Source organism: Benincasa hispida, chromosome 12, assembly GCF_027475165.1.
Source record: "Benincasa hispida cultivar pf3 chromosome 12, pf3_genome.v1.1, whole genome shotgun sequence".
Taxonomy (NCBI): Eukaryota; Viridiplantae; Streptophyta; class Magnoliopsida; order Cucurbitales; family Cucurbitaceae; genus Benincasa; species Benincasa hispida.
The window spans coordinates 11,801,994-11,874,082 of record NC_143489.1 but is presented as its reverse complement, the minus strand read 5'-3'; the positions used below and the strand labels follow the sequence as shown (position 1 = coordinate 11,874,082).

The 72,089-nt window shown below is 30.8% G+C and overlaps 2 protein-coding genes across 2 annotated transcripts; both read right to left on the bottom strand.

The window, feature by feature from the left end:
* Positions 1 to 22,907: 22,907 nt before the first annotated feature.
* Positions 22,908 to 26,147, bottom strand: ACR7 (ACT domain repeat 7). Its single transcript, XM_039020394.2, has 6 exons — positions 25,603 to 26,147; positions 24,805 to 24,965; positions 24,611 to 24,678; positions 23,955 to 24,521; positions 23,750 to 23,854; positions 22,908 to 23,656 (listed from the first exon to the last, which is right to left on the bottom strand). The coding sequence occupies exons 1-6, from the start codon at positions 25,671 to 25,673 to the stop codon at positions 23,294 to 23,296; spliced, it is 1,335 nt and encodes a 444-aa protein (XP_038876322.1). The 5' UTR covers positions 25,674 to 26,147; the 3' UTR covers positions 22,908 to 23,293.
* Positions 26,148 to 58,460: 32,313 nt separating this feature from the next.
* Positions 58,461 to 60,240, bottom strand: LOC120067861 (MATE efflux family protein). The gene has a single exon (XM_039019468.2). The coding sequence runs from the start codon at positions 60,075 to 60,077 to the stop codon at positions 58,509 to 58,511; it is 1,569 nt and encodes a 522-aa protein (XP_038875396.1). The 5' UTR covers positions 60,078 to 60,240; the 3' UTR covers positions 58,461 to 58,508.
* Between the last annotated feature and the right edge of the window lie 11,849 nt (positions 60,241 to 72,089).

The window sequence follows — 72,089 nt, the reverse complement described above, 5'->3', positions numbered from 1 at the left end:
ATAAAGATTTTGTTTATCATTTTTGTAATTCAAATTATTTTATTTGTTGTGATTAATTAAAAAGGTTTCCTATGATTGAGATGATATTTCTTTATCAACCTTTTCAGTATTTGGTGATTCATCATTTTGAGGGAAAATGTTGATTTTGGGACTTTAAGGAATTTTATGCTTTAACTTGAAGCTTAGGTTTTGTTTTGTTGCTAAGAGAATCAGTATATAGGTTAGGCAAATGAGAGAAAAGAATATATATGTTATGGGTCACTTTCAGACCAAGAATCACGAGTTTAGGGAGACAAACAGTTAAGGCTAAAACTGAAACAATGAATCAAATGAAGATAAGAGGAGTATAAGAAATGGGTCAATGGGTGGAGGGATGAAGAAACTAGGGAAAGGAGAGGCATTGGGATAGAAGACCCAACTTACCCACCTCGACCTCAGAGGCCAAGGCCGAGGAAAACCATTTTCCATCACCTAAGAATTGTTTCTCATAGGCCATGATCAAAGCCTCCTTGGTCAACTCGAATTTGCATTCCCTAATCACACTTGGATTCAGAACCCTATTCTCTAACTAGGTTCCACCCCACTATAAATAGGGGTCATAGGCACACTCATAAGTTAGTTCTTCTCCCAACTTCTAGCTTACTTTGACCCTTTGCTCAATACTGACTTAAGCGTCAGAAGTCCTATGGCAGACACCATACCAGTGTTTTCTTTTCTTATTTTGTAGGTCGTCTTCCTTCCCAAAATTATAAATTCATTGTCGAAGGCACATGAAGGTCAAATGAGTCTTCCGGTCTAGATTTTGTCATCAACAATATACATGAAAAATGAAGGTTTCTATATAAGTTATTTTCAAATTGATTCTTTCCCATCTTAATATAACTTCAAAGAAATTTTGACATACCAACTGTAAGAGCATTTTTAATTTTTTTTAAAAAAGAATAAGAATATTAATACAACTTTTGAAAGCTCATATAACTTTTCTTTTCTTTTCTTTTTTTTAAATTGAAGGGTATAGTTTAAATCTTTTTAAAAGTTTGGGGATATTTTTTAAGTGAAATACTAACAGAATCCATCATAAACTAATGGTAATATTATTTTTGAAGTTTTTTTTTTTTTAACTTCAAAAGTTTTATGAATATTTTTTAAACTTTGTATATTGTTGTTTGTAATTTTTGCAATGGATTCTCCTGTATAATTATCTTTATTTTATCGAATCATCTAATAAATAATATAATATATAAGCAGAGTTTATAAGAGCTATCTTTTAGTCAATTAATTAACAAACTGACCCATTGGAATAAGTTTAGATACCCACAATATGAAATGAAATTACACCGACTTTAAAGACCTTTGCCTTATAATATTTATGTAAAATAAATATTATATAAATAAAATATATTGTATTTGTTTGGAAGTTTGTAACTTAGAATTTCACTAAATTTAATTAATTTTGTATTCAAATCATACTTCATTATGGAGGGAAGCATATGATGTTTTCTCTTCTTTTTTTTTCTTTTTTCTTTTTTTTTTTCTTTTTTGGATAATTTTATTTCAATATTCGATACAGTTCATGAGTTTTGTCTATTTCGCCTAATAATAATTACTGAATATTATGGATATTGCAATTGTGACCCCAATTTCTTTTAATATAATTTTGAAGTGCGCTTCAACTTTTGTTATTTTAATAAAGCAATAGAATATTTTTTAAAAAGGGATTTCCTTTTTCAATTGGATATAGACCGACTCCTGTTAATTTATATGCAAATTACAATTTTTTTAAGTTATTTTTAGTTAAACTTTAATTTGATAAGTCTTTAATTTAAATTTGAATCTCATTTATACTACGTTAAAATTACTTTATTAACAACGAAAATTGCAACCGTAAATTTAGAATGATTATAAATACTGTAAAAATTATAATCAGCAAAAAATTTATCCTCTAACCAAGATTAAAAAAAAAAAGTTAGAAGAACAATCAATAATAACAAATGAAAGAAAGATACAACACCAAAAACTAAAGTTGATCTTATAAGTTTAAATTTTTAACTTAATGGTTCTATCATTAGAATGTTAAAGGTTTGATCTCTCGTCCACAATTATTATACTAAAAAAATTATAAAGATATGCTTGATTTTAGTTTGATATTTTTATAAACGTTTTGTTATTATATTAGAAAAAATCAATTGAGTCATATCAAAATTTAAAAATAAAAGAAAAATAAAAGATTTAACTCTAAAGATATGTATGGGTGAATTAACTTTAATTATAAACTTGTCATTGGTTAATTTTAACTTTCAAATATTTGAATAAGGTGACAACTTAAATACTATAATAAATAGGTAGGAAAATATACCATATACGCCAACAAGAACGTAACTAAACTGGCATAATGTTTATACTATCAACTTTGTGATTTGAGATTTGATTCCCCAGCCCACACTTTAATTTTCTCTCTTCAATGTGAGATGGTAGGTAGATTTTTTTTTTTTTCTTTTTTCTTTTATAAGACAACTCAAAGCCTTTCAAAAAGAATGAAAAATAAAAGCTTTTATTATTCGTACGAGAAATATTAAATTGTGTAAGAAGCAAAAGCATTCAGATGAATTTATTTTACTAGATGAAAAGGTACTATTAGATTTTATGAATTTTCAAAGTTTTCTAACCTACAAGATTTTAATATCTAAACCATATTATTTTATTATTTTATTTTTTATATTCTTAAAAATAAAAAAATAATAAGGAAAACTATTTCCGTCAAATAGCAAAATTTAATCTTCATTAATAGAGACTAATAGAGACTGATAAAAGTCTATCAGTGTCTATCAGTGATCGAAACGGATAGAATTCATCAATGATCGAAATAGATAGAATTCTATCATTAATATTATACGATAGACGTTGATAGAAGTCTATCAGTGTCTATCAATTTTTTTTTCTTTTTTTCTTGCTATTTTTGTAAATAGTTTGACATTATTTTCTATTTGTGAAAATTTTCCTTTTTTTATTTTAAAATTGATATAACTATTTACTGGTAGCATAGTTTAAAATTTCAGCGATAAGCTCGAAATTTTGATAGGGAGAAATTCGATTTTCCCCAAATTTCTCAAAATTTCTCAAAATTTTGAAATTTCCATCGATATTTCAAAATTTTCATTGAAACTTCGAGTTTTTTTTTTAACAATTAGTTGTGCTAACGCAATAGAACTTTTTTCTCTTTTACCATAAAAAATTTTATTTTCAAGAAACCACATATTTTCATTCAATTTTTTTCCATTGAATTTTCGCTATCATTTTATCTCAAACTTGAATTGATGTAAGTTCTCTAATATTTTTCTCCTTTTCTCTCAAGCTATATCTATTTCTAGAGTTTTCTTTTTCTTTTTTGTTTTCCATTATTTAATGTTTAATGTTATACTTTTCGTATCCTTTTTGTGTTTAATGTTGTAATTTTTCTATTCTTATTATGTTATGTTAGTTTAATGCTTTGATTTTCCTTTTATTTCCACTTCATTTTATAATAAACAATCTATAATTATTTTATTTGCAAATATTTTATGTTCTTTAATTTTGTAATTAATTTTCAATATTTGATATTATTTGTAATTATTTTTCTATTTCTTTTTCAAATTTCTGTTCTTTGCATCTATATTTACACAAATATTTTACCATATACATTTAGATATTGTCTTACTTTATAGAAATGTTGATAAAAGATTGTCAATTATAATCTAATTCAGTCATAATCAAAGTCTCATTAACTAATTATAACAATTTTCAATAATTTTCATAAAGCTTCTAGAAATTTCCATACATATTGATATTCTCATAAAATTGGCACCTCGATATTTTCATCGATACCAGTATTTCAAACTTAGTTATTAGAAAATACTTGCAAAGGTAAGTAAAAAAGATTAAATCAATTTTTATCCCGAAAATTACAGATGAGTAATTTGATTTTCTTTTTTTTTTTCATAGGAACAGCAATCTCAATGTATGGGATTAGATTTTATGAATGTTCAATTTTTTTTTTCTAACTAAAACAAAATTTTGTATCTAAGGTCCCATTTGATAACTATTTTATTATTATTATTTGAAATGAAGTCTATGACACTGTTTCCACCACCAAATTTTTTCCTTTGTTATTTACTTTCACTAATAGTTTAAAAAACCAAGCTAAATTTTGAGAACTAAAAAAAAGTAACTTTCAAAAAGTTGTTTTTGTTTTTGAAATTTAACTAAAAATTCAACTATTATATTTAAGAAAAATATAAATCATTGTAAGAAACGTAGATTATATAGGCTTGATTTTAAAAAAACAAGAACAAAAAACCAAATGGTTATCAAATGAAACTTAAGTAATTCCTTTTTATTTTTTGTTTTTTTAAAAAAAAGACTTAATTATTTACTAATTATTTTTTGAAAACATAGGTAAATATAATTATAAAAAAAATTCTTACCAAAAAATAATGGACAATTATTTGATACTTTTTTATGAATCTTCTATTTTTCTAGATAGAAACACGATTTTGAATTGAAAATCCAATTTGATAAATATGTGGGGTTTGTTGGTTAATCATTTGATTTTTTTAAAATTAAGTTTATCCTTTCTATTTTTTACAATGATTTATATTTTTCTTAAGTACAAGAGTTGAATTCTTAGCCAAATTCCAAAAACAAAAACAAGTTTTTTAAAACTATTTTTTATAGTTTTTGAAATACTTTTTTTTTTTTTGTAGTTTTTCAAATTTTGACTTGATTTTTAGAAATATTGGTAAAAAAAATAATAACAAAGCAAGAAATTTAAAAGTGGAATAGACTTAATTTTCAAAAACAAAAAACGGATGGTTATTAAGATCCCTTTTAATAGTCTTTTTTTTCTATTTTTGAAAATTATGCTTGTTTTCACATAATTGGTTGGTAATTTTTTCATATTTTCTAAAAATACATTTGTAAGTAAAATTTCAAAAACAAAATCATGTTTTCAAAAACTACTTTTTTCAGGTGTCGTTTGGTAACCATTAATTGATATTGGTTTTTTATTTTTGAAAATTTTACTAGTTTTTCAAATTTTTGCTTGATTTTTAAAAATATTGTAAAAATTAAATAATAAAGCAAGAAATGTAGAAGTGAGAGGAGTATTTATAGGCCTAATTTTTTAAAAAAATTAAAAACGAAATGATTATCAATCACGACTTAATTTTCAAAACTTGGCAAGATTTTTAAAAATATTAGTTGAAAGAAGATAACAAACAAAGATACTTAGATGTGTGTAGAAAAGATGTTTATAAACTTAATTTTGAAAAACAAAAACCAAATGATTACCTATTGAGAGAGATTGGTTTTTCAAATATGGTTTTTTTTTTATTTTGCAAAGATAATATATTGTTAAAAAGAGAGAAGGACCTTGCACCCTAAAGTTAAGGCACAAACAAAACACAACAAAAGAAGAAACAAATAAAGATAAAAATCAATAATAAAAAACATAAATAAAATGCACCCAACTCAAGGGAAAAGGTCTCAAGGTGAACAGTCCCCTTAGGTTCTCACCAGAGAATCCTCACTTCATTTAGAATAACAAATAAAAATCTCAGATCGAACAATTAGATTAATCACCAAACGCCTAACAACGCGGTAGATTCTCAAATTAGTTCACGCCAAGTATAATAAATAATTGCATATCAAACAATTCTCCAAACATAATTTTTGAAAATATATTTTAAAAATAGATAATAAAGTAAGAAAGATAATAGGTTGAAGTAGAACTTGTAATCGTAAGCTCAATTTTTAAAACAGAAAACCAAAAACGATGGTTATCAAACTTTTCCTACTAAACAATGCTATTTTATTTTTCGTGTAAATTATAATTTAACAATTCCATTATATTTATATTATTTTAAAATGTCTGGTGCTGTTTAAATTGCTATTAAAATTGGATGGTGGTAGTTGGAGAACTCCTTGAATTGCACTGCTTTTATTATTATTATTATTATTATTGTTGTTGTTGTTATTGTTATTATTATTATTATTATTATTTACTTCGATTTCAATGCGCCCTTTCTTCTCCCTTTTTTTTTCTTTTCTCTTTACCAAACCTTGGCAATTTTTTTATGATCCGGATATAAAGCATCTAATTTGTTCATCATCTACCCTTGATTTTTTTGGTTGGAGTGATTATTGTTATTGTTATTATTTGCCCTTCACAACATATTATTAAATAGACGACACTAAGGTTAAAGAAAGCTTAGCTAACTCAATGATAATCAATATGATCTTTCTTTCTAGAGGTCGAAAGTTTGATCTTTATCTATGTCGTTGTATTAAAAAAAGCATTAAGATAAATTAAACCTACCATTTTATGTGATGATAATTGGTACGATATGCGTTAATGAACTCTTTTCAAATTTTTGTAAGATAATTACTAAGATCCCATTTAGTAATCATTTGGTTTTTTGTCTTTGTTTTTAAAAACTAAAACTATTTCATCCATATTTCTTACAATGATTTGCATCTTTCGTTGAATTTTTAGCCAAATTTCAAAAACAAAAACAACTTTCTGAAAGCTACTTTTTATAATTCTCAAAATTTGGTTTGGTTTTTTAAACCATCGGTGAAAAATAGATAACAAATAAAGAAATTTAGAGATGAAAATAGTGTCCATATGTTTAATTTTCAAAAACAAAAATAAAAAATAAAATGATTACCAAACGATCTAAGTTTGACAAATAATAAACCACATCTTCTACCTAATTCTCAATCACAATCCACATCTTCTACCTCACCAAATTCACATCATATGAAGAATAATAGTGAAATATCTAGTATCGAACAAAAGGAAATTAAAGAAGTGGTGAGTGTACCAATTGAAATACCACTTGATGTGAATAATTCTACTCCAATTGTTCAATCAGCTCTTCCCTCTCATCCTATGAAAACAAGATCAAAAAGTGGTATACTCAAACCTAAGTTTCAAAACTATCTAGTCCACTCATCTTGTAACTCAATTCATATTTAGGAATCGAGATCAGTCAGAGAAGCTTTATGCTCTAAAGCAAAACTTGTTGCTAAAGGTTTTTACCAAATACCAGGGGTTAATTTTAAAGAAACTTTCAACTCTGTTGTACAATCATCTACTGTTCGTGTTCTTTTAACGTCAGCAATTAATTATGATTGGAAGATTAGACAATTAGACATCAACAACGCCTTTTTGAATGGAAACTTGGAGGAAACAGTATTTATGATACAACCAGAGGGATTCGTTGACAATGTCCATCCAACACATGTGTGCAAATTGAATAAAACAATATAGGCTTGAAACAAGCACCAAGAGCTTGGTGTGAAAGATTAAGAGATGTTTTGCTTGGTTGGAAATTTAAGAATTCATGTGCAGATAATTCTCTATTTTTCAATGTTACTGACAAACTCCATATTTATTTTAGTACATATGGATGACATTCTTATAACAGGAAATGAAGATGAGCAAGTCAATCATTTTGCGAAAGTCTTAAACAGAGAGTTTGCACTAAAAGATTTTGGTGATTTATCTTACTTCCGAGGAATACAAGTTGATCGAGATTTCAGAGGATCTATCTCAAACAAAGTATATAACAGATCTTCTACAGAGGTTAGAATTAACTCATTTAAAGTTGTCATACACCAACTATAACAGAGAATCATTTCGTTGCTAATGAGGGGGAACTTATGGCTAATCCAACTATATATAGAAGTGATGTAGGTGCATTACAACATGTAACTCATACTCGACCTGAAATTGCCTATATTATCAATAAATTAAGTTAATTTCTTCAACAACCTACTTCACTTCACTGGAAAGCTATAAAAAGAGTTTTAAGTGTTGAGATTGGTGTCTTAATTCTCTCAGTGGTCTCGTAGTTTGTAAACATTTTGTACAAATTGTTATTAATAAAGTAAATGTTATTTTATTTGCATTTACTCATGTCCAATAAACTAAGATCCGTGGCTATTTCATGTAACTTAAGCATGTATGTGAGACATACAAGTGGATCATGCCTTAAGTAATAACCTAAATGGTCTATAATATAAGGATAAAGGAAGGATACCTTTTCCTTGTGACACTACGGATACGGCCCGCTTTGTAGATATTTACAAGTGTTGTAAAGTGCTACAAATGGTCTGATCCTGACCATTCATGTGTAGACATGCGAGCGGGAGTGTCCTATATAAAGAGTTTGTATAAGACCGGATCACAAGATGATTAGTCTCTTTATATAACGCCGTTGATAATTGAGACTTACATTTCACTAAAATAACCATAGGTGACATGACCTTAATCCTGAGTGAGTTGGAAACTCCTACCTATAAGGGCGGTCTTTTGATTAGTATGGGTGAGAGTGGCCAGATTTTCAACTCAACAAGCCTACCTTTTTTGGGATTCGTTTGATTGGGGAGTTGGGAACTCAGCTACACATGACAGAATTCATTGGGGTAAGTAGATAAATTGCTCTCTTAAGGGCTGATTCCGGGTCTTGAATATAGTGGCCACACTCTCTCATTGGAAGAGAGGATTCAGTCATAGTAGGACTATGACTTATTGTTCATTAGAGGAATCAGTGGTATTGAAGGAGTTAGATGTAACTACAAGGGCAAAATGGTAAATTGATCCAATTGTACTTACGAGCGATTTGTGAAGGGTTATCACGTTGTCAATTGGTCATATGGATACAGAAATATATCTGTAGTACGAATAGTACAGCTGTCGGTTTTTAGTAGAGCACCCGATAGTTAACGGGTGGTGGATCTTGTGACTAAAGAGTTTAGTCAGTTATTCACGTACCATTGGAGCTTCAAGCTATAGGTCCATGAGGTCCCCTTAGTAGCTCAATGGGTTCAAGTTGAGAATCAGATTTTGGGTTGGTTTGAAGTGTTCAAATTAACAAGGGAAAATTCAATTATATATGATATAATTGATATGATGTATTAGATACATTAATTGGAGGAATTAATATAAATATGATTTATATTAAGTACCATAAAATAGAAAAAGTACGATGGTTTATATGTTTCATATGATGAAATATTAAAATTATAGGTTATAAATATAATATGATAAGTTGGTTATCATATTTATTTATAATATATTAATTATATGATAATTAATTTTTTTTCTCTAATAACCGAATTGAGTGGGAGGTTATTGGAAGTTTTATAGTAACCGTGAGATAAAAAAGAAAACTGTTTCTAAATTTAGTAGTTGATTCACTCGGAAGAATCTCACAAAAAAAACTATCAAGTAAAAAGAGTTTTTACTAAGCGATAGCCGTTGAGAGCATACACAATTGTTAAAAGTTGACTATATGATAGTTACTCGTTGATCATTGCTCCACGATCGAGTAGCAAAGTCTATACATTAGGCTTCAGCTTCTAAACGATTGAGTATATCGTCTATACGATAGACAGTGTTCATATCTCCCACTTACTCGATCATATACCTCCTGTATTTCTCAAGCCAAGATCATACAGAGCCCACAACTCCTAGATTCTCATACCAAGAATACCAAGGTAACACTTATGGTGGTGTTCCTGTTCAGTTCGTGGATCGAGTTGGACCCAATTGGGGTCAAGGCTCATTCAGACATTCGTGGAGGTGGTGTTATATTCGTTGCGTTCGAGTGTTGCATTGGATGCATTGGAAACTGATCGAGGGATACGTGAAGAATATTTCTTCAAAGGTACGCATACTCTATCCTTTGTATTTTCTTGTAGCATGCTGTAATTTCTGATTATGCATAACCTGTTAGTTTCCATTTAAGACTGTAATTGTTTGTGTTCATTTTGAATGAGATTTGGAACGATCCACTTCTGCTGCTCATGAAGATCTCTGTATTAGATTTCGTTCACTAAGGTATTTGAAGGGGACTCTTGCTTATGGGTTACATAATCCCAAATCAGATAACTTTCATATTACAGCTTACCCAGATGCAAATTGGGCTTGTTCTCTTGATGATCGACGATCAATAACAGCTCATTGTGTTTTTATTGGTGATTCTCTCATATCCTGATCTTCAAAGAAACAACATGTCGTAGCACGGTCGAGTATAGAGTCAGAATATAGATCTCTTGCACATACAGCTACTGAAATTAGTTGGATTCAGTCATTACTTACAGAGATTCAGTACCCGTCTTCTTCAATTCCAGTGATATGGTGTGATAATGTCAGTGCACTTTCCCTGGCTGCTAATCCTGTGTTCCATTCCAGAAGTAAGCATGTTGAGCTTGATTTGCATTTTGTGAGAGATAAGGTGCTTACCAAGCAACTGGATGTTCGCTATGTACCACATATCAACAACTTGTTGATAAATTAACAAAGCCCTTGACAGAATTCAAGTTTTGTGAGCTACGGTCCAAACTCAATGTTTGTCCACCACCCTTGAGTTTGAAGGGGGCTGTAACCACAACTCACTAATTTTTATTAACCATGTGGCTTTTTTTTATATGAAGCTTCACAGCAATTGGTTTTCTTTTATTATCTGTCATTTTATCCTAGTTTGTATCCGTTATTCTTCTGTTTATAATTATTTATGGTGATTAGTGGTGCAAGTGGTTACAAGGAAGTTATTCACCATGATTCTAACCATCAAAATGTTTGTTAAAAGAAGGACTATCCTTAATTATATATGGAAGTATAGAAGTAAGAAGTGAATTTTATTGAAGATGAACTTTACCGTACGAATGATAAAGGCTACAAATAATCTTCTTTAACAATTGTTTAGGTCATAGAAACTAGAAAGTGGAGACTAATTAATCTTCAATGAAGAAATTGTTTACTCTCTCTTCTTTTTGTAAGTCTGACCATATCAATATCGTCGTAGTATATGAATAAAAAAGTTCAAAAATATTTTCTCTATTAGTATATGAATAAAAACCATCAATATCTCGTCGTAGAAATAACTCTAAAATTAAAAATAAAATAAAAGTATTCCTACTGTTAATATGGTGATCATTTTGTTCAAAATTTTCTTAAATTCGAAAAGAACCAATTTTAGAACAACTTTGTTCAAACATTTAAGTCCTATAATTCCTTTGGTGCTTCCATTATTCTCTTTAATTTCTTTTTAGTATAGTCCATATACCTTAATAGAAGTGTGTAATTTTATTTATTATATTTTTAGATAGAAGGGAGAAAAAAGAGGAAAAATAGAGAAGTAAGACGGTATTAACGATTTCTATTCATATAATAGTAAGAGTATTATTGAACATTTCTTTTAAGTTTAAGGTGTAGTTTTGAAATTTTTAAAAGTTTGAGAGTATTTTTTACACAAAACACTAATAGTTTCCCTCTAAACTAACGGTAAGGGTATTTTTTTAACCTATTTTAAAAGTTGAAAGAGTATTTTTACAATTTTAAAAATTTAAGAACATTTTTTTATCTAAATATAGGGGTATTTGATATAATTTAGCCTATATATAACATGGACATAATTTTGCCCTTGTCATGATGTGATTGTAGAAATTTCGAGAAAGTGTACGTTTCCTTATGGCTAATGAAATTAGTTGACTATATATAATATCCGCTATATATGTTTGTATCATAATGCATAAAAGGGCAAAATGACATAAACTACTCCTAAAATAAATTGATTCTTGTATTTGTAATCATACACTTTCAAAATTAAAGGCAATTACAATGGATAGTATTTTTAAGATTAATAATTAAGTATATAACAATATCATAAAAGAATTATAAATATAATAAAATATATCAGTGATAAACTCTATCACTGATAGACTCTTATTAGTGATAGACTCAATCACTTATAGACTCCTATTAGCTATCATGGATAGCCTCTGGGAGTTGGATCCAAATTTTGCTATGTTTATAAATTTATTTGCATTATTATATGTACTAATACTTTAGGTCTGATTGATAAATTTGCATCTACTCCTAAAATTAAACCAATTATATAAAATTATAAAAAGTAAACTTTTTAAAGTTAAATACTTGAAAAAATGAGTTGTTTTTGTCAAATTTGTTAATTCATTGTGATAGTTGAAGATTGACACTCTTTTTAATTAACATTTCATTTGTTCCAAAAATTTGTTGTAAAACCATTTCAAATTATACGTCATTGAAACTCAATGGAAAATTATATTTATTCAACGATTTATGTTCCACTCTAAAATGTAATATTCCAAAAACTTTCAATTATTTTATGTTCCATATAAATTAACTAAAGAAAAGATATAATAGTTTTAGCCTTACTTCTTTTATTATACTTTTAAATTTCATGGCACATATTAACTATTTTTTTAGAGAGGTATATCATATTAACTATTTAAACTTAAATATATTTCATTTAAAATTTTATGGTGTAAAGATTTGTAAACATGTGCCTTCTTACTAGGTTAAATAAAGGCTGCCTAATTTGTGGTCATAATTAAAAATTATTATCACTAATAACCCATATTTATAGATGAAAAACCACTCGTTGCCATCCCAAACTCCAACAGTGTATCCATCTTTATACCATCTCTCTCTATATATATTTATTTATTTATTTTAGTACTACATAAACTAAATTATAAAGTTGAATCACAAGTGTAAACTTTTTAAGTTTTATCTTTATTTGATTTATAAACTTCTAAAAAAATCTAATAATCTTTAGATTTTTAATTTTATATTCAATAAGTCTATAAAAACTTTTATGTCTAATAGATTTATGAACTTTTAATTGTGTATCTAATAAAACATTAATTAATTATTAAAAATTTTGAATATATATATTAGACATAAAATTGAAAATTGAAAAACCATATTTAAAGTAGGTTTATTTCCAAACATTTATTAAACATTTTTAGGTGTTAAGGGATCAAATAATTAAGCACAAAAACTAAGGGACTAGACTTATTAATTTAGTATTATTTTAATATTTTCTAATTTTTCGTAAACAACTCGTTTAGAGACTGGAGAAAGCCAATTTCAAGAGTATTATAATAGAAAATATTTTATTTATGAAGCCACAACCATTGACCAGATTTATATATATACTTATAATATATATTAAAGAAAACATAATATCTTTGCGTTTTCTTTTTTCAGAAAAACAAATTAATATTCGCAAGAAATAAAAGGTATCTACTTCCAAGTTGTGTTTAAGATAAAGTTAAAAAGTAAAATCCCCATACCCCAATAAAATAAAATAATATTACTAAAAAATGGAGAAATTTGAATTAAAGTGGGTTTAGATAAGATCGATAGTAGTTATTTTATTAATATTTATATAATATTATTTACAGGTTTTGGTCATGCTTATTATACTCTATTTCTTGTTTCTCACTCTACGTTCTATTTCTTGTTTTTTTAGAAAGAAAAAGAAATGTTTAATAATTATATTTTATGTTTTCGTGTTCTGTTATTTGCTAATAAATAAATACTACAAATATAAACATAATCGTTTTTTTTTCTTTTATCTCTGAAGTTTTTCCTTTTATAAACGATAAAAGTCTCAAATAATTAATTTTTTTTAAAAAAATAAACATTCAAAGTTTCATATTATTTTAAATTTGTAGAAATTGTATATAATGTAATGAGTAAAATATTACTAACAATAGTTATTTTCTTAACATCGTCAAAAAGAATATTGATATATTATTTTATTTTCTAAAATTTTTCATTTTTTTGGATCATTTTATGGGCAGCAGATGAGCTATAAACTCTTTTCCATCTCAGCTATCTGATTGTTAATCCTACCTAACATTTATTTTATTTTACTTCACAAACCCACCAAATTATTTTTAAAATAAACTATGTTAATAATTAATTTATTAATTTCGATTAATTAGTGGAAAACCTTTCTTTATGATAAAGAAAATCATTACCAGAAAAGATTAATTAATTAGCTTTTTCTTTTTTAAAAAAAAAATTAAGTGGTGCTTCGACAATTGATGGTCTTTTTCAAGGTTATAAAATAGCAATATTTTGTCGAGTAATTAACATAATTGATAGTTACTTTATTTGTTTTATTTATTTATGGTCAATATCAATTGCAAAATTCACCTAAGTCATGTTTTTGGGCCTTAAAATGAGGTTATAGACTCTATAAATAAAACAATCAATAAATAAATAAAAAGAAGAAATTATTAGCCAAATAGGCTTAATTGTAAATGTTTAACATTATGGTTAAATCATTTCGCAATATGCATTTAATTTATTTTAAATTAATTTTGATAATATGAAAATTATATTAAAAAATGTAAAATTAAACATTAAAATGATTTTACATGATTTAGACAAATATCGAAGTGATTTAAAAGAGAACAAGTGTGGTTTTAATAATTTCAAAATCAATCTTAAACTACCAAATATTTGAAAATTATCATTCTTATATTTTGTGTATTTTTTACTATTGTGCCCTTTATTATGTTTTTTTATTTAATTACTTTATTTACTCAATTTGTTTCCTAAATTACATATAGTAATTATATGTTTTATCTTTATTTGAAAAAGTTGCCGTGGTTTTATTTTATTTGGATATCCCATTCACACAATTTTTTTAAAGATAATATACAATTTTCCTTCGACACATCAAATCTAGGACCAAATAAACACAAATGACAAATTTCAAAACTTCGTAAACTAAACTTTTAATTATTTTTTAAAAACCATGAATTATCAACAGTGATATGCATATTAAAAAATTGTTTAACTGCATTATTATTTATATCTAAAGTTGCCAGTGGAGAGTACGTTGTTGCAATCTAATTATTTCGCGACTTTGACTTTACATACATACATGTGTGTTATTTTCTTTTAAAAAAAATTGGGCTAATAAATTTTTTTTTTTTTTTATCATTTACATTGAGAAAAAAATGGGTTTTTGGAGGAAGATAGTGAGAAAGAAAGGGGATTATTTTTTTTTATTTTTTTTTTTTTTAAGGAAGAGGATGGAGATGATGAGAGAGTTGTTTTAAATTTATTTTTTATTACCCATTAAAAATAATAAAAAAGAAATAGATACTTATGGTAACAAATGGTAAAGTTAAGTCCAATGACCATTGTATTATAAAAAAAAAAAAAAGTCCAAGAACCATTTAAACCTATTTCTCAAAATTTAGGGACCGTTTGGGGCGCCCAATTAGAAGTTGGTGGAATAGGTTATTATAGTCCACTCCATGTTTGAGACACCAAATATAATAGTGGTGAGTACAACTATTATAACCTACAATTAAGTATAGTAAATATTATTTCAAAATCCTTTTTACTATAGTATTTACTATTTATTACTCATCCTCTATTTTCTTCTTCGCTACAATGTTTATTATTTGCTAACCAAACAAAAATACTTTACACCCCAAACACCAACTAATATAATTTATCAACTATAATAATCATGAACTATAATAATAAACTCAATACTCTAAACACCTATATAGAGACTAAAAAGATCGATTTTAAGAACTAAGGGATAAAATAAATCTAACCTATATCTAAAAGTTCACTGACCAGAAAGATAATTTTCTCGAGATTAGATCTTGTTATAGCATTTGAGTGGGCCTTGAAAATGAGGCCACTAAAATTTAAAGACAGGGAAACTCAAAAACTCAGGACCATGAAGTTCTAGTACCACCAAAAGTTGGGCCTTTATCAGTTTCAGCCCAAAACTCAAAAGCAAAGAATACCATGGGCTTCCAGACCTTGTTACCTACTTAGCTATATATATGATTTAGACCTTAATCTTTATTTTTAAAAAAAAAAAAAATTGTATTTACTCCATGATGCTTATATTATGGAGTATAAATTTACTCCACATTGTTTTTTATTTTATGTTCCGTTTGAGATTGTTGTAACTTTTAAAATAATTATTGACCACTGTGCTTTTAAAAAAATCACTTGTGAAAAGAAGTAAACTACTGTTTTGTAAGTTTCAGCTTACACTTGAAAATAGGTTAGAATATATGGTAAATAAATACAAAAAATCTTATTTTAGATATAGTAACTAAAATAGACTCATAATTAATTTTTTTTTTTTAATTTTTTGTATTTTAAAATTTAAAATTAATTTTTATTGTTTGTTATAGATTAATTTTGAAATATTAAAGAAAATAACTTGATTTTTAAAAAAAATGAATATGGTATATTTTTTAAAAAAAAAATTATGCATTAAACTCATGAAAAATAAAAAATAGACTTGATTAGGTGAGAAATAGATAAATATTTAACATAAATATTCTTTTTAAAGTATAAAATCGAAAACAAAATATTAATTAAAAAATTCTACCTAATTTTAGGAGAATTTAAAAGCTACGAGAATACTGCTTCTAAAGTCAACATGAAATTAACATGTTTTAAAAAATGATTTTAACATATTTAATTTAAAATTCTTTTACCGAATGCAATGATTTTTTGACACAACTAACGCAATGTCAAACGTAGGCTTAGTCTCTATGGTTTAAAAATGTTTAAAATAAGTTTTCTATATATAAAAGATTCCAATTTAGTCTCTCACCATTAGTGATGTTAGTACGCATATCTTGTTGCAATCTTGAGTTCATGGACGAAGCTTCTTTAGGCTCATGGATGCATCGGATCGACCTATAAAAGAATGCGGACAAATGTTGGTGTTAAACCAAATACACTCCAATGTCTTAATTAATACATAAAGTGTTTAATTTAGCTAAGCGCTAAGAGTATTACTTACTCATTTGAAGTCGTGGATGAGACTATTTAGAGTCCATTTCTAACATCCGTTTGAGACATATATAACATAGGGGTATTCGTGGGTTGGGCTGGGTTGTGTTAAAGCACTTTTTAGACCAAACCAAACTGTTTCGAGTCGTACATTTCTTCAACTCAAATAACACTTGTTAAATGATGAACTCAACTTAACCTAACCATGAAACATTTGGGTCGGGTTGGTTCGAATTATTCGGATGAAACTTTTGTTTTAAAATAAGTAAATATTAATAAATAAAATATTTAATAATTTTTGTATATTAAATTAAGATTAACAACTCAATCATTTATAGTATAAAAATTATTATTCCAAAGTGTCAAAATATTATGTTTAGGAGTTGTTGGAGAATAAATTATCCAAAAAATAATAATATTATATTATATTAAAATAAATATATGTATATATAATTGTATCATATGTTAAAAAATATTTTTTAAACTTAATAATAATTTTGGGATGGTTCGGGTTGAGTTTTGTTATTTTAGGTGAACCCATGAATCAACCCAACTCATAAAATTCTCATTTATTTGAATTCAAACTAACCTACAAATGAGTTGATAACCCAACCCAAGCTGTACAGGTCGGGTTGGGTTGATATGATTTTTGGGTCATTGGGTTTTTTTAACCCCTTTAATACAATATTGGCGATGCTAGCATAAGTGTAATCCTTAAGGTTGTAAGCTTTTAGTCAATGAGCTTGACTGGATATTAACCCTTTGGTGATAAGGACCAAACTCGACTTCATTGGCCCAACACTCGACGATTTGACTTTCCATTTGGGGACATGCAGACCCATAGGTGTACTCCTTAGGATGCCTTAGGTTTGGATTGCCCGTAGGCTTGGTGTCATACCCTTCCCCAGACTATCCTCTTAATCCGAAAAGAGATGTAAAGACAGCAATTATCAACCCTCTTATGACAATTACAGCCAACTTACTCATGAAAACATGTATCCTTAGCACTTGTTGAACCTGATTAGTAATTTATAATTCTCTAGAACTTAACACATAATTCCAGCAACCATTTTAAACATATAGTTTACTGTTATAAAAAATATCAACATAAACATACATAACAGATTTAGAAACCAAACTTTTATACAATACAAACTCCACTCCCCCCTAACATAGATATAAAACTTAAACAGAACGTTATGGACCACCTAAACTATAATCTTCCTAGGGATCTGAGGAGTGATTGATTGGTAGAACTGCTAGACCTCGGGACGTTGACCACTACCTGGGGAGGAAAACATTTTTAAAGAGTGAGCTGAAAAGCCCGGTGAGTGACTGTCTTAAGTAAAACAAACTTTAAATCATAATTAACATAAACATGCTTATCAAATGAAACATTTATAAAATCATAATCAGAGTTTTGAAAATGGAATTGAAATCGTAAGAATACATCATGTAAAAACCCTAAAATAACTCTTTAGCATCATTCTAAAGATTCCACTACTTCGCTGCTTGAACATGTGGGAGAGCCATTTTCCTCAATCCCTAATAACTCTAGTTGAGAGATAGACCTTTTGGTCGATTTCATCAACGTCGATAACATAGTCATACATGCATGTATAGCTAAATTAGGTCCTGACTATCTTACCATACTTTCAGCGTCAAGGATCCCTAACATCATTGAAATCGGGGACCTTACCATACCTTCAATACCAACATTAGAGTAGGGTTTGTATAAGGCACAAATATTGAAAATTTAAGAATATATACAGAATACTCATATTTGAAATAATCATACCTCATGGTTTCATGTCAATACATAGTGCCTTGTAAAACATGGAGTATACTTAATCAATTTCAACATGCGATAAAGCATGGCATAGGCTATTGAAAAATGCATGCTAGATTCTTAAATAATTTCATCATTTAAAAACACTGATCATGTGATCAACATTCATTTTAAGGTATGCGTTAGAGAAAATCGTAATATAATAACTTCATATAAAATGCCTATGCATCGGAAATCATTCATACAACTTGTATTAGAAAACATTATTAAAACTTGTCACTCACTGTCTTAAGCTACTTATCCAAGAGATTGTACGCCTCTTCTATTTGTGTTTTGTCCTGAAAAGGAAAGGTCCCTTGGTCATTACACTTAGCTCCCTTTTGAGCTTAACGTATAGCTTAACTTTTATCACATATTAATGGTTATTGCATCATAGCTAAGTTCGACGAATCAAAAATCATCCTTAACGCATAAACTATTCTTTAGCCATCTTACCTCATAACTTAAATGACAATTGGAAATACCTTATCAAGATGCTTGGATAAGTGTTGAAACAGTTCTCAGCCTATGCGACATAGATCTACTATACAATGTACTCATATTGCCTTTGTTGTGGATTTGCTACACTGTATACATTAATGCATAACCTCACTGAGTCTGATGCTTGCTTATTCTCCGTATGTAGCTACTTGCTTATTCTCCGTATGTAGCTACTTGCTTATTCTCCGTATGCAGTTGCCTGCTTATTCATTCACAACATCATCTCAAAATCAAACTTCCAGATTTCATAACTTTAATTCCAACATTCATTTAATTAAACTTCCTTCAAAGAAATGCTCATAAGCATTTTTACTTTTGCTTACCTTAGAATTTGAGCATCATTTCTTCCAAAATCGATCAGAAATTCCTCAAATTTTCCTTTGGCTGGTTGAAATTCTTCAACTTTCAAATTCCTCGGATGGCAACAACTCTCCCTTACTTAGACATTAGGAAAATTTTGGCAGAACAATCTTTTTCCTGGTTAAGCTTATTTATGTTTGGGTTTGTATGAAGAGTTAGCTTAATTAATTGCCACCTGTCAAGCTTATCTCTTTATAGATGTCTGTAAGGCTGCCACCTGGCTTACTTATTCGTTAATTAAGCTGAATTCCTCAGTTTAAACTTGATCGCATAGCCTTGTGTCCATCCAAGACTTCTTACTTCAACGCATGATTGTCTGCCGTATCACTCGTCAGCTCGGCCCTCGTCAATGGCAAAAGATGGTCACATAAATCCTTCATACCATTTTTTGTACTTAGCCATAACGTTCCCCTTCTTGGACCTCTGGCCGCGTCATTCAACTAAGTTGGCCGCATGGCGCCTCATAGTTTCAATGCATAGAATCATCTCCTCTCTAGATATTAACTTGTTCCCACTTCATTTGAGAACATAACATTCCATACTTAACATATTTTCTTGCCCTTTTCTGGCTTACCATTAATAGGCTTCTCTAACTTTCTACGCATTAACCATATAACAACCTGAACGCATATAGTCATAACACTTAGAAAAAAATTTCCTTTTCTTACATTTCAGGCACATCATTCATTATACGCACTTAACTACCTATTTCCATTGACATTAATACACAATTTAGTTCATAATTAAGAGGATTTAAACTTAACTAACTAGTAAAACGAGTTTAGAGGTTTACACTTGACCTTGCGTTGAGAATCCATGAACAAGTGAAAATTAAAATTAGTTAATGATAAACTTACCTAAATATAATCTTGAGTAGATGGTTGGAAATTTAATAGTTGTAAAATAAAGTTATCAAAGAGAATGAATTTTCTTTATTGATGTCATAAAATTTCAAGGGATTAGAAACTTTTCTCTCGATTTATTTTTGCCTCCAAAGTTTTGCTTATTCACTAAGTTTTATGTTTGGTGAGTATTAGACAAACATAATATACCATTTTGAAATCGATTAGTAATTCATATATCTTATTTTAAAAAAAATGTTGAAATCCCTCTATCTTTTTTATGCGAGTACTCAACATGTTCTCACAATATGATATTTCTTCGAGACCATATTAGAAGACATCTTCCATTTTAATTTTAACATCTATTAGCGATGAAAGCCTAAATGTAAAAATATTAGATATCAGTGATATTGAGAATCTTTTTAAATAATGAAGACTAATTAAAATATATATATATATATAAACATTAGATTTTTTTAAAAAAAAAAATCATTTTCAAGTGGGCCCAACAACCCCCAACCCTAACTCTCCCAAAGATTATTTTCAAAAATCAATTTCATATGTAAACACATGAAATTTCCTATATTTAAAAGGTTGTAGACAAAGGATCAAAGAAAATGCCTTTCTCCATATTAACTAAATAAAAGAGAGCTCTTTTTTTAGGAGTCCACTTAGCAAAACTATTCCATTCAAACCCAATTAGTATAATGAATGAAAGAATAGACATCAGTTACACTAAAAGGTTGTCTTGAAAACACATGGGATAATCCTTTCCTAACTTATTTTGTGTCATTTTCTTCTTATATTCATTGTATGTATTTATATTATTTGGTTTAACTTGAAGCTTATAAAAAATAATGTATTCATTGTATGTTGCTTAAAAATTAATTATATAAAAAATTCTAACTATTAATCTTCTACGTAATTGTAAATAATACCACCACATGCCTTCTAATTTTTATACAATAAATCTCATTTCTATTTTCTTTTTATTTTGAAACATTTCAAAGTTTAAAGGTATTTTGTGGAGGAGAAAAATTAAATAACCTTTTTTAAGTCTAGAGATAAAATTAAAACTTATCTCAAATTTTATGAATATTTTGTATGGTTTAAACTATTTCTAGTGGTTAGTAATTTTATGGACATTAGAAAATATCAATATACATAATAATTTTCAAACCTTTTCTTTTTTGAAAAATAATTCTCAATATTAAATACTCCCAAAATGAAAATTAGAAAAGAAATAGTAAAGAATAAGAAAAGGTGCATAAAATAAAAAGGAAAAAACAAATAAAAATTCAGCAATTTTCTTCTTTGACCAATCGAAAAGGTGTTTTTATTCTTTCTTTTTCTTTTTTCTCTCTTTTCTAGAGATCCAATTTTCGAGCAGCCGAATCTCATACTTAATTAAAAAGGGTAGTGAGAAATGGACCAAAACCAACGTTGAAGACTAATAAAAAAACAAATTAAATTGGTGGAAAAAAAAAAACTGAAAGCTGTGGCCTTTTGGGACCCATCACAACTCTATAAACCCTACATTTACTGGATAACATACATCAAAGTATACACTATTTTTCCTTCTTTTTTTTTCTAGACGTTTTAAAAAAATATTTAATAGATTATTGAACTTTCAATTATGTGTTCACTTTATATCTAATACGATCTTTACCTTTAAATTTTATGTCAGTAAATCTTTGAATTTTAAACAAAGTCGAATGGGTCATAAGAATCTATTAGCACAAAGTTTGGTAATTACCTAGTGTTTATAGGCTTAATTTTCAAAAACAAAAAATAAAAAACTAAATAGTTACCAAAGAGAGTCTTAGTTTTTAGTTTTTTAAAATTAAACTTATAAACACTCTTATTACCTCTAAATTCCTTACTTTGTTATATACTTTCTAATAATATTTTAAAAGGAAAACAAAGTCAAGTTTTTTAAAATTAAAAAAAAAAAAGTAATAATAATAATAAAAAAAAAGAAGTATTTTTGAACAACTTTATTTTGTTTTTCGAATTTGACCAAAAATCCAAGTCTTTTACTTAAAATTTATATGGAGCAAGTAGCAACAAGAAAGTGAAGGGACTAATGCGCAAATTAACCATAAATTAATTCATAAGTAAAGAAAGATGCAAAAGCTTATGTAAAGCAGAGCCTCCAGAGGCTGTGGGATAAAGAAAAGAGGCCTCATATTGGTGCTTGTGATTCTGGAGCCCCCTTTTCTTTTTCCTTTCTTTTCTTTTCTGTTTGTTTTGTATGTGATAGGCAAAAGGCAGCTTTGGCTTTGGTTTTGGCCACTCCGATGCCCATTTTTTATGCTTTGTTTGGATCCATAAATGCTTTATTCACTTGTTTTGTTCTATGTTTTATCAGTCACCACCCTTTTCTTATCTCATTTTTCTATTTCAAAGACATTAATATGGGTTCCTGTTTGAGACAAACTCCTTGCTGTATCTCGTACTATGTGTCGTTTTCTTTGTCAAATTGAGATGAAATCTCATAGTGGTCAATTTGAGTGTAATTCTTATATAACCTGTTGTTTCCCCTAACTTCAAGACAAGAGAGAAAAAAAAAGACAGTAACGACAATTCGCATTCGTTTAATCTTTTTGACTATTTTGAATTTGGCAGAAGGAAAGACAAGAGTAACCTAATTTAATTAAAATAAGCTGAAACACCATGTGGGCCGTGGGGAGAGACAGAGAGAAAGAGAGAGAGAAAAGTCAACATTGATTTCAAGTACTTAAAAAAGGCTGTTATGTACAATGTGTTAAGCTGTAAACAACCCATATCTTCTCACCAGACATTGGTCCTCCAGCTAGCTACCAGCAGATGGCAGACCTATAAACAGTACTCTTTACCCATTTAACTTTCTTCTCTCTTCTCTCCACCAGATACAAATTCCACCAACCAAACCAACTTAAAACAATTACTATCATCAAAGTACCCACCCTTTCTTTTCCTTCAAATGTTGATTCTTTTATGTACATTATATGCTCAAACTTCAAGCAAAGAATATGCTAAGGGAAAAGTAGACATATGGACAAATCTTTCAATAACTCATTTCGTTTTTTCTTTTCCTTTTCATGCTCTATGCCTCTACGAGTATGACCTGATCAATCCCAAGTTGTACAGATTCCTTCTTAATATGCTCCCAAGAGATAACAAAACAGCCCCACCAACACCCGCACCTTGCTCCTCCCCTTCTGTCTTTTGTTGAGATATCAATGGTAATTCCTTTACTTTCAAGCTACTCATCCCAATTTTCTCCCGAACAGAGTCGATGGTTTTTGTATCTACAGCACTCCCATGTCCATCGGTTACGTAGAAGAGGTTTAGAGCTACGTCTGCCGAAGTGGATACTTCTGCTCTTGTAACGTTTAAACCATTCTCTCTAAACGTTCTGGTAACATCTGCTAAGAGACATGGCCTGTCGGTTGTGCGTAATTCCAATCTCACACCCTGTTGTAAACACATCCTAGACAGTTAATGTCTGCAATAAATAATGCAACAAGGCATTTGATTAATTTTAACACGTTTGAACAAGTCATGTACCCGTGATGTCCTTCTCTCTACTGAAGCTTGTAAGCATTGGATGACACGCTGTCGTTCAGCCTCAGAACTAATTGGAGTTCCATCAGTGTGTCTGATGTAAAATTCCTGTGTAAACCAAAGGAAATATGATTTCTTGTGAATAACAAGATGATTGAACCATCATGCGAAAGAATGTCAACTCAGAAAGTAGAAAAAACATTCATACCAGATATGCTCTATGACTTGTTGTAGCAACGGTACCGTGGAAAACTACATAATCCATGTCAGTCATCGTGCAAACGACATCAAATAACAGCTTCATTCGATCTTTACATTGGACATTCACAACTGAGTAACCCCTTTCCACCAAATTCTGAACTGTCACTACAGGTGAATCCTCACTATGCTGAAGGACAGGCTTCCTTTCATAGTCCCGATCAGCAAACATCATTTGGTGTAACCTTCTTTCAGTATGAGTGACTGTCATCGCGACCGAAGTCTTGGCATAAAGAATATCATCGTCACCTTTCAGAACATTCCTCAAACGTCCAACAATGGTGTCTATTTTCTGGGAGTCTTTGATAGGGGAACCAGAATTACAGTCCTTGACGTATATTAAGGAAGCTATTCGGCCATTGTGAGTCCACACTTTGGCCTCGACAACATCGCATTGAAGTTCAGCCAAAACTGCAAATACTTCAGAAAGAAGACCGACTCGGTCTGTCCCGGTTAGCTCCAGGGCGGTCAAGTCATTTGAGGCGGCAGGTTTGCCACAGCGAATCGTTGCAAGCGACTGTAAGACAACCCACAAGCCAAGTTACAAAACACAAATGGTAACAGATGATTATAAAAATTAATTGGGGTTAGGTGCCTATTAATTACCTCTTCAAGGTAGCTAATAACGCCCTCGTCGGTTAATTTATTTCCATCAAGGTCAGTCACATGAAAAACTGCAAGCAACATTTAATAGTAGGAATTACATTAAATAGGTTAAATCAAGTGGCTATTCATTAGCATTAAATGCCATTGACGAGGAGGAAAAGGGGGGGAAAAAAAAAAAAGACAGATAAGCTTACCATCCATGAACCATATTCCATCTGAGGAGATGTAAGCTTTCTGAATGGAAAGGTTCAAGTCCGTCAACACTTGGACAGCTTCCAGGAGGATCCCATGTCTTCTAGCACTGTCAACCTTCACCAGAGTCGCAGTTTCACAAACGGCATTGTCGATCACAACCCTGCAAATGGGTCAATTTACGTCAAGTTTGATTACATTATAATTCGTAGTTTTTGAAATTTCAAAATAAGAAGCCACATGGGTCTCTGAAAAGCCTCAGTAAAGATGTTTGAACGATCCCCAGAGTCAAACAAACCATAAATTAATAAACACTTGATGCTGACCGGGGCTATGTGTAAGCAGAGGGACCTTCAAAATATTCTAGAAAATTAGAAAAGTACAAAGAGGAAGAAGAGGAAGAAATTTCCGGTCGGTAATTTGAAATCAATTCTCAGTTGAAAGCGTGTGAACGCAGAGATCGGAGTCGGACCGAATCTGAAAACGTGTGGGGAAAGAAATCTCTAAGAAAAGGAAAGGGAAGATTACGCTGCTGATAATAAGCAAACACTGTTCCCCGATAAGGGAACCCGCAGATTTGCAAATCGGTAAATAACTGAAACCCTAAAACTAAAAGATGGAAACAAATAGAGAAAAATCCCATAAACCAATTAAAATACGGTAAGATTAGCCGACTGTTGACCAGAAAATCATGCCATTACGGAAGAAGAAGATCAGTAAAGTGAACAATTGGTGGTGGTTGCCACTGTAGGGAAGAAATATTGCAAGAGATTGAAAGGAACAAAAAAAAAAAAAAAAACCTGGGAGTGTTCATCCGATTGATAAGCTTGGAGTATTCATCAAGACTCCCGGGCCACTCCATCTCCACCATAGTAAGTTCCAAATTCAGGCCGTAAAGAAGAAAACAAAAGACAAATTCAAGCACTCGAAACACCAAATCTCTCTCCAGATAATCTCCAGAGGAAGTAGCGAAAACAGCGATCTCTCTCGCCGTGCGAAACAAACGCCACCGGAAAAAATGGCGTAACCTTAAAACTTCCGTCGGTTTGGTTTAGTTTTGCCAGTCGTTGGATAAAACCACCAATAAGAAGGGCTAGAGTCGCCGGTCGCCGGAAATCTGCCGTGTATTTTGACAGTGAGTTTTTCTCTCTCTAACAGAGTCAGGTCTCTCTCTTGCGAGGGCAAAACACGCCTTGGCCTTGACTCCCTGGCTCCAGGATGGTCGCAGTTATATTTACAATTAATTTATTATTTTCCCTTGTTTAAAAAAATTATATTTTAATTTTTAGAATAAGGAATATTGGGTTGAGCGCTCACACGTCGAAGGCGTGAGGATTGCCGCACTGAATTACTGCTCGCGGCACTTGCATTTTAATTCCCCCCACTCGCCGCAGGGGACCACTTTCTTTTCCTGACCATGAAAAAAAAAAGGGTGAAACAGAAGAAGGACACGTGTACAAAGCCAAATAGGATTGGAGAATGAGTCCACGTAGGACGCCGCGTGGGATACAATCAGGGATGTGTTTGCTTGGATTTGACTCAAATAGCGGGGGATTTGGTAAGCTACCGAAATAAAGAAAAGAAATCGTGCCGATTTGAGGACGTGAACGTGATGGTAGGGATCATCCACGTGGAAGAAAGTGGGCCCTACTGTTCCCTTCAAGACCGGCTTTAGCTTGCTAATTAAGTAGGGAATGGAATGGATTTGCCGACCGGAATAATGACGTTCACACGTGACACTCACCGCCTTTCTTTTCCCCCATCCCTTGTCCTACTCGGCTACTCCTTTCCCTCACCCCACCCCGTTTATTTTATTCTTTAATCTTCCTAACAAAATTTAAATAAATTACATAACAACAATTATTTTACTTAATTAATTTAATAAAATTATGTATATGGATTTTTTTTTTTTTTTCAGACAATGGCAGAAAATGAACCCTTAAGTTTGGGAAGTCGAGTACAAAATTTCAGGAGGAAAAAAAGGGAATTAGAAAATGGGTTTATGAGGCGACAGTTTGAATTAAAAATGGATGTGCTGCCAAAAAGGAATAAGATATGGAAGTACTAAAATGGGCACGGGAAATTAGCCGAATGGACCATACCATTTGGCTAGTAAGATAAGAAAAGATGGGGATGGATCTCTTTCTTTCTTGTTAAATCAAAGATTATTCCAAATCACTTGATTCAAAGCATATTCCCCAGTCACAGCGAGGGTAAATTCGTAAATCAAATACTCATGCTTTCATTTTCAACGTGGCAGGTTTTGATTTGCTTGACGGAACGAAAGACAACTCATTCTCGCTTACGTAGCCATGTCATCATCTCCCAAAACGGCGCGCTTCTCATCCTACGTGGTGCTAAGAATGACTGTTCACATGGGGTCCATTGCGAGAAACATGTTTGCCTGTTCGCGGGAATCTCCGTCTTTCTATATGACTTGACACTCATAAAGGGCAAAAAAAAAAAAGAATAACCGTCGTGGGTTGAGAATTTTAAATGTGTGACTTCGTTATGCCGTTCTTTCCGATTTCTTAATTTGAAATACGTTGCGTTGCAAATGTCAAATAATAGCAACGTACACAACACAGCCATTATATCCAGACAAGATGACGCGTCGTTTCATTACGGTAGGAGTTAATGTTATTATTCATTCAAACAAACCTTAATATAAAACGCACATTTTGAAAGAGCTAAAATATCAAATTTGTATTTCAAATAGAGTGAAAATTTACCTTTTTTTTAAGTAGCCCATGAATATATATTTGGTTTACTTTTCAAAATCTCACATTTTAATCAGAAAATTTATTTAAATTTATAAAAATTACTTTGATAACATTTAAATTTATTTTTAAAAAAATTTCAGTAAAATAGAACATTTTGAAGACTTAAACGACAAATACACCTATTTTTTCAAGAAAAAAAGCTTAATTTTTTTTTTTTAAATTACACTTTGAAAATCCAATCATTCAAATGGTTGTTTAACTAAATAGATAAATTTCTCTTGAAAATACATTCCATCATTTTGAAATTTACCATATTACTTTCAGCTTATTATAAACGATTCCCCTCAAGATTTGAAATAGAAATTTGTTAGAACGTTAGACATATTTGAAATCGTACAATAACGATTTAGAATAAAATTTTATACTACCACATTATTCTAAGTCTCAATCTTCTTAGAAAATTCTAATAAATTTCTACTTTGCATAATAGGGTAAGTTTCAATATATATATTTGTGTATTATATATGCAAATTATATTTTTTGGTTCTTAAGATTTAAGATTCGTGTTTATCTAGTCATTGAAACTTTAAAAAATAACATTTTGGTCCTTCAAGTTTGAAAATAGATCTAAATTGTCCTTAAAGTTAATATGACCATTAGTTGACGAACCGAAAATGAAGTGACATGTTAAGGTGTCAAAATTAACCTAAGATGCTTATCATCATCATCATCATTATTAATCTCTTTTACATTCTCTCTCCCCCTTGTCTCTTTCTTCTTCTTTCTCTTCAGGATGTTTTCGTTGTTCATATGTTTAGTAAGAAGCAAAAAATCTAGGTTAGAAGCTTGTCAATTTATCCGTATGGTTAAATTTGTCACCTAATTTTTCTGTTAGTCAACTAACGGTCAAATTAACTCCCTAAAATATTTAGAACTATTTTTTAAATTTGGAGATCAAAGTATTAAAAAAAAATTGATAACAAACTCAAAATTAAATGAAACATCAATAAATGTGAGATCCAATTATCCATACGTCCCAATTTTGGACCCCCTGGCCAAATCCTGAGTTTCTCTCTTTTTTTGTTTGAAAAAGAAAAGAAAAAAGAAAAAAAAAAAAAAGAAATAGAATTGCGGGGTTGGATTTGCAAGTGGGGGCCAAGCATGGCATTGGCGGGAGAATATTAATCCGTTTCCCGCTAATTCGGACGGTAAGTGGGGCCCACAACCTCATGGATGAAATTCAACTTCTCATTTCTCATCAACCTGAAAAAAGGAAAAACAAAAAAATGAAAAAAATGAAAAAAGATAGTGGAGCCCAGTCCATGGTGTGGACTGTTCATTTTCGACGTGGCAATAATTTTTCTTTAGAAGGAAATATACAGAAAAGAGAGGAAGTGGGGATACGATGGCTTTTGGAGAGCCGAAGGGACCCCTGGTGGGAGTTGGGGAACCGAGAGCTGACACGTAGTCAACAGCTCATACAAGTGGGTCCCACTACAGATTTTCTTGTTTTTATTAATTAAATTTAAATGAGTCTGTTTTTTATTTTTTATTTTTTATTTTTTAAAAAATAATAATAAATATTGAAAATCCCGCCACAATAAATATTATATTGTATATGTATGTATGTATGTGTATGGGTGGTGGTGGTGGTGAACGACGGCACCGCTTTTTGACCGTTGATGACGGATGATGAAGGAAGGGGCCGAGGGGGAAAGTGGCGCCAAATTCGAAAAGAACTAAGGCGTTGAATTCGGGTTCGGATCCTCTACAGCGGCGCCGCACATTTCTCCGCAAAACACTCTCCCCATGTTTCTCCTCCTCAATCACGTGATCCACACATGCTTCACCTCCTCATCCAATTTCACAATAACACTCACTATATAATAGTACATGATATATTTATTGTTATGTACTATTATCATAAATTCCACCTAGTCGCCAAAATCTAACATGCCCCCTTTTTATATCTACCAATATTTTTCTACTTTATATTTTACTTTCAATTCTAATTTAAAATTTAATTTTCAATTAAATTAATTTCCACTTACTTGTACATACTTATGTTGACTTTGTTTCATTCTTGCCTTAATTATGCTACTCTAATTTGTAAATTTTTTATTTTTATTCTTCCTAGGTTATTTCATGATATGTTCTGTGTATTTATTTTGAACTTTTTTGTTAACTTCGTTCAAATAAGAAAATTAACCATAATTTGAATGACTAGTTGGAATGAATGAATATTTAGTACGAGTTGTGTCCTCGTTGAATTCATTCAAAGTAATTGTGTTACATTACAAACATAATTCTCATATTTTATATTTTTTGGTATTGAATTTGAAATGTTCGATTGGTAGAGCTTTTCAATCGTGTTTAAAATTCAAAGGAAGTTTAATAAAGGCTTTTTTAGTGTAACGAGTGTTGCATCCATGAACTTTTTAGTGGAAGAAAGTTGGTTTGTTTGAGAAGGTAGGTTGTGACATTGACATATATATATTTTGGTATACTACATGTGTCATAATCAAAGGATGGAACACAATGGTGCGAACAAGGTACGCATCTTTAATAATATTTTTTATTTTATAATGATCGTGACAATATTGAATAATTACAGCTAAGAGATTAACAATTTGTAAATTAAGATTTTTAATAAGGTTTGTATATTAAAGATTACATATAAGTTATTTCTTAAATACATAGAGATTTATTGACAAAAAAAAGTAAAGAAATGATAAAATTTAACAAAGTCATTCAATCCAAAAATGAGTGGTTGGGATTGAGATCAAGACTTTTATTTGGTAAAACTTTGATATAAATAAATAAATACCGACCAAAATAAATAAAGGGAAAGAAAGGGAATTTTATTGTCCAAGTAAAAGAGTAAGTAAACATGGCATGGCCCCAAATCCAATCCTAATGACGGATTATGAAGTATAACAAAATAAAATTAAAAGAAATTTCCAATTAATAAAATCAAAAGAAAACAGCAGTCAATCAAACCCGTTGACTAGAATAGTTCAAAAATGCCAAATGGCAAGCGATGGTTGGTCGAGATCGTTGTTGGGTGATAGAGCGCATTGGGCAGTTCCCGAACGTACGGAAGTGATGAACGGTCTGATGATGATCGGATGGACAGCGTTGATTCCCCGTAATGAACTGATAGACGGGTGACGTGAGAGTGAAGGAATGAGAGAGAAGATAATAAGCAAAGATTTAGAAAACGTGAAACTAAAGCAAGTTTTTTCTTTTTTTTTGGTGAAATTGATTTGCAATATGGATGGCTTGCCTTCCAAGGTAGGATTTCAACACCTTCTCCTCAAATTATTACTGCAAGAGGGGTTGTGGTAAACTAATAATATACTCCATAGTTTTTCCCTTTTATATATATATATATATATATATAGCTTTAATTGTGTTTGATAGATTCTTGAAATTTCAATTTTGTATCTAGTAGGTATTTGAACTATTTCGACGTTTTTTAAATTTAACGAAAACCATCTAAGTACTTAATATTGAAGGTTTGAAATCTTATTAAACATAAAATTCAATTTTATGACTAATATATTGGTTCACTTTTATAAAATTTTAATATGTAATATTGATTAAATATATAAAGTTAAAAGTTCGGTGAACTATATTCTACCTTCTTAAAATTTAAGAACTTTTTAGACATATATATAAATGTTCAATGACTTAGTTATTAGATAATTTATAAGGTTTATGGATCTTTTATATATAAACTTAAAGACTTGAAGGAGTATACTTGTTGTAATTTAAACAAATGTATATCTAATGATTAATAATGACCAGATCTTAAAAATAATAAATAAAAGTTTAGGGTTCTCCCTTGGCCCTTGAGGTGAAGATGTCACCTTGACCTTAGCATGCAGGTGAATAATCCTTTATTTTTGGGCCAAATTAGGCCTTAGGTTATCTTTTGGAGGTCGAGATTAATTAGTTTATTCTCGAGCCTAATTGGCATTTTGTTTTACTTTTCTGTGTAGACTTTTATCTCTTACATTTAAAATGACCCATAAGTCATAACACACATGTATTAAATCATTACTAACTTCAAAAGTTAAAATTCATATATAGGTTATATTCAACCTTCAATTCTTAACATCGACTAACATGAGTATAAATAAAATTAAGAGCAAATCTATAAATAGATCAAAGGGTATGTGTCCTCCTTCACATCGTATCATTTTATGAATATACTTATTGTCTTTATTAAAGATAAAAAAATATATATTTATAAATTTAATTCATAGTATCGTGTGCCCCTCAAGATATTAAAAAGGAGCTTGCTTCAGTGATTAGGTGGTTGTAGGTGTATTCTAACAACAATTCCATATTTATTTTTTCTCACATATATGTTCATGGTTTATATACAAATATTTTTAAAATTTTAAGCTCGTTTGGTAATTATTTGGTTATGAAATATTAGTTTTTGAAAATCAAGGCATACAATCACCATTTTTGCACATATAATTTCTTTACTTTGTTATTTATTTTACCATTATTTTAAAATCACATTCAAGGTATTACAAGTTTATTTCTTGGTTTCTAATATTATGACTAATAAATATCTAAACTTTCAATTTTAACTCTGCTAAATTCCTTAAAAATGCATAATAGATATATAAACTTTCAATTTAATATCTACAGATCTCATAAAAATTAAAAACATTTAATAATTAACTGTTGCATTAGGAAAAAAAATTTGTTTCCAATTGAACCACAAAATTTTAATTTTGTAGCCAACAACTACATTATTCTTTTTTAAAATGTATGGTATAATATATTAAACACACAGATGGAGATGTCAGTAATCTTGTATTATACTTTTTTAAATTCAAGAACTATATATGACACAAATTTAGATGGTAATAGACTAAAATTTTAACCTTATATGAAGTTGTGCCCCTAACATATAACTCTGGATCTGCCACTGTTCATATATCACTAAAACAAATCTAACACTTAGCGACGAAAATCTAGGGATTAAAAATACATCATCGCATCTCTAAGGACGAAATGCATTTTTCGTCGCAAAGGTTGCAGCGAATACATAAAAAGTCGAAAAATTGCAACTATAAAACATGTTTGTCGCATAGCTCATGCGACTAAAAAGTAACAATCGCATAGTAAGTTGCAACTATTGCCATTTACGTCGCACTATGCGACGAAATGAAGTCGCTGGCCCAGATTACGATTAAACTTTAATTAGTCGCAAATTGTGACTCTTTTTGCCTTTGTCACAATCCCAATTAATTGGACGAGACATAATGACGATATAAGGTATGTAACGAAACCACATTTAGTCACTTGATGCGACAATACGGGCTGTAGTCGCAAATCGTAAATCTTTTCTCTAATTTCTTTTCTTCTTCATTTGTCGCATCATTTTTTAGGGTTTGGTTTTCTTCTTCTTCCAACCCAAAATTTCACTGCCATCCGTCAGGATTTGTTTCTTCTCTCTCTCTTCTGTTCATCGCCATTATAGTCGGCACGCCTCCGATAGCCTTCCATTCATTGCACATCACCGTCATAGATGGGTTTTCTTCCTCATCTCTCTCTATTTCGTTTTTATATCTTCATTTGTCGCGTTTCTCAACCTCACTCTCACAGGTCTTCATAGGCTACTAGAAGTCGCAATTACCGAGCACCTTTGCTGCCACCGTTAGATTTGTACTTAAAACTATCAAATTTGTAGTATAATCCATCGTCATTAATCAGTATTTATGTTTATTATGTCATTTGATGTTTTTTCATATGATATTTGAGTTTATTTTGTATTTAAAATGTAATTTGGAGAATGGTTGAAAATTTTTATGTGTTTAAATAATGGTTGTGACAACATTTTAAGCTTAATTATGTTCTTTTATGTGAATCCATTGTAAGCTGGATTTTGTTCTTGGTTAAGCCCCTTGAATGTAATTTGGAGGATAGTTGTGTAGTTTGTATGTGTTTGAAGTGAGTTTTGGAGGATATTTTGCATGTTCAAAGTGTGGATTAGAAGTCATTGTGTGATTGTGGGTCGATGAGTTTATTGTATGAGTTGGAAGTCATTGACATTTTGGCAAGTAACATACAATTTTGTCTATTTACTTGATTTATGTAATTCCATTGTAAGCTTGAATTTGTTCTTAATTAAGCCTTTTGAAAGTTTTTAGGACCTCTCATTATGTTGAAAATAATTGATTATTCTTATTATGATGGAACATTGAAAGTTATACACATTTTTGTTTACTTTAAATAAGTTTATGATAAGTTTCTATATCATTTGATACTTGTTCATAGGATATTTGAGTTCATTGTATTTAAAATGTAATCTGGAGAACGGTTATTGGTTAAATTTTATGTATTTGAAGCGAGTTTTGGATGATGCTTTATGTGTTCAAACTATATTTTGGAAGTCATTGTTTGAATGTGGGTTGGAAGTCATTATGTGAGTCAGAAGTTATTGACATCTTGACTAGTTATCTACAATTATATCTATATGCTTATTTTTTGGGTTGGAAGCCATTGTGAGATTGTGGAACGGGAAGCATTTGATTATTCGTTAAGCTCCTAAATTAAAAGTTTGTTGATTCTTCCTTGTATTGGAAGCATTTGATTATTCCTGTTATTATGGAATGCTGAAATATATATAATATATATATATATATATATCTATATATATATATATATATATATATATATATATAATATATTCTCACCTATTTTTATTTAACTAAAACAAGTTATGATAAGTTTCCATATATGTGATGTTTTTTTCATAGGATAAATTATGGATAAAAGTTGGATAAAACTATGAAATAGGCTATGCAAAGAATACACCGATGGAATAAGATCATTTATTAGTTTGGCAGTGAAGCATGTTGATAACAAAGGGTTTACACAACGTCCATATAAAAAATGTTAAAATGTCATAATGAAACGGCCCTGGGATGTAGAATATGATTCATATGGAATGACTATCACCTACGATAGTTGGATATACCATGGAGAAAACCCAATTTTGTCCTTTTTGAAGTCTATTAGAACGGATAAAACACATAATGAACGTATAGAGACATTTCATCAAAATTTAGATTATGAAAGTGAAATGTTCGAACTATTGAATGATTTGACAAGGGGAAAAATATTGAAGCTGAACATCATGGTGATGAAAACTTCATTGAATTTGAAACAAGCGAGAATATGAGAGAGAAATAATAAGTTTCAATCAATGTTTGATGAGTTTAATAAAGAATTATACCCTGGATGTAGTGAGATTTCTACTTTACTTTTTGTGATGAAATTAATGCATATCAAAATACTTATGTTGGGTTGACCACTCTTCATAAGACCCAAATACTCAAGATCAATGCTGAAAAGATGAAGAAATGGCTTAGAAATATTCTGCCAAATTCTCGATACTTGGCACCCAATGCTCGACATCTTCCTACTCGATCCTTTATGAGAATTCCCTTCTTCGTCTGACAAGTCTCTAATAAATCTTCGATGGAACTCGATGACAACAAAACTAATACTCGATCGTATACGACGGTTCTTGAACGTTACTCAGTGCGACTCGAAGGTGAAAACGATGAACTCAAAGCTACTTGATAGCAAAGAATCGACGCACGATTTACTCGATGCAATTTGAATGATAATTTAATGGCATGCGATTTGCAGTAAAGAAAATGCTCCTATGAATAAGAAAGATGAGGGAAGAAGATGAAGACAGTGTTTACGTGGTTCGGCAAGATTATCTACGTCCATGGGAAGATCTGAATTCTTTTTACTGATGAAGATTGCGTACAGTTTTGTTGTTTAAAGAAAACTAAGGAAAATGATGATAACTCTCTATTTTGAATTTAAAATCAGTGGTATTTATAGAGTATACCAGCTGACTATTTACAAAGTTAGTTATCAACAAACAAAAAACTGAGGTATTTGGTCAAAGCTTCTTCAAATTCTTCACCTTTACTCTAATGCCTTGCAATCTTCTGATCTTCCTGATTATGACTTATCTGTCTACCCTGTGTCTGGAAGCTCAATGCCAACATGTTCTAAATATTTAAACAATTTAAGCTTTGAAACAGGTTTTGTTAACATGTCAGCTGCATTGTTTGAAGTATGAACCTTTAAAATTTCTATCTCCCCTGTCTCAATTTTATCTATAATAAAATGATACTTGATATCAATATGCTTAGTTCTAGTGTGAAATTGTGGATTTTGGGACAAATGGATAGCACTTCGGTTGTCACGTTAGAGATCACCACTGTTTGATTTATTCCAAATGTTGGGGTTGATGCCCTAAATCTCGTAGGGTCCTGTAGTTTGTAAACATATGTATGAACAAACAGTTTGTGATTTATAATATGAGATATTTTATTCACTTCAATCTATAAAATATGAGATATTTTAATTACATTAACAACAAACCAATAAACTAAGATCCCTGGTTATCATTGTAATTTAAGCATGTATGTGGAGACATACAAGTGGATCGTGCTTTAAGTGATAACCTAAATGGTCTGTAGTATATGGATAAAAGAGGGAAACATTATCCTAGTGACGCTATGAGTGTGACCCGCTTTGTAGATGTTACAAGTGTTGTAAAGTGCTATAAATGGTCTGATCCTGACCATTCATGTATTAGACATGCGAGCGAGGATGCTCTATACAAATGAGTTTAAATAAGATGGGACCACGAAATGTTTAGTCTCGTTATATAACACCATTCATGACAGAGATTTCAATTTCATTAGGATGACCTTAGGTAACATAACCTTAATCCCGAGTGAGTTGGGAACTCCTGCCTATGAAGGCGGTCCTTTGATTTGCATGGGTGCGAGTGGCCAGATCGCCGACTCAAACCTACCACTTTGAGGATTCGTCTGATTAGGCAGCTAGGAACTCAGCTACAAAAGACGAAATTCACTCTTTCCCCGAAGCAGGGGTAAGTAGATAAATTACTCTCTTAAGGTCTGATTCTGAGGCTTGAAAAATGTGGCACCACACCTTCTTTTGACCCGAGAAAGGTTTACTCATGGTAGGACTATGATGTATTATTCGTTAGAGGAATCAATGGTACTTAAGGAGTTAGATGTAACTACAGGGGAAAACGGTAAATTGGCCCAACTGTACTTACAAGCGATTTATGAAGAGTCATTGTACTATTGATTGGTTATATTTGATGGACACAGAAATATATCTGTAGTGTGAAAAGTGCAGCTGTCGGTCTTTAGTGGAGTGTCCGACAGTTAACGGATGGTGGATATCATGATTAAAGAATTTAGTCAGTTATTTACGTACAGTTGGAGCTTCAAGTTACAGATCCATAAGGTCCCTTTGGTAGCTCAATGGATTCATGTTGAGAACCAGTTTTTGGGTTAGTTTGAAGTGTTCAAATTAACAAGAAAAAATTTGATTATATATGATATAATTAAATTAGTTCAATTATATATGATATAATTGATTTGATATATTTGATACATTATTTGAATGGAGGAATTAATATAAATATGATTTATATTAAATGCCATAAAGGAGAAAAAGAACTATGGTTTATATATTACATATGATGTGATATTAAAAATATAGGTTATAAATGTAATATGATAAATTTGTTATTATATTTATTTATAATTAAATCAATTATAAGATAATTGATTTTCGATTTTTTTCTCCTTATACCAACTTAGTGGGAAGTTTTAATCAGTTTTTGGTAACTGATGGATAAAATGAAAATCGTTTTTATTTTTTCAAATCACGGTAAGCAAAACAAGTTAATTAGATAACTTGTCGAGAGAGAAAAAAAGATCAAGGAACGAGTATCCTATACGATAGCTACTCGCTGCTAAACGATCGAGTACCCAAGTCTAAATGATAGAATTCTCCCTTCTCCCACTTACTTGATCATCCAGTTCCTCCTTCCCTCTACCAAATCCATACAGAGCCTAAACCTTCTGGATTCTCACACAGAGAATACTAAGGTAGCCTCGTGGTAGTTTTGAGTTTGTATTTGAGGGTCAAGTATCAAGTTTAACTCGATTGTGATCGAGTATTTACCAGTTCGTGCTATTTTCTGGATTTGTTCACGTCGCGTTCACGCTGTTGGATCAAGGAAATACTAGAAGAAAAGGTTCTTCAAGGGTATGTTTACTCGATCCCGTTTGTTTTTATACTTAGTAGCATGTTGTAATTTAGAGTTGATGCATAACTATTGTGTTATAATATAAATGTTCATGTTCTTTCAAAATGGGATATGGAACGATCTGCTTTCGCTCATTGGTTATCTGTTTGAAGAGTTCCTTCACCAAAGTCTTTCAGCAATCCTTTGAGCCACAATGCCTCTTTGATTGCTTCTGTTAAAGCCATATATTCAGCTTTTGTTGTAGATAAGGCTACTATAGGCTGTAGTGATGCTTTTCAGCTGATTAGATTAGGACCATAAAGAAAAAAGTAACCTGTTAAGGACCTCATTTTGTCCAAATCACCAGCATAGTCAGCATCCACATATCCATAAAGCTCTATGTTTGGTTCAATTGACCTTTGGTAGACTAATCTTGAGTTTTTAGACCAAACCAAGTATCTTAGGATCCATTTAGTAGCTTTCTATTGTCTCGTACTAAGATTAAACATATATCTACTAACTAAGTTAGCTGAACATGAGAGATCATGTCTGGTAGGAATCATTAAATACATTTTCCTACTGCTTGACTATAGGGTATGATAGCCATTTGTTTCTGATGTTCTTGGTCAGAATCTTTAGGAGAGTTAGCTGAGAAAAGGTTAAAGTGTTGAGCAATAAGTAAGCTCACAAGTTTAGCATCATTCATGTTGAACCTTTTAAGGATCTTCTCACAATAATTGGACTGATTGATGCTTAAAATAGACTCCTCTTTGTTCCTATGGAACTCTATTCCTAGGACCTTGCTTGCTTCTCCTAAGTCCTTCATATCAAACTCTCTTTTTAAGAGGTTTTTAACGTGGGTTAGATCTCTTTTGGACCTACCTGCCAGCAACATGTCATCTACATGTATGAGTAGGTAAACCTTGTTCTTGTAAGAACTTGTATTTATATAAACACATATGTCAAATGAACTTCTTTTGCACCCAATGCTAGAAATACAGTCATTGATTCTCTTATACCAGCACTTAGGTGATTATTTTAACCCATATATAGACTTGTTGAGTAAGCAAAAAAGATTTTCTTTTCCTTTAACCTCAAATCATTTAGGTTGCATCAAATAGATTGTCTCCTCTAGATGTCCATAAAGAAAAGTAGTTTTGACATTTAGTTGATAAAATTCTAGATTATTTTGAGCAACTAAGAATAGAAGAAGTCTTATGGAAGTCTGTATGACAACAGGAGAGAAAATCTCATAATAGTCTATTCCTTCCCTTTGAGTGAACCCCCTTGCAACCAATCTAGCTTTATACCTAGGCTTTTAATCACAGGATACTCCTTCTTTAAGTTTGAAAATTCATGTAGAGGCAACAAGTTTGTAACCCTTTGGTAAAGGAATTAAAGACCTAGTGTCATTCATTTTTAGTCAATGCATTTCCTCATTCATTGCTTCAATCCAATCCCTTACATTAGCACAACTTGTTGCTTCCTCAAAGGTTGTTGGTTCTTGGTTAATAGAAGCTACAACAACATTTAAAATCAGATTCATATAGTTCATTTCAGTATATCTAGCTGGAGGTGTCATTGTTTTCCTTTGTCTATCCCTAGCTAAGACATACTGGCTTAAATCAGGTTGCTCAGATGTTGTCTCCTCATGTTTCCCTACATCTTTCTCAGTTTCTCCTGTGTCACTAGGTTGGCTAGACTCAATTGGCTGCTTAATTGGTAACTCTATCTCAATTCTTGTGTTGGATGACTCCTTCATCATCAACATTTTTCTCCTTTTGCATAAACATCTCCTTTTCACTAAAGGTGATGTCTCTGATCACTATGAACTTTCCCTCAACCGGATGCCATATTTTAAACTCCTTGACACCCTTAGTAAAGCCTACAAACATGCACTTGACTGCTCTAGCTTTTAACTTTTCCTTATTTTGGTGTACAAACCCTACACATCCAAAGACCTTGAGGTTATCTAGGTTCAAAAGATGACTAGTCTACTTTTTCTTAAGGGTAAGCAACTCTAAAGAGTGTGAGGGCACCTATTCAAGGTATACATGGTATAGGTTGCAGCTTCTGCCCAATAATTTTCCCCTAAGATAAAATCAGAGAGGAAACACCTAACCCTTTCCATTATGGTTCTATTTAACCTCTCAGTAACCCTATTTTGCTGAGATATATACCTCACTGTTCTATGCCTAGTTATACCATTCTCACTACAAAATTTATCAAAGTGTTCATTGTAAAACTCAAGCCTATTATTGGTTCTAAAGCATTTCAACCTTTTAGATGTTTGATTTTCTATCATGGCTTTCCATTCCTTAAACTTCCCAAAGATTTGGTCCTTAGTTTTAGGAAAGTATATCCAGCTCTTTCTAAAAAAATCATCTATAAAGGTTAGAAAATACCTTGAGCCACTAAGGCTTGGTGTAGGAGATGGTCTCCATAGGTCGTTCCTTTGGTGGTGTGCTGAGATTTTATGAAACTTTGTCTGGTTGCTTTACCTAGAATGTAGTGTTTACAAAAGGAAAGATGCTCACTGGTACCTTTGGGCAGAATTCTTTGCTTGGACAGTGTTTGCATCCCTTTTTCACTAATATGGGATAGTCTTTTGTGCTACAAATCAGCCTCTGTTAAGCTTGTTGTTGAAACCATGTAGGCACTTGTCATCATCTCTACTCTTCTCACAATATAAAGATCATTGACCTTTTCACCAAACAACACAACCTTGGAATCCTTGATTACCTCAATAACTCTACATTTTCCTCTACATTCACACCCAATGGAGTCCAACATACCTAGAGATATCAAGTTTTTCTTAAACAAAGGTACATGTCTCACATTTCTTAGAAGCTTGATTGATCCATCCTTTAGCTTCAAGGATTCTGAACCAATCCCTTTGATCTTCCAGGCTTCATCGTTTCCCATGTACACAAATTCTCCATCTACTTCCTTGTAAGTATTAAACCAAGGTCTGAACGGTGTCATATGATAAGTACAACTGGAGTCAAGTACCCACTCATGCTTCCCAAGAGGACTGATTTGATTGGTTTGGTTTCTAGTGGAGGCTAAAGCATCAGAATAAAAGTAGGAACTTTTAAGCACCGAAGCCTCTAGTTGTTTTCCCTTCTGATCCTTCTCTTTTTCTTGGTTTTTCTTTTTCAGGTTATAACAATCTCTCATCAAGTGACCTCTCTTCTTGCAGTAGTTGCATCTCAGCTTGGTCTTAGGTTTGTGCTCTTCACCTGACTGTTTTTTATTCCCCTTAGACTGATTTTTCTTATTCTTCCCTTTGGCAAACAACCTCTCTACACTAGGCTGCTCTTTCTTGACTGATTGAAGCTTTAACTCTCTACTTCTTAATGCTGAAATGATGACATCAGTGGTAACTGATTCTCTACCATATTTCAAGGCACTCTTCACCCCTTTATAGGCTTCGGGTAGAGAGTTTAATAACACAAAAGCCTCATTCTCGTCGCCAATTTTCTCACAAATGCTCTTGAACTCTGAGACTATTCTTTTGAACTCATCTAAATTATCTGAAAAGAGGCTTGGCAAAATCTATCTTAAATGTGAAGAACTTCTCCCTTAGATACATCTTGTTGCAGAGATCCTTCCAGCTTGACCCACATCTTGTAGGTCATGTCTTGATCAATTACTTGTCTTAAGATACTGTCACTGAGATTCAAAACCAGAGTCCCATATGTTGTAAGCACCGTGTCTTCTCTTTCTTGTACTGGTATAGTGGGTACAAAGTTGATGGGTCCAAAAGGGCCTTGTGTGCTCTCTATTGTCCAAGGATGGCTTTGATTTTGGCCTTCCATAGGCCAAAATCGCTCTTCCCATCAAACTTCTCGATCTCATACCTTGCAACAACCATTTCTGATCTGATTGAGTACCGAGTCTTGATTTCTTGAGTATCTTGATGCTCTAAAAAAGTTGGCCTTGATGATCTTCAAATGCTCTGATACCACAAATTGTTGGGTTGTCCAATGTTTAGAAGGCCCAAATACTCAAGATCAACGTTGGAAAGATGAAGAAATGGCTCAGAAATATTCTGCCAAATCCTCAATACTCGGCACTCGATGTTCGACGTCTTTCTACTCGATCTTCGATGAGAATTCCCTTATTCATCTGACGAGTCTCTGTTAAATCCTCAATGGAACTCGATTACAACATAATTAATATTCGATTGTACTCGACGGTTTTTGAACGATACTTGGTTTAACTTAAAGGTGAAAACGATGAACTCAATAGCGAAGAATCGACGCATGATTAACTCGATATTCAAATTACTCGATGCTATTTGAATGATAACTGAATGTCACGTGAATTGCAGTAAAGAAAACACTCATATAAATAAGAAAAATAAGGGAAGAAGATGAAGACACAGTGTTTACATGGTTCGACAAGATTGCCTAAGTCAACGAAAAGATCCGAATTCTTTTTACTGAAGAATTTTGCGTACAGTTTTGTTGTTTACAGAAAACTAAGGAAAATGATGATAACTCTCTGTTTTGAATTTAAAATCAGTGGTATTTATAGAGTATACCAGCTAACCATTTACAAAGTTAGTTATAAACAAACAAAAAATTGAGGTATTTGAGTCAAAGCTTCTTCAGGTTAATAATTTGTGCAATAAGTCATTTGATATGTTATTAGAATTATTCCAAGAAGCTCTACCCGAGGGTACCAAAATGCCAAAATCTTATTATGAAGTAAAAAAGACATTGTTTGACTTAGGTTTAGGTTATACATGCATACGTGCTTATAAGAATGACTGTATGCTATTTTGGAAAGAAAATAAGAAAACGGAAATTCGTCCTTAGTGTAATGAACCTCGCTACAAAATAAGTAAAAAGAGAAGGAAAAATATTTCGCATAAAATTTTAAGACATTCTCCCTTCAAACCAATATTACAAAGATTATTTCATTACAAACATACTGCTAGTGATATGAGGTGGCATAAGGAAAAATAGATTGAAAATAGATGAAGTTTTAAGACATCCGACTAATGGTGAGACATGAAAAGATTTTGATAGACAATTCGATTGGTTTGCAGAAGATCCAAAGAATGTAAGATTAGCATTAGCTAATGATGGATTTAACCCATTTGGCAACATGTGTATATCTTATAGTACTTGGCCAGCAATTTTAATTCCATATAACATGCCACCATGGAAATTCATGAAAGAAATTTTTCTTCATGTCGTTGCTTATATGAGGTCCAAAATCTCCAGGAAAAGAGATGGTTGTTTATTTACATCCACTAGTAGATGAATTGAGAGATTTATGGAAGAATGACATTGAGATCTACGATACTTATAGTGGTCAAACGTTTTGTCTTCGTGTGGCTTTGATGTGGACAATAAATGATTTTTCAACATATGGCAACTTGTCAAGATGGAGTATTAAAGGGTATAAAGCATGTCCAATATATAATCAAGACGTCTCATATGATTCGTTGCATAATAAAATATGTTACATGGAACATCGTTGCTACTTGCCAATAAATCATTTTTGGCATAAAAACATGAAATTTAATGGAAAAGCAGAATATAGAGTTGCTCCACAATCTTTTTTGGGATTAAATGTTCTTTATCATTAGAGGCTATAGATTTTTTGCCACCTGGAAAAACTATAAATATATTGCAATGGAAAAGGAAGCATGCTCGTAATGAATTGAACTGGGTGAAAAAGAGTATTTTTTTTAGCTACCATATTGGTCAAGTCTTAAAATTTGACACAAATTCAATGTAATGCATATTGAGAAAAATATTTGTGATAATGTATTGGGTACTTTGTTAAATATTGAAGGAAAAATGAAGAACACAGATAAAGAACGTAAAATTTAATGAAGCTGAATATTCGTAAAGAGTTGAAACTTTGGAAACAAAATGGTGAAACCGCATGCTAATTATATATTGACAATTGACAACAAAAAGAAATTTTGCAGTTTCTTGAAATCGGTCAAGTTTCTTGATAGTTTTGCATCCAACATCTCAACATGCATTAGTGTCAAAGATTGAAAGATATATGGACTAAAAAGTCACAACTTACATGTGTTATTGCAAAGACTATTACCAGCTGGAGTTCGTTCTTATTTACTAACGGATGTCAGGGGTACAATTGCTGAATTATTATATTTTTTTCAAAGAACTAACTACAAAAACATTAAGCATTGAAACTTTGTATAAGCTACAAGAGTCGATTGTGATCATTCTTTGCAAGCTTGAAAGAATATTTCCCTCTAGCATTCTTTGATGTTATTGTTCATCTAGCTGTTCATTTACCTAAGGAAGCCAAACTTGTTGGACTTGTCGGTTATAGTTGGATGTATATATCCAATTGAATTGTATGTTTCTTCTTTTAGATTATTGATCAAACTATGTTCATTGTTCAAATTACTATGTAACTCATGTTTAAATGTAGGAGTTTGAGAACACTAAAACAATATGTAAGAAATAAAACTCATCCTGAAGGTTTAATTGCAGAAGCATTTATATCAAAAGAGTCATTGACATTTTGTTCAATGTACTTGCATGGAATTGATGATACGGTAGACAGTGGTACATCAATCTATATTTTCGAAATGATGATATGGTAGACAATGGTATATCAAGAAATATTGGACATCTACCTATATTTTCACAAAAAGCACGTCCAATGGGTAGTTCGCGCATGAAAGAACTATCACATGTTGAATTATAGAAGACTCATTGGTATGTCCTAACCAATTGTGAAGCAGTAGATCCTTATAGAAGGTATGTACTCATGTGAACTCAAATTTTTTGGTCACTTTTTGTTTTTCTTTTATATTTAATAATCATATTATTTCATAGTGAACACAAGATTGATCTCAACAATAGAAATTTTCCTAATGCTCCTGATTATGGCGACGTTTTTAGGGAGAAAACCTTCATATGTTAAAGACATGGGTTATGGATCAAAACTACCATGATCTCAGAAAGAACCGTACTCACAAGAATATGTCCAATCACTAGAGACACGCCTTGCAATGACATAAGAACTTATGGAGAAAAAACGTCATGAGAATGAAAGAAATAGAGCCATTGTGGACTAGAAAGATTCTCCAGTGGAAGTTCATCTCTCAGCAAGGTAATTTGATTAGTTTCAACTTATTTTCAAATTAGTCAAATTAGTGTTAACTTACGTATAGTGATTCTGGCTTTGTGGTGTAGTTTTGAATAGTTGTAGTTTTCAATAGAAATGCGGGGAGGTGTGGGGTTGAGAATGTGTATAGTTATGTTAGGATTTGATGAGTTTATGTTGATTAGGTCCTTTCATTATGTAAGATTGAGTTTTTGTATTACTTATGTTGTTACTTGATCATTTATTGTTAGGTTTGTTATCTTGTTGTGATAGCAACTAAAAAAGTTCTCATTTGTTCCATTTCAAGAAATTATGTTGAAAATAGTTGTGTTTGTTGTTAGAAATATGGGGAGGGGTGGAGATTGAGAATGTGTATAGTTATGTTAGGATTTGATGAGTTTATGTTGATTATGTCCTTTCATTATGTGAGAGTGAGTTTTTGTGTTACTTATGTTGTTACTTGATCATTTATTGTTAGGTTTGTTATCTTGTTGTGGTAGCAACTAAAAGAGTTCTCATTTGTTCCATTTCAAGAAGTTATGTTGAAAATAGTTGTATTTGTTGTTGGAAATGTGGGGAGATGTGGGGAGTTGAGAATGTGTATAGTTATGTTAGGATTCGATGAGTTTATGTTGATTAGGTCTTTTCATTATATGAGATTGAGTATTTGTGTTACTTATGTTGTCACTTGATCATTTATTGTTAGGTTTGTTATCTCGTTGTGGTAGCAACTGAAAGAGTTCTCATTTGTTCCATTTCAAGAAGTTATGTTGAAAATAGTTGTGTTTGTCGTTGGAAATGTGGGGAAGGGTGGAGGGATTGAGAATGTGTATAGTTATACTAGGATTTGATAAGTTTGTATTGATTAGTTCTTTTCATTATGTGAAAATGAGGATTCGTGTTACTTATGTTGTTACTTGATCATTTATTATTAGGTTTGTTATCTTTTTGTGGTAGCAACCGAAAGAGTTCTGTAGTTATGTTATGATTACAAAATGTATTGTTGATTGCAAAACACCACCAAAAGAGTTTTTGTATATGGTTCTTCCTATATTTGTTCTCTTTGCAATATCGTTTGTTTTCCTATTTGTCTTCTTGGCTACCTCTTTCCATGGTCATTCGTGATAATCATGTAACTTAATTATGTTTGAAAATAGTTTTATATGTGTATATTTATGTGTGCTGGTTTAAATGGAATTGGTGGTAAATATTCATAATTTCTAGAAGAATGAATTTGGTTTTGTATATTTTGAACTAAATCATGAACTTGTTGGTACGTATCATGATTCAAACTTTGTTGAAAATTATTTCTTTTTGTTGTAGTAGATATTAAAAATTTTATAGACATGTAGTAGTATGATATAATGGAAGATGTTGCACATTTTTAATTCCAACTGGTATGATATCAGAGACAATTTCATGATTTAATATTGCATCTGATGTTTGCAACAAGGATAATGTTTGAAATGAATAATATTTTTGGAAAGAATATTAAAATTTGCGACAAAAATTATAACATCGCAATGCGTCGAAAACGAATGAACAAACAAACAAGAGTCGCAATATGCAACAAATGAACAATTTTGTCACACATCGCAACTACAAAATAAACGTCGTGTCTTGTGACAAAATAAAAAAAAGTCGCAAATTGAAACTAAAAAAACATCGCATGATGCAACTAAACAGAAACGTCACATACTGTGATTACAGAAGAAAGTCACATAATGCAACTACGACAAAAAGTTGCACTATGCGACAAATACAATAAGTCGCATGATGTGACCAAAGAAGAATGTCGCATGTTGCGACTATTTAACTAAGTCACATTATGTGGCGATAACGTGCGACGTTTCCCTTATCATTGCTTATTGCAATGTTTTGCAAATAAACGACGCAAAGACCTTTCACCCACTAACATTTAGTGGCAATTGGTTGTGGCTAATATTTTTAGTTGCAAATAGATTTTTGCAACGTTCTTTAGAGATGAATTTTTTTCATCTCTAAATGCCCCCTTTTTTTTTAGTGTATCCATTAGTTATGCTCGTTTTGGCACTATTATATGATTTGAATATTACATCGATGCACCTAAATTTATATTTATTTGAACTTGTGTCTCCTTTATATAAAATCCTAGACTCGCCACTATCATTTTAGATATATACTCTTGACCAAGATGCTAAAAGTTCAATTTTTTTTAAAAAAAAATCTTATTATTAAAGTTGTCTTGTTGATGAAATTTGATAGTACTCTTAGTTTAACTCGAGCAATTAAAAAAATATCTAGATCTAAACATTTATTTTCATGGAGAGTTGCACGAGGAAGAAGCGTGGAGTTATTATTATTTGTTATTTATTTTGAAGAAAGAGGCGTGGTAGTTATATATATATATATATATATATATATATATATATATAAATAGTGAGAGTATAAATTTTATTAGAAGACCCCCATTGCAAGTGTGACAGCTTTGATAATGGTACGGCCACATGTATTGATTAAGAATGGGGAGCTACACGTGACGTTCATGAGACTGTCCTGGCAATAGGCCAATTATTATTATTGTGACAAATAATAATAAAGTTTAATTGCAAGACTATTCTTTCAAAAAAATTATAATGAATTTTCAATTTTATATTTAAAGTGTTTGTAATATATTCATTTTTCTTTGATTTAGAAATTATCAACGTGAATTTTATGTCTAATAAAAGCCTAAATTTTGTGAATTTTACCTCTAATAAAATATTTATCTTTCAACATTTTTCTTAAAAAAAAAAAAATATTAAACTTTCAATTTCACGTCAGAAAGTTACGTTATTCTTAAAAATATCTAGTAGATAAAAAACTTCTTATACACTTTATATGTTGTGTTTGGAACCTCACGATTTTGAGGTATTTTAAATTATAAGAGATTTTAAATGAATTAAATTGTTTGTTACGGGAAGAAAAATAATGATCTAAAATTCAAGATGGTTTCAACTTATGTTTTATTGTAAAAAGAAAAAACTTACCAAACTAAAATAGTCGAACTTCATAGAAATTCGTGATATTTAAAAGTAACTTTGTCATATTATAATTTTTAATTAACAAACCATGTTTATATTAATAAACTTCTTTGCCTTTTTTTTCTTTTCCAATTATCATCAGAAGACAAAAATTTACACATTGATTTTAAATTTTTCTCGTGGAAAACAAAGTAAAAAATTTAAAATCATTTATGAGATTTTAAATCATGGGACTACAAATTTTTTTAATCTAATAAGAAGTTAAAACTAAGAGATGTAATAAGCAAATCATTATAAATATATAAATCAAATAGAAAGAAATATCAAAATTAAAAAACTGAAACTTGTAAGGTCAATAAAATAATAATAATGAAAAGGAAATTGACGAGTTTACCCATGATTGAGGGGCATGGGGGGGTCCAGCTGGAGGGTGAGAAGTGGAAATTGGATGGGCAGTAGGAGCTAGTTAAATAAAAGTGCGAGGCAGCTGGAGTGGCTGATGGAAACAAATCCACTTTGGTCCCAAAAAAACAACTTATTAAATTGAGAGAGAGAGATAGGGGGGTGAATTGTATTTCTCAAGATACAAGAGAAGGGGAAGAATTAGAAGACACTGACATTTCAATACCAAATTTTCTATACATTTGTTTTCATGGTGTCCCATTTCGATTACCCTCTTCTTTTACCCAAATGCCTTTTTTTTCCTTCTTCTTTTTGCTAATATTAAAAACAATATTTTAAATTGTGATTGTTACGGATGATTTTGGACCGTATAACATAATCGACATGTGTAAAATATAAACAAAAATGACTTGCACAAGAAAATAGCAACATTCGAGCCAAAAGTAGTACCTTAGGAGTACATCATCATAAGACCAAAATGGCCCTGGGATCAAATGTTCAAAGGTTGAACCTAACATAATGGCCAACGAGGCATGTCCTAATCCGAGAAAATAAATGATTAACCTAATGTTACTTTTGAAACTCTATGGATGATAACCTACATTATCTATTTCTATAAATACATCGTTATCGCTATAAGAAAAGTAAGTCAATTCTCACTCTCAAATCCCTCTTTCACTCTCTAACATTCGTGTGCATATTTCCTTTTGTTTTGCATGTCACATTCTTCTCCCCTTTAAACAAATTTATTGTAATAGTCACATGATGGTAATGCTCTTTTCCTTTGTTAGATGATATAATTAAATTTACCTTCATCTATTAGCTTAAGTTTTTGGATCAATTCACTACAAGAAAAAAAGACTCTCCCAACGCTTAAAACAACCGTCAGAAGATCAGTCGTCGGAAGAGAGGATCTCTCTCGACTACATAAAGGGTGTGTCGAGAGTTATCGACAACTCCTGACATCGTATAGATTTCATAATCTCCCGACACATTAATGAACACGTTGGGAGTTTGGACCAAATGCCTGGCAGTTCACGATAGCCTGTTGGGAGATGAGTTTTAAAAATCACAGATCTGCAACTCAGTTTGTAGATCTACTTTCTTCTTCTTCTCAAAACCTAGCAGAGATCAAAATAGCTGCTGCTAAGAGTTTCATTCATTTGTTCGTCCATCGTCCGTCACCTCCCTCTCGACTTGCTTCTTTATTGACAGCTAGGTAAGTTTCATTTTTTTCCTCCCACATTATTCTTTCTTTTCTCATTTACTCACATGTTTTCCTTTTATCAATTTCATGTGCAACTTATGGGTATTTTTTTGTTTAATTTTTTTTAATCCTTTTGTTATAAAGTATTTCAATTATAGTGTGTATCTATGTGATTAGAGCTTGTTTTTGTTTGATTTATGAGGGACCTATGTGTGTTTCTCGTTTTAACTTGAAAGTTTTGTTTGTTTGATTTGATAATTTTTTTAGGATTTAAATTTTGACCAATTACTTAGGTATTGTTTACATGGACTGATATTCTTTTCTTTGGCCTCACTTAATTAAATACAATAAGCCCATATTCTCAAGCCAAATTTTGAGAACTAAAAAAGTAGCTTTCAAAAAATTGTTTTTGTTTTTGGAATTTGACTAAGAATTTTCAACCATTGTACTTAAGAAAGATGCAAATCATGGTAAGAAATGTGGATGAAATAGGTTTAATTTTCAAAACAAAAACAAAAAAAATCAAATGATTATCAAATAGGACCTTAGTGATTCAATACTTTAATAATGTAAAATGAAAAAATCAAATGTGGAAGTCTAGTAAATTTAGTGACCCACCAAAGCATATGAGTCAACAAATTTTCAAAGTATAAACAAAGTTTGTAAATTGTGTAGAGACTTCTTGTTTGTATTCTATTAAACATAATGAATACAATGAGACCAATCAATTTACAGTTTACACCCAAATTACAATTTACACCCCATCTCCCACTAAGCAAGCAGTAATAGGAAATGTAGTGTCAATGGTTTATAAAAGACTCAAACAAATCATAAAAAGGATTGGATCGTTCTTCAAGTGTCAATAACTTTTTTAAACAACTAACCACAATTTCTTGTCTAAATAATACATGCTATAATTTGTTTTAGATTACAAGTTGGTCAGAAAATGTTTATTTTTAAGGATGAATAAAGAATGGATAAAACTTAGAAATAAGTTGTTGGTGGAGTATAGAGAAAGAGTATCCCAGTTTTTAGATGTAGCAAAATTTCATGTTAATGATTTCGGATGAACAAGATGTTCATGCAAGAATTGTATGAATTCAATGTGGGAAATATTAGATGGTATGAAGTGATATCGAGTATAGAGAAAGAGTATCCCAGTTTTTAGATGTGGCAAAATTTCATGTTAATGATTTCGGACGAACAAGATATCCATGCAAGAATTGTATGAATTCAAGATGGGAAACATTAGATGGTATGGAGCGATATCTATTAACATAAGGAATATCTCCATCATATTGTGAATGAGTATATCATTGAGAGCCAGTCAATTTATCTAGAGGTTTTCAAAGTCATACAACTCATTCAATATATAACATTGAAGCAAATAGTATAGAGTGTAATGTTGTTGAAGAAAATGAAATGTTGAATCTTATAAACAATCTACAAGTTTCAATTGAAAACAAAGATGCAAATGAAGAAGGGATCAAGCATGAAATGCCTTCTAATGGTCAAGAAAGAGATACCACAAACTTATTTGAGGATTTAATGACTGAAGCACGTAATGAACTATATCCTAGTTGTTCACAATTTTCCTCCTTGAACTTTTTAGTAAAGTTGATGTATATCAAAGTTTTCAACGACTGGAGTAACAAATCGTTTGATATGTTGCTAGAACTATATATTAAAAGAAATGTTTCCAGTCGACATCGCTATACCTACTTCCTTTTATAAATCTAAAAGAAAATTGCGTGACTTAGGCCTAGGTTATGAGTTTATTTATGCGTGCAAATACATTGTGTATTATATTGGAAAGAATTTGGAGATTTGCAACAATGACTAGTTTGTGGTGAATCTCAGTACAAATGTTAATGATGGCAAGAGTAAAAAAATCACACATAAATTAGTCATTCGTCATTGATATCGAAATTAAAGAAATTGTTTGCATTAAGTGTGTTGAAATATTATGTGTTACGAAATTTTACTTGTTTTGGAGATCTTAGTTAAACTTGTTTTGGAGCTCTAAATAGAATTTTTGTGTGTTTGGTTAAAGTTTATGAAGTTTGAATGTTGTGTGGCGTGGGTTGAGTTTAGTTAAACTTGTTTTGGAGCTCTAAGTGGGTGTTTGACAACCTAAGGAGAGTTGGGTTGGTATTTTTTACCAACTCAATGTTTGACAACTAACTTTAAATGTTGGTAGGGTTGAGTTAGTTATTTTACCAACTCACCCGAACTCACCCTAACTCTCTCCAATTATCTCTCCCTCTAATGTTTTTAATAATTCCACCTATTGGTCTCCATTGGCGTATACCACTACACACTCCGGCGACATACTCCGATGACTACCTTCAAATGGCCAACTCCGACGACCAACTCCGAGCTCCAGCAACCACCTCCGACGACACTCCGACAACCACCTTGGTATAAAACAACATCGACTTCCACATTCGCACAACTAACTCCGACGAAGAACTCTGGGCTCCACCAACCACCTCCGACGACAACTTTAGCGCCTAACTCCAACGATATTGTTTCACTAAATAAAAGTTCAACGATATGTTTTAAACAACCTATCTCTCGATGTTTTCAAATATTATATAATTCTAATGAAATAGTTGAATTAAAATTATGGCTCAAGTTATTTATTTATTTTTTTTAAAAAAAGATAGTTTGTACACTAATGCAACATAATAGTAGAAAAAATAGACATCAATATTTATAAAATCATTCACCATTTTAGAAAAAGTTAAATCCATATTCCACAAATATTTAAGAGTTAGTTTTATGATTTAAATTGTAGGATTTTGGTTTTTTTTTTTAAGATTAACATTTAAGTATCACCCTTTCTATCTAAAACAATGTCAATAATTTCATTTGATAGCACTAATCCTTTTAGTTCTTTTTAACTTTTTCGGTAATTAATGATTAAGTTGAGTTTTTGCATGGAATAATCAATACTATTTGAGTGTTTAAAAAATTGAATTCAAAATTTGTGTTCTACATATAGATACTTTGTAGAAAATTTGTTATGTTTTGAGAATGGAAAAGAATTCAAAGTTTTTTTTTTTAAAAAAAAAATCTTAGAAGAGTTAGGAAAATATGTGTATAGTTGAAAATTAAAATCAACAATAGTAAAAAAAAAAAAAAAAAAAAAAATCAATTTCATTTACAAAAACAGTACTGGTATCCTCAACTCAACTCAACATTTTTCTTTTATCGCGCACCAAACACTCCTAAAATGGAGTTTTTATGTGTTTGGTTGAAGTTTATGAAGTTTGAATGTTATGTTTGATTAAAGTTTATGAAGTTTGAATGTTATAATAATATGCTCTAATTAATGTGATCGTAGGTAAACTACTGTTTTGAAGATGCCGTTTGGAGTTGTTGGAGATGTCATCACATTTTCTTCTATGTATTTCTCAAGGTATATTTGTTTTGTAGACTATCTTGCAAACTTTGCTCTCTTTTCTGTAACAAAGAATATTATATACATCGACTTTGTTTGTTTGTTTCGTTCTTTATATGAAAACGTTTGATTTGATTACCAACAACTGTAAATATTGTCGGGAGATCTGGTAAAGTCCAGACAGTTGTTGATACGCCGTTAGGAGTTATGAACTCCCAACTACACGTACTAAATGTCAGGAGTTTACTTCGTTGGGAGTTATTCTCTCGACACATTTTTTACCGTTTTTTGAGAAATTCAAGTGAATGTTACCATAACAGGTTGATTTAAGAGGTCTTGTATTCAACCTCTACGATGTTATTTCCTCTCTAATTAAAATTGATTTGCACATGTTTGATTGTGTGAGATGATATAATTACATTTATCTTCACACGTTAGCTTAAACTTTTAAGTTAATTGATGATTTAATATTATTCTCTAGATTTTGACATTAATAATGATGTGACCCATCCAGCAGTTGGAAATGAAGAGTCTCATCCAATTTTATTTATTAGGGAATTTAAATTTCAGTTGGGTATATTTCCAACACAGTACTTTTTAGTTATAACTTACTTTATTGCAATATACACAGTTTAATGTTTTGGTAGACATGGAACCAACTTAATTGAATGAGGTAAAATACCAATGAATACACAAAAGTTTCTAATTGCGAATTGGCTAGTGGTTAAAGTTCATTGGGTATCTTAGTACTTTTAAGTTAATATTTTTTTGTACTATGCAGTTGTTTCATTTTTTATGGGGACGTAATTAATTTACCTTTATGAGATACATCTTAACCAAACTTAAACGTTGGTCATTCAATTTTTTCATTGTTGGATATTTTACAGTGAATTCACAAAATTCTAGATGTGAATTTATGTCGAATATCCAAAAATGAAACCTCCAGAACCAAAAAGATTCAAATTTTTTTTACAAAATTCTTCGAAAGGAGTAAAAAACGACCGTAACGGATGTTGGTTGAATCGAGAGGAAATAAAAGTTTGAGTAAGCTTATTCATTTTTGTTGTTGTTGACATTGAGCCAGTGGTTCATAAAGAAGATTCTCATTCAATTTTTCTTCTTTTTTGATGGGATTAAAGCATTCTGTTTTGCCTTTTTTTGTTAATTTTTTTATTTTTCAAATATACACACGTGTTTAATGTTTTTTTCTTTTTTCTTTTTTCTTTTTTGTAGGAGATGGAATCTACTCAATTGAGTTAACTAAAATCCAACCAAACTAATACCCATCATTCATTTTTTTTATTGCTTTGTTCACCTTTCAAATATCAAATTATTAATTATTTAAGTTTTATTTGATAATCGATTTCATTTTTTATTTTATGTTTTCTAAATTTATATTTTCTTCTTCCAAGTGGATAACAAAATATGGTGGCTTTTGTGTTTATAGAATTAATTTTCAAAAATCGAAAAACAAAAAGTCAAATGCTTATCAAATAGGATCTTAATTTTTTGTTTATAGTTTTTGAAAATTACTTGTTTTTCTTACAACTTCTTTATCATAGTTTTCATTTTTCTAACTAAACACTTGAATTCTTACCAAATTTCAAAAACAAAAACTATTGACAAATCAAATAATTATTAAACGAGGTCTTAACTATTTAAAGATATAGTAAATACAACATATATATCTCAAGATCTTTTAAGTGAAAACCAAAGTCAAACTATGTGATACTACGAAGCAAGGATATTAATAACACCATATAATAATTATAGAAATATAGGGAGGGCCCTTGTTAAAACATTAACCTTTTAACTATTTTCTCTTTTTTTTCTTTTTATGTATTATTCAACATATACTTTACGTAAAAATCTATTTTTTCTTAATTTTTATATAAATGACATACGTATAGTATAAACTTTTAATTATACGTAAATATAATCAACAATTAACAAATCTCATCCCATTTTTTTTTCCATTAACCCATATTTTATGAATAGTAATATTGAACTCTCAACTTACTATAACTAGAAACCAAAATAAAAAGCCTTTTATTGGATAGCAAAATACTTGTATTGTAAGCAAATTTGAATTGGGTTATCTTATACTATAAGAAGGATATGAAAAGGGCAAGGGTAGAGCATAAAAACTCATACCAAACAATATATATTTTAGCAAAATACTTGTTAAGGAATATATATTTTAGGATATGATTCTTTTTTTAGGTTTACTTTTCAATATAATTAAGGTGGTGGATAGGATCAAATTTTTCTCTAGGAAAAAAAAAATCGAACAAGTTGGAATTAAATAAATATTGTGTACGGAATCCAATCCTCTCCATCAACTCTATATTATATATTTAGACACCTAGGATTTACTTTCTAACATTATAATAGAATGTACTGATGCAAATTAAATCCAATCCAATTAAAAGGAAATGGCAAACTTTTAATATCGTATGTTTTAATTAAATTTCATTACAAGCAAACTTCATTTTTTTATTTTTCAAATATTTTATTATATATTTGTGTGTATATATCTATTTTTTTAGGCTAATATTTTATTATATCAAGTGTATGGTGTTATCATGCTTTTCCATTAGCTCACTATAACACATGTTCTAACACTAGCTTAAGGAAATCATATAAATTATTATTTAAAAAATATATATATAATTCAATATTTTAATCATAATTAAACTCCATCTCTAGTGCTTATCAGTTAACATGATGTGATACATAGACTTCATACATTCGAATTTTAAAATGTCATTAAACTTTCATGTGTTTATTCCAATTTTATTTTTAAATTTTTAACGTACCTATTTGACTTTGACCTTTTTAAAATTAACGTAACTATTTTGGTTCACTATTTTTTGTCACTAATTTTTACATGCATAATATTCGTTTCTAATTTATGTCATTTGAAATCGGTCATATTAATATAATAATACTCTAAGAATTAAAGTAATTACTTTTAAAAAATGGGAACGGACTAAAATGGAACATCACGTGACACAAAAAAAAGATAGAAGAACATAATTTGTGTAATATATTGGATTAACAAATTAATGGCAAAAGATCTTTATTATTTTAAGAATGAAGAAACATAATATTTTAATATTAAATCAGATTTACTAAATAACTAAAATACTCGAATCATAATTTAAAATATAAAGCAACTTAAGATAAGTTGATTTAAATCTTAAATTAAATTTAAATTTTAAATCAAAATAAAATCAGTTAATTTAAAGGAAAAATTACGTCTTTTATCTCCAGATTTTGGATCTAGTTTTTATTTAGTCCATAGGTTTTAAAATTTTATATATTCGGTCCTTCAATTTTGAGTCTGGTTTTAATTTTGTTCATAAGTTTCAAAATGTTACAATTTCACCCTTGACATTTGAGTTTTACTTCAAGTTGACTTCGAATATTCACTAAATACTCATTTTACATCTTTTAGAATTAAATCATTAAGAGAATGATAATTAATTAAGTTTCATTATTTTATCACTTTTAAAATTAAATTCAAAATTTTATTTCAGAATTATTTTCAATTGATTAATAGAAATTGACGTCAATGATTCGAAGTGAATATTTAATGAAAAATTGAGATAAAAAATGTCTTGAAACTTAAAACCAAATTGAAATAAAACTCAAATTTTGAAGGTAAAACTATAACATTTTGAAACTTAGGAACTAAATTGAAACAAAATTCAAAACTTAATAACCAAATGTGTAACATTTAAAAACCTAGAAATCAAATAGAACTACACTAAAAAATTAGGGACCAAAAAATATTTTTCCCTAATTTAAATATCAAATTCTACAACACATTCCAAAAAAACGTGTAAATAATTTTCAGATTAGTTAATGAAATTTAATTAACATTGCTTCATGCGTAAAATTGTTCATGTAAAATTACTGCATTTTAAATGGCATCATCATGCCTAGTGGAGAAAATATCGTGAATTAGAAAATGTGAAAAGTTATGTATGGGTTTATTTTAATGGATTGTAGACATTTTTGCAGTTTAGTGAATGCAACCTAATACGCAATGTTATGATCATTTTTGGACCAAAAATCACAAGTTCGAGAAGTAGACTTGTAAAATAAAAATAATAACAGTCATGTGAGAGTTGGAGGATAAGAAATGGACCAATAGATCAAAGGAAGAAAAGACCAGCACAAGGAAAGATGTTGGGCCAAATGACCCAACTTGTCCGCCTCGGCCTTCACGAAGGTGGAGGCGAGCCTCTACCCATCCCTGAAGGCCCACTTCTTGCGGCCTATGATACAAATCCCCCTTGGTTGACCCGAACTTTCATTCCCTAATCCTTCTTAGTTTCGGAATCCTAGGTCCACCCTATTATAAATAAGAGGTCATAGACATCACCTAAGATAAGTTCTTCTTCCGACTTCTAACTGACTCTAACTCTTAACTAATTATTGACTTAAATATTGGAAGTTTTGTGGTAGGTGCCATAATAGTGTTCTTTTCTTCTCTATGTCGTAGGTTGTCTTTCTTCTCCTAATTACAAATTTACTGTTGAGGGCACGTGAAGGTCAAGTGAGTATTCCCGTTTAGATTTTTCCATAACACCCTATGTCAGAATTCATCTGAAATTCAAAATTATAAGATAATTAATATATATGATCTCAAGGAATAGATAAAAGTAGAAAAATAATCTTATGTAATACATGAAAATCCAATACGGTAGGAAAATATTTAGGAGTGGTCAGATACACAATAATCAAGTTAGTCAATGAGCATTTTTAAATTGTCATTGAAAAAAAAGAATGAATTATACGTGCGTTACCTCTTCAATTTAGGAAATTAAATGTTGATGTTGAAAAAATGTTGAGACGATAAAAGGCCAATATCGATGGATATTTATGAAAAAAAAATTATAAAAAAAAGTTAAAAAATCAAATCATTTTAAAATAAATTAACATATTTATTATTTATATGATATTTATATTAGTGATATATTGTTGCTTATTTTATTATGTTTGGTAGATATAATAAATTTGTTGATTTCCCTCGTATCGATGTCGCATTCACGTATGAAAATATTGATATGTTTGAGAAAATTGAATAGCATGGTTTATGTTATACACTGTCGTTTCCCTTTGGTATTAAGTCCATACATGACGAAGCAGGCAATCTTTTGGGCCAAAAGGCCAGTGACCTTTCTTTGGGCCCAAATATGTGTTCATAGCAGACTTCCAATTTTTGTTTGGAGACTCGTACAGTTTCACATGACTAAAATTCAGCAACAAATTTCGCCATCGATTCTTATATTTCTTGTACTTGAGTTATGGTGACGCATTCGGATGGGGACAAAATTCAGTCGGAGAAATTTAGAAAAATATTGGCGAATGCGTCTTTTGAAGTGACGTATTCGGATGGGGATAAACAAAAAAAAAAAAAAAAAAAAACCGTTTCCCTTAGATAACTTCAAAATACCCTTTTTCCTAATTAAATTTCAAAAGCACCCCAAATCTAAATAACCTGTTTTTGATGCGAGTGGAGTTTATAAAAAATTGAAATTGAAATTTAGAAACCGTGACTTATGCAACGTTGTTGATACCTTTTTGTCAAGTCTAAGACTTTGTAACTCCATAATTACCTTAGACGTCAAACTTGGATACTAATTTGCATGGAAAAGATGTAAGAAATTAGAGAACAATATAGGAAGTTTCTGTCCTTATTTGAAGATTAAGGCATCATATTTTAAAATCATCGACAACAGCAATCTCTCCATCCTTAACCATAAGTTGAGCCCTTTGAGCTTCCTTTCCCCAATCAATCCTCCCAACAAACACCATTAACAAAACCAAACACCCAAACATCCCAACCAAAAACCCAATCAACAACCCACTAAGCCCAACCCCAACTTTAAACCCCAACACCACCCCCAAAGGCAAAGCCACTCCATAAAACCCACCAACACTCGCACCCAACCCCATCAACGGCTTCCCCACTCCTCTCACTACTCCGCCGCAAACCGCCACCGGAAAATTTACCACCTCAATCGCCGCCATCAAAACCAGCATCTTCCTCACCATTCTCACCACCTCTTCATCTCTAGTAAATATCCTCCCCCATTCCCCTCTCCCAGCCACCATCGCCGCTGCCCCCATCAACCCAAACACCACGCTCCCCACCACCGACACCCCCGCCGACCACCTCGCCTCCGCCCCACGGTTCCCACCTAGCTCGTTCGATACACGCGCCGACGCACACGTGGCTAACGATAACATAACAGAATAAAGCAAATAATCGAAGTTTAATACTATAGCTATGGTCCCAACGGCTTGTTTGGCATTGGGAAGACGACCGGTAAGAAGAATCAGAATCTCGTAACACCACCATTCAAGGCAGGTGGTTAAGCAACACGGACCTGAAAGCTTCACTAAACGAACCCAATCCTGAACCGTTTGATCGAACCATCCACCTTCTTCTTCATCATTACTCCTACTCTGTTTCAACCAAACGTAAATCGCTAGTGAAATCATTGCTACAAAATCAGTTAACCAAATCGCCATTGAAACCCCAGTTAAGCCTTTGGATTTAGCGAGAAAAATGTTGACGGGTACATGAAGAGCCAGAGCTAGAGCAGAGGATAACATGATCGGAAGCGTTTCGGTTTGTGAACTGAGATAGGATTTCAATGGGCAGAGGAAGGAAGTGATTACCAAATCAGGGAGGAGGTAGAGGAGATAGGTTTTAGCAGCGAGTGAAATGTCCTTTTGTTGACCGAAATGGATCAAAATTGAGTCGACGTTGAGCCAGAGGAATGAAATTGGGAGTGTAGCGAGGAGTAAAAGGAAGATAGACATGAGGAGAGTTTTGTGGAGGAGTTTGAAATTCTTAGCGCCGAAGGCTTGGCCGCAGATGGGTTCCATGGCACAACAGAGACCGTTCAAAACAGAGAACCCAGTGACGTTAGCGAAGGTGAAACCGAGTGTTCCAGCGGCTAATGGAAGGTCGCCGAGACGGCCAAGGAAAGCGGTGGTTATGGCTATCTTTACAAACCATGTTAAGTTCATAGCGATGAGTGGAAGAGCGATGCCTCTCTGTAATTTGAGCTCGGAAAGAATGGAGTTAGTGAAATCTTTTGAAACCCATTTTGTAATTCTGGGGCTTGATCCAGATTCCAATGTTGAAGAAGATACAGACACAGACATCGAATTTCTTTTCCTCAATGAATTGGGGGAAGAGGTTGTTCTTGAGGGGTTTTTGTAATAGGGAGTAAAATAAAGATTTAGTTGACGTGTGATTGGGATACTCATGCTTTTTATTCTGTGAATCTATTCCCATGTTGATATATTGAACTTTAGTGAATTAAAAAGAAAAATGTGTATATGACATAGATATAAAGATGATTGGGTCATTTTTTTCCCTATATATATAGCACTAACGGTAAAGCCAAAGACCATAATGCAAAGTTTGGCTCAATAATAGCCTTTCTCAGATGCATGCAAAAGAAAAAGATGGTGTTCATTTTTTTTTTTTTTATTTAATCAGACAATTGTTGGTTTTAAATTATAAATGTGCATCCCAACAATATCTATATTTGTGTATCATAATATGATAAATTTCTTCTACTTATTATTATTTTTTTAATATTTCAATTCATTTTTTTTATCTGTGGGATGCATAAAAGTGCATCCGAATATGGCTCAATTCAAGTATTACTCTCTTATACATCCCATATTAAAAAATTACCAACTTATCATATGTGTAGCTTAATTTATTTATTTTTTTTAAAAAAAAATTTAAGAAAAAAAACCTTTTTTTGTATACAAAGGATGTCTGTGATAAAATTCATAAGCGATGCTTTATGTGTATTCTCCAACTGGCTAAAGTTGAAAAATCCAAACTATATGATTGATGGACAGGCGAAGGCAGGTAATGCACATCAAACTTTATTTTTCTTTCTTTTTTTTTTTTTTTTTTTTTTTGTTAAATTTTTAAAAATACTCTTATAAGCTTTTGTGGTTTAAAAAAAGTCCTACTTGATCATGATAAATAAAACCATCTTTTGTGTACTATGTAAGATTAAAATTTTCATCTTCTACCTTCACATTATTTTCTTTTTTTCAAAAAAAAAAAAAAAAAACTTTAAGATGTTTAAGCATTAAGATTTACATAGTGTTAAATGATTGCCTAAAACCATTTTGTTATTATATTGATATTTAGATGAACATTTTACACTTTTTTTTTTTTTCTTTTTTGAGATTTACATAATTTAGGAGATAGACAAAACACATCTTAAACAAACTTTAATTTTACTAATATGCTTGAAGTAATATTACTTTTTGTTATTTATACTTATTCCTTTCAAAATCACGGCTACAATAGTTTATATCTATCTAATTTACACAAGTCATTAGTTGATTATCAATATATTATATTACATCATACGATTGAACAATCAATATCAATTTGATAGATTTTAATTAATTTAAACATAACTTAACTTGTTAAGATACATACATTTGACCAAAAGGTAAAAAATCCGAATCTCCATATTAACTTGAGTGATTATTTAAAATTATATTTTTCCATCATAGTCAAATAAAGTCTTATAATTTCAATTTATGTGCTAATATATCATACATAGAATGAAGTAAAAAAAAAAAAAGAAAGAAGCATCACCCATGGGTTTTACTAGAGAGTCCATTATTAAATCTTAAAATGTAACCAATACTTCCCATAAATAAACTAAAATTCGAATTAAGTTGTTCAAAGCTTATCTAAAAGAAGCATGGGAGAGCAATAATTATATAATATGATATAATGCAATCTTTATCTCCCTCTTTTTGTCTTGAGTGAGACCCCATTGCCATTCCCACTTGGTTACCCATTGTGAGAGTGTGATGCTTTCACCCTAATCCCACTTACCATATTTTATATTATTCCCTCTATGATTCACCACTAACTCATCTCACACACACAATTTCAACTATTTTTCTATCATATATTTTCTAGCTAAAAAATTTAATTTACTTACTTATCTGTCTTTTTTATTATTTTTCGTTCAACAATTATATCAAAATAGAGATCAAATCATTAATCTTTTTGAGATGGTAATTTATATTTTTATCAAAACATACCAATAATTTAAAGATTTTCAATATCACGTTAGATGAATGATGACAAAAGAGATAGATAAAACGAAAAAGAAAGGTTAGTGTACCGTGACTTTGTACATGCGTAGGAAATTAGGTTTAATCATACAGGAGATTATTGGAAAGAAATTCCATTTAGTTACATTTATAATGGTTGCTTTACTCAATGCAACATTCAAAAGAATACAAGGTAGATTTTCTTTTTCTTATCCGTACGATATTTACGAGGAATATTATTAGTTATTTTTTAAAAGAAGAATATTTGGGTTGGTATTTCTGATATGAAGGAATACATATCTGAAAATTAGGCATCCAACCCGAAAAAAAGGGGGGAATATATGGAGTTTCTAAATGAAATAAATTACTTTTCATGGCCAAATTAAAGGAAGAAGATAGAAAAATGAAACTTTAACAGAATTAAGCACCCATTAAAGTTGATGCAGAGCTAAATAAATCGATCATAATTTAACTGACATATAACATAGGTTAATTATCGTAAAATTTGCATTCGAATTTCTATCTCTATTCTAAAAAAAGAGAGAGATGGTGCAATAATTTTAGAAAAGGTTTCTTCTCACTTTTGTTTCTCTTTTCTCCTTCTTTTGAGAAACAATCTCATTGGGATAATCACGATTTCTTTGATGGAATATAAACAATCATTTATAAAAGACCCTTTTCAGTTATGAATTTATAATTAACATTATTAATTTGAAAACTAAATTATAGATTTGTATCTAAGCTTTCATTTTTGTTTAACTAAGTTGTTGATATATTTATTTTTTCAAAAAAATTAATTGATCTATTTAATATAAATGTGAATAATGTGTGGCTAAAATATATTGGAACTCTATAATCTTACCTTTGTGTTGAGTAGATTTGTGAACCTTTAAAAATTTTGGTATATGTCGGAGACGTATCAGACACAAATTTAAAATTCAAGGATCTATTAACATATACAAATTTGAAATTTAAAGATCTATTACTAGACACAAATTTAAAATTTGAAGACCTATTAAACACTTTTTTTTTTAAAAAAAAAAATAATAGTTCATTAAACCTCAAGGGCATATATAAACATTTACATCGTTCTTACAAGCAAGATCACCAAATTTGGGAAATTATTACACCAAACACTCGAGAGCCTATAACATCTAGCTCTCTTTGTAACTTCATGAGCTACCAAATTTAAGTGTATAGACCATAAATTTGAATATACTTAAAGATACACTTTTTAAGTATATAGACTAAATAAACATAAAATTAAAAGTCCATGGATAAGACTTGTAATGTTGAAGAGATTGGCTTAAAAGGAAGAAAAACAATCTCTTTTTGAAGAAAGAAACTTTTATTTAGAAATACAAGGATGAACACTTAGAAATTACTCTTTCACTCTCAAGACACTCACTTTTCTACACTAGCTTTCTAACTTTATTTGGCTCACATATAGGGTCACACCTCCTATTTATAGGCATGAGATCTTAGAAACCCGAGTAAAAGAATTTTTCTAGGCTATTCTTGGATCCTACAAACATTCTAGATATTTAGATTATTCTTATGTAAAGGAATTTCGAATTCCTTGAATCTATGGAAAATCTAGGACATTTCTAGATTTTTTTCTTTTGAGATATTTATTTTACATATTACAACATGTCTCTAGAAAATAATCTAATTTTACATTTTTATGTTATATATTAGATACTTGAAGAATCTTTTAGACTAGTTAATGTTGCTATATATTTAACACTCCCCCTCAACACTAACTGTTTTGGGTCGTTTAATCATCCCGAGCTGCTGTTGAAACTTTGCATGTTCATTTGTTGGTCATCCTTTTGTAAATATATCTACAATTTGATCTTTTGTCTTTATTGGCTTCATCTCAATTTCCTCTTGAAGTACATTTTCTCTAATGGAGTGGTAATGTACCTCCATATGTTTGGTTCTTGCATTGAATACTGGATTTTCAACTAAGTGAACTGTAGATTGGTTGTCGCAGTATAAAGTCACTACATGATTAACTTCTTAGTGCAAATAATTAATTAGTTGCTTTATCCACATATTCTTTTGTGCTGCCATGGTTGCTGCTCTATACTCTGCTTATGTGGTAGATAATGCAACTGTTGGTTGTCTCTTGCTACACCAAGAAACTGCTCCATGACCAAGTTTGAACACTTAACCAGTAGTTGATCATCATGTATCGTGATCTCCAGCTTAATCAGCATCGCAGAAGCCTTCTAACTTGAAATTCTCCCCTTTCTTGTATAAAAGGCCATATTCACTTGTTTCTTTTAGATGTCTTAAAATTCTTAAAATTGCTTCAAAATGAGGCTTCTTCGGATTCTGCATGTAACGACTCACAACTTCAACGGAATATGAGATATCAAGTCTTGTCAAGGTAAGGTAGATTAAACTACCTACCTACTGATGATACATTGTTGAGTCAGCAAGATCTTTGTCTTCATGTATGCAAAACCTTTTATTAACCTCCATCGGTGTAGATATTGGCTTGTAGTCACTCATGCCATACTTCTGTTATCTAAGGAGCAATCCTTTTTCTAAGCGTTTTATCTTTAATATGAGGAAATGCTTTAGTTCTCCAAGCTCTTTCATTTCGAATCGGACTAGTAGATTCTACTTTATTTGTTGAACTTCTTCTACGTGGTCTCCTGTTATAATTATATCATCCACATAGACTAATATGATTGTGATCTTTGAATCTTGAGCTTTAACAAATAAGTTGAAATCTACTGGAGCTAATGCAAAGCCACTTTCAACTAGAAATTCTGCAATTTTTCCGTACCAGGCTCTTAGTGCTTGCTTCAAACCATATAAAACACTTCTCAATTTGTAGACGTAGTCATGATGAGCTTCATCCTCAAATCCTTTTGGTTGCTCCATATATATTTCTCAATCTAGCTCTCCATTTAAGAAAGCATTCTTCATATTCATCTGCCATAACTTCCATCCCTTACTAGTAGTAAGTACTAATAAGACTCGAACAGCGGTGAGTTTTGCTATAGGACTGAACGTCTCAGCATAGTCCAAGCCATACTGTTCAGAAAATCCTCAAGCCACCAGTCGAGCTTTGTATCTCTCTATCTTGCTATTTGCTCAAGTTTTAATTTTGTAAACCCATTTACAAGATATGGGTTTAACATTTTTAGGCTTCGGCACCAAGTCCCACATTTGATTTTTTCTTAATGTGCTAACTTCTTCTTCCATGGATTTTCTCCATCAAATATTCTTTGACACTTCTTCATATGGTTGCTTCTCAAATCTTGCTAATGTCGCATTCACGTACTTGGATATTAGGTTTTCTTAGTCTTGTTGATCTTCGTAATTATAGCTCTTGACTATGTACTCCATTTTGCCGACTTTGTGTCCTCAATTACTCTTTTTTGTCTTCGTTGTTTTCTTCTTCTCTTTCTATTGGACCTTATTATACTTGACTTATTTCTTCTTCTAGTCCTTCTTTGAAAGATTTCTCATCTTTGGACGTCTTTTCTAATTCGAGTGCCCACCATGATGATGCTTCATCAAATATCAAATTCCTTGATGTATAGCATGGTCCACTGATAGGGTAATTAATTCCATAATGAGTAAAACAGTACTCATTATGGAATTGATCAACAACATTGTCAAAGCTCATGGAGGTGTATCCGTATTTGGAGGAGTAGGTGAACGTACTCGTGAAGGAAATGAACTTTACATGGAAATGAAAGAATCCGGAGTAATTATCAACACATCTCCACCCTTTTCTTTGGTTTTCATATCCAACAAAGATGCATTTGATTGATTTCTTGTCAAACTTATTTCTTAGATGATCTGGTACAAACACATAACACATACAACCAAATACTTGAAAGTGTCCAACTGTTGGCTTGATATTTAGCAATCTATCATAAGGCGACTTGAACACAAGCCTTTGTTGGGGAAGTCTGTTAACCAAATGGGTTGTTGTTCTCATAGTCCAAAATCTTCCTGGCACGTTATTTACATGTAACATGCTGCAATGCAAGATGTCTATTTTTTCTTTCTACCACTCCATTTTATTGTGGAGTATTTGGATACATCAATTGATGACTTATCTTATATTTTTCAAGTACTGAGAGAATTTATTAGACGTATATTCTCTCATATTATCCGTATGTAGCCATTAAATTTTCTTTTCTAATTCACCTTCAACTTGTTCTTTGAAGTCTTTATACTTTACAATTGTTTCAGACTTCTCTTTCATAAAGAAAACTCAAACATACCTGGAGAATTCATCAATAAAGGTCACCATGTAGCACATACCACTGATTGAAGATTTCTTGATACGACTAAATACGTCAGAATGTACTAGCTCCAATGGTTTCTTCACTCTGAATTTGGACTCCTTGAATGGTAGTTGATGTGCCTTTCCATATTAGCAACCAGCACAGATCATGTCTTCTTTGATATCAAGTTAAGGCAGACCTTTAAGCATAGACTTGTTTATTTTTTTTTGTGTTTTATTCACGTAGATGGTCTTTGCTGACATGACGAAGATGAAGTCCATTATTCGCCCTTCCATCAACGTTGTACTACTGACTTTGAGGTTATGGTACATCTTAACATCATCAGGTCCAAACACGATAAAGTTACCTGCTGATGTCAATTGAGATACTGACACTAAATTCTTTTTCATTCCAGGCACATAAAATGCGTTCTTCAATTCCACTTGATTGGAATTGGAGCAAGGCATTATCATAGTTTTGCCAACGTGGACTACTGACAACTTCGAGTTGTTTGTAGTTACAACTCGACTTCCTTTGTACTCATATGTGTTTTACAGTTTTCTCTTATCTCATGTCATGTGGTTAAAGCAACCTGAATCGACAATCCGATCATTTTCATAATTTACCTCTTCTGCATGGAGAGCCAATACTTTGTTCTCCACCACAATGGATGTGGACTGGGAGTTGGGATCTACTGTTGCATCTGCATTCTACTCTTCTTCACTCATGCTCTTAGCCTGGAAAGTGACTATATTGCTTTCTGCTGCCTTTTTCTTTTGACGACAATCTCTAACGTAGTGGCCTATCTTTCCACAGTTATAATGTTCACCCTTTTCCTTATGCTCGTGATTTTGATTAATTTTACTAGCTCCCCCTACTTGAGAGTGTTCTGAAGTTCCTTCATCTTCTTTTGATCCTTTTTCTTTTGATATTTTAATTGACCTTTTCTTTGGCCACTAAAGAGCGGTTTTTTGTTATTGCTCTTTATTGTGACCTTCGACATATGCTTAGCCAATGTTTCTTAACTGTAAAGCATATTTTCTTGGTCAATTAGAGAAGGTTGGACTGCCCAACCTTGAATAGTAACAATAAAGCTTCTATATTTAGGTTTAACTCTATGAATAATAATTCTTCTCATCCTTAAGTCTGAAATAGCGGAAGTAGGATCTAATTCAGAGATTTCATGGCATAGAGTTTTTACCTTAGTGAAGTAATGGTTAATAGTCATCTCCCTTTGAGCAACCGATAAGAGCTCATTCTTTAGAAAATGTAATCTTGCATCATTTTTCTTCGAAAAAAGTGAGGCAAACATATCCCATGCTTACCTTTGGTGTCTCCGTTGTATTGATGTGCTCCAACATTTCTTCATCAACTATAGTTTTGATTGTAAACATGACCTTACCTGCCTTGATATTCGATTTCTTCAAAACATGACCTTACCTGCCTTGATATTCGATAAGAGCTCATTCTTTAGAAAATGTAATCTTGCATCATTTTTCTTCGAAAAAAGTGAGGCAAACATATCCCATGCTTACCTTTGGTGTCTCCGTTGTATTGATGTGCTCCAACATTTCTTCATCAACTATAGTTTTGATTGTAAACATGACCTTACCTGCCTTGATATTCGATTTCTTCAAAATAGCAGCATCCTTAGGTGGACTGACTTCAATGCCTCCCATAACATCCCACAAGTCTTAGCTTTGGAGATACGACTTCATGCATGTGGACTATGTTTTGTAGTTCTGAGTGTTGAGCTTCTTGATTCCTCCAAAAAATTGAAAGTCTCCCATCATCTTGTAGTGATGAATACACTCTACGAGTAGCTGTGTCCCAGTCAACAAGCTTCACAGTCCCAGATTGTACTCGATCTTCAGAAGCTCAATCACAGCAAGCTATGCTAGCTTGGATCTAATACCACTTGTTGAAGAAATTGGCACAAAAGGAAGAGAAACAATCTCTATTTGAAGATATAAACTTTTATTTAGAAATATACAAGTATGAACACTTAGAATTTACTCTTTCGCTTTCAAGACACTCACTCACTTTTTTATACAGTTCTCTAGCTTTGCTTGGCTCACATATGGGGTCACATCTCCTATTTATAGGCATGAAATCCTTGGAGCCCAAGTAAAATAATTTTTTCGGGTTATTCTTGGATCCTACAAACATTCTAGATATTTATATTATCCTTATCTAAAGGAATTCCTGGAATTCCTTGAATCTAAGAAAAATCTAGGATATTTTTAGATCTTTTCTTTTGAGATATTTGTTTTACATATTACAACATGCCTCTAGAAAATAATCTAATTTTACATTTTTATGTCATATATTAGATACTTCAAAAATCTTCTAGACTAATTAGTGTTGCTATATATATTTAACAAGTAGTTTAACTGTATTTCAATTTACATTTTATTTCATTCAATTTCCATGGTTAAGAGTGACGAGAAGATTTCATGACGTTAAAATACAAAAGTTTAGGGACTTCATTGAATTATTATAGAAGAATCCAAAGTAAGTTTACATCAAGTTTTAATTCTGAAATGAACTATATGCATCGCAAAGAGATGATGTTTCAAATATAATATTTAGAATGTAAGGCAAAAAATTGGATTTGATGATTGATGGTCGCATCGCTACAAATAAGAAAAGGTTATTCCTTATAGAAAATATAATATAAAGTAAAGAGATGTGATATCAAATATAAAGTTGTTGCTTAGGATCAAAGTTTGGGTTTGATAATTAATAATCTTGTGTATTCTTCTCTCTTACTTCTCTTTGAACTTTTAGAAAATGCAAATGCAAATGCATATACATGATTGTTTTTGAAAGATTATTGAAGATGAACAGCAAAAGGGAGTTTCCCCACATACACATATATTGTATAACCTAATTTAAAGAAGGTTGAGGAATCTACTTTCTTTGAACTTTTTTAAATGAAAAGGATAGATGTGGATCCACTTTGTTTTATTTGAGGACATTTTAACTAAACCCATTTGCTTTCAAATAATTGGGATTGGCTTAATAACAATAGAATTAGTCAAGGACAATAATACTTTTAAATGGCCTTTATAGATGCTTCTCTAATGGGTAGCTTGAACAAAGAATTTTGCAATATCTATATATATACCTCCTATGTTTGCCCATTTTTTAATCAATGGGTTGCGCAATAGAATATATAGAATTGTAAATATAATATTTTCAAACGGTAATTATTTTATATGACAAAATCGTTGGAAATATTTTTAAATATAGCAAAATGTTATTGTCTATCAATAATAGATACTAATAAACGACTCATATCAATAGATATCTATTATTGATAGACAGTGATATTTTACTATAATTGTAAATAAGTTGACTATTTTTTTATATTTAAGAATAGTCATATTTCAAAAGATAATTTAAAATATGAATAGATATATATGATGTGTGTCATAAAAATTAGTATGGTTATTTCATTTAGGATAGTCTTTATTTATATTTATCAATAATTATTGCAAAATTTTGTTTTTATTATCAAATCAATCGCTTAAATGTTTTCCCCCTAAAATAATGTTATAGTTTTGCCAAAAAAAAAATCCTTTAAAAAATTTATATTTGCAATTAGCTTTTATAAAACTTTAGAGAATAAAGCTACCAAATGGAATTTTTTTTTTTTTATTTTTAAGATTCATAACATTTTTCTCATTTTTCCACAATAACAATTGATATCATCATATCATCATCATGAAAAGAACTATTGATATCATTATTATTAAACAAAAATGGAGAGGAGAAAATGAGAGCAAGTTATTATTTTTATAATTGGGTTTTATGAGTGGCTAGGAAGATTCTTAATGGAATTAGAGTTGTACCTCTCTACTTTGCAAAACCAATAAATTAGATATTTTTTTCTTAAAAAAAAAGGAGCTTATTATATTTAAAATATTTGAAATATTCCAAATATATTTCAAAGAAAGATTAAGATATTTTTCATTTTATACTACTTAACACCATCACCTGATCTCCACTTTGCATACCTCAACATCATGCTTCTTTTTCTTTCTTCTTTTTTCTTTGTTTTTTTTTTAATTTTGAAGAATTTGTGCAATTTCTTCACTATTCCTCAATTTTTTGTTTCTTTTGGTTCAATCATTGCTTACTTTTTATAGTGATCCATAAGCATACACACATATACACATATATATATTCATCCCCTTTGGTAAGAAAAATTAAATTTATCTACTCAGTTTTTTGGTTTAACCTTTCTATTGATTTTTGTGATAAATTTCTAGAGCAAAAGAAAATTTTGGAAATTATGATTTATTTTAGGGGAAAAAAAAAAAGAAGAAGAAACCATGTGCTTGTTTTGTAGCAAACTTTTTTCGTTTTGAAATTATTATATATTTTTTTTTGAAAAAAAAAAAGTTAAAACATCTAACTAATCTTTTTTAAAAATAAAATAGAAATACAAAGAAGAAAGAAATAAATAAATGGTTTGCGAGAAGCTTTGAAAATAAAGGTTGTGGGTTTTCTTTTTCATGGCTTGTGAGAGGTCTTTATGGAAAGGTGGGATAAGGAAGCACTTTCAATGATTTTCAAGTGATTTTTAATTTTTGCATGACATTATGAGGGAAATATCATTTATCCTTTAGTAATTAAATGAAAATAGAAGCTAATAATTCGGACCTAAAATTTTAAAAATTATTAATGTCTTCATATGAGACTTCATCCACAAATTAATTGGCAAGGAGAGAGAGACATTTTTTTCCTAAAAATTTTGCTAAAGGAGAGAAATAAACTAAGCATTATATATATATATATGAAAAAATTTGGGTGCAGCTCGATTGCGGACAACCTCTTACTGTATCTAATTAAAGGCTGCCACCTAGCAATTTGTATTTTTTAAAAAAATTATTAAAAAATTATTTTTTTTTTCTATGCGTATAAGAAAAGGGTGCATGGACTTCTCTTAATAACGATTGTAAAATTGAAAATTTATACGCCCCTAATTAAAAATAGGATACAAATTTGAATTATACATTTAAAAATTCTCTCATACATCAAACGGTTCAAAACTGCCCACTAATTTCTCCAAAACCCAATGTTGTAGTATTTATAATAAACCAACATAATAAGACCAACGGTAACCAACCATAATGGGCATGGGCCATGTTAGAAAGAACTTAATGGATGAGTTTAAGGCCCAAAAGGTATTGGGCTTTAACACATGAAGCCCAATGAAAATGACATTTGGGCTTTCCTTCAATTTATCAAAATGCACAATCTTATGAACATAGTTAGTTAGTTGCATATATCTAGAAGTAAGAATTCCTTTCATGTTAAAGCATAACTCAATTAGTATAAATTTATATAATCAATTTCAAGATTTGAAGAATCCTCTCATCTGTATATTATTAGAAAAAGGTAATAAAAATAAAAATAAATTGAAGAACTCATCTCCATATATTTTAATTTTAATCTTATACCAATGAGATCTTGATCCCAATTTAGAAATTCTTGACTGCGAATTCATAGTCCAATAATCTCGAATTCTTATAGTTTACCTTTTTTTTTTATCAATTATATTCTGTTTCATACAACTTTTTTCAAGTCATTGTAACTACTTAAATATTACCTTAAAATAGTCTAATTATTTTGTAATGTAACTATCTCTAAATAAATACTCAAAACAAACACAATTTAATTACTAGGACAGAAATCTTATTCTTTCATTTATCTCATATACTTTTTTTTTTTTTAAAAAAAAAAAAAACAATTATTTCCATGCTAGTTAGGGAAGTTCAAGAAAAATTGAAAATAGTTATTTACGTATACATAAAGTTCATAATCCTCCCTCCGAGTTTGGAGACCTATAATCTATTAATATATGCTAAAAAGTTTATATAAATAAGTTTAATACATGGCTTAA

Coding starts and splice junctions, on each gene's coding strand:
- ACR7 (XM_039020394.2), bottom strand. CDS start 25,673: ATGGTGGAGATGGAGTGGCCCGGGAGTCTTGATGAATACTCCAAGCTT. Junction 24,679..24,804: donor TGGAATATGGTTCATGGATG/GTAAGCTTATCT, acceptor TGTTGCTTGCAG/TTTTTCATGTGACTGACCTT. Junction 23,855..23,954: donor CAAGTCATAGAGCATATCTG/GTATGAATGTTT, acceptor TGGTTTACACAG/GAATTTTACATCAGACACAC.
- LOC120067861 (XM_039019468.2), bottom strand. CDS start 60,077: ATGAGTATCCCAATCACACGTCAACTAAATCTTTATTTTACTCCCTAT.